Source organism: Amblyomma americanum, chromosome 1 (assembly GCF_052857255.1).
Source record: "Amblyomma americanum isolate KBUSLIRL-KWMA chromosome 1, ASM5285725v1, whole genome shotgun sequence".
Lineage (NCBI taxonomy): Eukaryota > Metazoa > Arthropoda > Arachnida > Ixodida > Ixodidae > Amblyomma > Amblyomma americanum.
The window spans coordinates 276,674,952-276,747,040 of NC_135497.1; the positions used below are offsets into that span (position 1 = coordinate 276,674,952).

Below are 72,089 nucleotides of genomic sequence, written 5' to 3' on the forward strand. Positions count from 1 at the left end.
CCGCTAACCAGTCAACCCTTATAGCCATCCCTCGACAAATCCATACACCTCTCGTTGTGAAACCCCTTCCTCGAAACGTCCATCCCCAATATCATCCCTTGCGCTAATGCCCTCCATAAGTATTATGGGCAAGCCCACGATGCCGTTTGGGTAGACGCCGCATGTACAGCGCATGAAGCGGTAGCAGTTGCCTACAATCCAACCCTACCTCACCCCCTAACTTACCGTCTTCCCTCGGGCTCTACGCCTGAGGAGGCAGAGGAGACCGTTTTTGCCCTAGCCTCTGCACATTCGGACGCCCAATACATCTTCAGCGACTCCAAAACGGCTCTGTCCAACTTTTCCAGGGGCAGGATTAAGGCCCTCTCTGGCAATTGTTGAACACCCCTACCCAAAATTTACCGCGCAGGGTAGAGCTTCAGTGGGTGCCGGCTCACTCTGGGTACCCTGGAAACGAGGCTGCCGATAAATTGGCCCGAGGTTTGATTTGCCGGGCTCAGGACAGTCTCGATCCAGGATTCTCGAGGGAGCGGGCGCACACCTTTGCGGAGCTCACGCAAATACCCCGTTTGGACCGTCGGACTTACCCTTCTCCCCACCCCTCTCTTACGCACTCCCAACAGATCCTCTTCGGACGCCTCCAGACCCGCTCTCTGTCATCCCCTCAGCTTTTATCCCAGTATTGCGGCACATCCCCTGCATGCTCCCTATGCGGTGACCCCCACGCCACACTCTCCCATATCCTTTTCGGCTGCCTGCTGACCCTTCCCCGCAGGGACATCACGCCATCTCGAGCTGGGAGGATTGGGACGTCCTGCTTATATCTGCAGACCCGACATCGCATCTTGCTGCGATGACTCGGGCTGCCGACGTCATGTCCCGGCATGACCTACTTGATGCAGTGCGGGACCGCGCAGTGGCCCAGGGACCCAGCTGGGTCTAAAACTCACTTGCTTAATAAAGTTTTCCTGTCTGTCTGTCCAGGTGGTCGAAATTATTCCGGAGCCCTCCACTATGACACCTCTTCCTTTCTTATTTCACTCTCTCCTTCATCCTCTCCCTTACGGCGCGGTTCAGGCGTCCGCCGATATATGAGACAGATACTGCACCATTTCCTTTCCCGAAAACCTATTATTATTATTATTATTATTATTGTTATTATTATTATTATTATTATTATTATCATCATCATCATCATCATCATCATCATCGGAGGCACCCATTTCTGCACTTCCTCGTGAAAGAAAGCTTTCGAAAGAAAAGATCACTATCACCTGGTAGTTTGTCCAGCCACGTTCCAGTGTTTTGCACTCTCCTTAAAGCATGACTCTATTGTCGGTGGTCGTTATGGCGCTCCGCGTATCATAAAACTAAACGCGCATTGACTTGATTATCTGGAGTCAGCTAATCAAAAACCTTATTTCCATAGCTCATGGCTTGACAACATGCCGGTCTGTGCTCTGACCACCCTTAAGACCCAATAACTTGAATGTCAGGCGAATAACGTACCACCTTTATGAGCGACCATAATTTTTGAGAAGTTGCGCCTGAATGGCTCACGTCAAGTGCAGTCTTTACAGCGCTGCCTGTTTTTCGATGAAACAGAGTATAGGGAAGTTTCTGTACAGGTAAAGCTAATACTTGGACGCAGGTTATGTCGTGCAAAGTTCTCTGCGCTGAAAAATGTGAGCCGCCTTCTGGTTCCGGTCGTTGCTTTTTTCTTTTATTGCACTATTTATTTCACCCTTCGTGGCGGCTCAGTGGTTATGGTGCTCGGCTGCTGACCCGACATGCCGGGTTCGATCCCGGCCATGGAGATCACATTTGGATATAGGCGAATGCTTGAGGGCCGCGTACTGTGGGATGTCAGTGCACATTAAAGAACCCCAGCTGGTCGACACTATCCAGAAACTTCCATTACGGCGTCCGTCACAGCCTGAGTCGCTTTGGGACGTTAAACTCCTTAAACCAAACCACCAATTTTTTCTCCAATTTGCTATGCTCCTATAGAAAAGGATGAAGGAATTTGGGAGGACATCCTTGCGGGCTAGTTGGTACATATTTGGCCGAATACCCAGCTCAAAATCATGAGGGAAAAGAAACGGAGTGGACAGGACAAAGTGCTCACTTGTTAAGAGTTATCCGATATATTGCGACTTATAAGAAAACGCTTTTTTTTTGCAGGCAAATTCTCGACCAGTCACAAGTTGGTTTCAGGAGGGTGCTTGCCGCCACGGGAACTCTTGTTGAACTACAACTTATCCATTGTGTAGTTAAAGGTACGCAAATTCCAGGACGGTGTCTCCGAAGTGGAAAGCTGCTATAACAAAAATATCCAGTGTTTCAACATTTATCGCCAGTTTTTAAAATGCATCGTATTTGCTTGAGGTTGAATAAGCCACTATATCGGCATGGAGGGGAGTGAATTCATTACTTTGGCACCAGCCAAGTACTGTGTTTTACACTAAGCCAGCTTTTTGGATCGGTATCTCTAACGCTGTTTCGGCGTCGTACATAATGCTTCCCTGATTTTTTCTTCCCAATTTTCATTTATTTTCGTTCAATTCATTTCATTATGGCTTGACGTTCATTATATCACATCTGACATTCATGGACAAAAATTTTGAATATTGCAAAATTATATGGTAGTGTTACGGAAATAGTGAAGGTAGTGGTCTGTTCTTGTGGTGTGTAGAAAAATCATTGTATTAAAATTTTTTCATCGCTCGCATGGAGCAGTTAAGACGGTCATAGAAAACCAACGGGAAACGCCTTTGACAAGCGCAAAAACGTTAATACCAAAAACATGGAAGCCTGTGGACAAGAGATCTGCGGATATATTGATTTTTATATTGAAATCTTATAGTATATGAAAAATTGCGTTCATAAGCTCTTTTCTCTTCAAAAATGCTTTTGTCCAGAATTAGGTATGCTGTCCAGAAATGGGTAAACGAGCGCAAAAAACGGGACGAAGGAAGGAAGCGACAAGCAACGCGCTAACAACTCAATTTTAATCCACCGGAAGCGAAATATATACCCAGAAAAAGAAAGATAACAAAACAAACAACAGCATGAAAGACAACTTGATACAAGAGATGAAATCATAATCAAGTCAACACGAGAGAAAGGCGACTTCTTTCTCGACTAGGTGAACAGATGGTTTGCTGACACAATTCTGGCCCCATCTGCCTCGAAAATCACGGTCTCGAAAACTTTCCTCTCTTTCTTGGTTTCGTATTTCTTGATCACGCTCGTGCGGTCCAGAGAAGGACTGCAAGTTCTTGAGGGACAGTTCTTATAGAGTACAGCTAGACTGCCGCCTCTGCCCATTTTATGTGATCAGGCGTGCTGGCTCAATCTGGTTGGTGTTAAGACAACGACCCGTTTTCCCTACGTATGTTTTACCACAAGGTAGTGGCACATACACCGCACTGACTACTGGTATATTATTCCTGGTGGTTCTTGTCACATGAGGGTCGTAAGGGTCCGTCATTGTTGGCACGCCGGCACGTGGCACTCAGCTTGTTCGGGTAGAAAAAACCACTCAGATGCCAGCGCGTCCCGCGCACTTCTTGATGCGATGGTGCTGTCGTATCTAATTTGAATTTCCTGGCTCAGTTCCATCTGTTCATTCTCGGCATTAGTACCTAGGTTTTATTTTTTATGAGAACACGTTTTTGGGATCCTTCTTAGTGAAAACTAGTCCCGTTGGCATGCGGTAAGTTCAGGATGCAAGCTGCATGTGTGATTTAGGCCTCTGGAGCCAGAATACTAAGAGAAGTTTGGCGCACGGCCACTAAGAAGGAAAATCACTTCAAGTTAACCTCAGATAACAAGTTATAGAGCTTGCTCACGTTCCAGCATAGATATAGACTTCACGGATGCATACAATATAAAGGTAGTCCCTACGTATGTCTTCCAATTCCTCGAAATTAAAATAAAATGTACCCTGACAACCAACAGTAGGAGTCCTGTCTGGGAGACTCACCACTTGTGTTTAGGTTTACCGCTCATTACAGTGGGCTAAAGGTTATAAGAGCTTTTTCACTGAGCTAGGAAGATGAAACACTATGCATTCGTTAATCACTCACGCATGCACGGTATTCGTCCGGAAGGTGGAAATCGCGGGCCGTGATCTGCGATAAGTGATAGACGAGCCTGCAACAACCAGTTCAATATGACATTTCATTGAATCATCACACACACAACAAAAAAAAAATGAATTAAAGAAGATAAGTAGCGTACTGCGAGGCAGCCTTCGGTTTATTTGTTTGTATCTGCAAAGAAGAAGACGTACATTCGTGCGAAAGACGAAGACGACCGTGTGCTTCAGTCGCATTGCCATCGCCGCGTGTGTCGGTGTTCGTCCCGGCTAATCTCAGACTGTTTTCGCCGCTTCTCTCGCCGTCCCAGTTCCTTTAAATAAACTCTCGTCTTTCAGTATCATTTTCAAGCCGTTCGATGTGAGGGGTGGTTGCTCACTTAGGGAAGATCGGTGCACACGTTCCGTTTGTTCAAAACATGGTTTGGAGCGCTGGAATGTGGTAGCGCATGAGTGCTGACACGTGGTTACATTTCGTATTCCGCGGGCTTTATTTAAATGCCGGAAAGCGCAGGCGGGTCCGTTAGCAGAAAAAAATTGGATCGGTTATTTTTAAGCCCCACTACAACTTTGGGAAACGCTCTTACCTCTAGGGTAACTATTGGAGTTTTCACAAAAGTCATCTTAGTGAGTTAAGCAATTGAGCGGAAATTGAAAATTACTCCGCGCTACATGAGAGGAAATGTAAGTCGATGGCTTCACACTGCGATGTACCACTTTTTTGAAAGCTTTGGCTCCAGTTAGAAACAAAACTTTGCATCTAAACTTTTAAATCAGCCGAAGTGTGATACGCAAGTGAAACAAACTGAACTTTGTTCGAAGTCACGTGAATTGGTATTGAGCATTTTTTTTATTCTTCCTAAATAAATGTATATTTATATCAAATTAAGCAACGTTTGCAGTGTTTATTAAATATCAGCAGCATAGTTGTTAACGTGCTTAGGCGAACGTGCTTAGGCGAGAAATTCATCCCAGTAATCTATGGTTCATTCGAAAGGAACCGACTTGTCCAGGAAATCATCACCGATGTTGAGGGAAGCGATGATCAGCTGTTCCTCAGCTTTGGCCTCGTCGTCTACTGACATAGCCTGTTTTCCAGCTGACGCCGCCGAAACTGAAGATCCGGCATCTCCCAGCGTGCGATCTTCACACAAGGCTTCTACGACCCTGTCCTTCATACACAGCGCTGTCCGCTCACACTCCCGCCTGACTAGCTCTTTCATGGTCCTCTAGTTTCCAGCCACTGCGTGCGTGATTTCCGACGCGACTTCGCGCCGGTGTTCAGCTAATGCCGTCTCAGCCAGGGTTTTAAGCACCGAGATCTTGTTTTCTAGAGCGTCTGTCACTGCACTGGCGATAATCGTGGACTGAGGTGCTACGGTGTTTTCGGTTTCAGGGCGCTGACACTGCTAGACTGAATCCAGCTTCATGCGCAGGGCAGCATTTTCTTCCTGTATTTTTCCTAACGCTTCTTTTACTTGCATGACGACGTTGTCAAAGGTATCGTCTGGTTCGCGTGCGCGAGACGGTACACAGTCGCGCTCCAGATGTTTCTCAATGCCCTGGTGCAGGACCATCTCGCTGCACCTGGGGCAGGCCACGGCGTGGAACTGGCAGGTGTTGGCGAAGTGTTACAATATGGCGGATGCCACGCACTCGGCGTCGCAGCTGTGCTCAGAGTTCCAGCAGCGTACCTTTCGGCCGAGAACGCCACGTCTCCCTCCTGGAAAGGCTTATTGTCCAGTGGGCAGTGGCTGCGCTTAGCAGCGGCGCCGTCGTTGCAGGGCTGGCATAGGGAGTGCCGGCATGGCAACTCTGCCGCCAAAGCACGGACGAGACCGCACAGACTGCACACTTTGCTCGAAGGGAAACGGTTCAAGAAGAACGTCGGCCGCCGATCGAGGCCGGTGCCGAAACCGAACACTACCGGCATGCATGCGGGCGCTATGGCCTGAGGCATGTAGTCAAGTGTCTTGAGAGGGAACATCCGGCGCACACTCAGCTGAGAGTGCCGCCTGTCTGGGCGACCGTTATCAAATTTTCAGTCGTCCTTGTCCTGTCTGCCCTTATTATCTTAATCGCAGCTTGCTGCGGTGACTCGGGCTGCCGACGTCATGTCCCGGCATGACCTACTTGATGCAGTGCCAGACCACGCAGTGGCCCAGGGACCCAGCTGGGTCTAAACCTCACTTGCTCAATAAAGTTTTTCTGTCTGTCTGTCAATACTTAGTTGCACAGGCAGGGGCCTATTGGTTTACATTCTTTTTCTGGCTGCCCCACCATACTTTTTTGTCTGTCTGTCAAGGTGGGGGCGTAAAAAGTAGACTATACTACAAAGCTCACAGCGCGGCTGCGAGTGGACCGAATGCAATGTCCTAGTAGTTTCTATTAATTGCCGAGGCGTAACCCTGACTGCGCTAAAGTGATACCCTATGTCCTTCGCTCTCGCACCGGCATCTTCGCATCGCGAGAAGGATCCAGAGTTTTCTGGAAGGCGGTTTCTGCGCTCGACCAACAGGGTCGCGCGCCCGACGCGAGAAGGTGAAGGAAATTGTGCAGTTGATACCGCATGTATGTGCGCGCCTGCCTTGAGGGAAAGAACGCGGACCGCACCTATAAATGAGGGCTTTAACCGCTGTCTGTCAGCCCGAGCCGCCGTTTAAGCTTCTGACATGCGCGCCCGCTCGACTCTTGGGAGAACACCACTCGACCAGCCACGGACCAGCGAGGCAACGTGCGCCAGTCTGCGGATCGGCCCCGTCGTGCTCCTCAGGTCGTCGACTGTCGCAGTGCTCGGGGAACAAATTGTGTTTTGTTTGTCTCTGAATGCGTTAGTGCTTTTTATATGCAAAGATTCTGTTGAATTGTATTCTCTCTCGATTGTTACTTTGCATGAGTTGCACTGTAACTGTAAACCTCTTTGTATGTGCTCGTACGAATGATTGCGAATACCTCTGTATAGTCTCTTTGCTGTATAAGCTTTGTTTTGTTTTGTGAACATTTGGCTCCGACCCATTCTCTGGCTTGCGACCGGTGAAAGCTGGGCATCAAACGACCAACCCCCTTGTCACTTGGTAGCGGGTGTCTGGCTGAGCTTGCCATATTGAGTCAAGGGCATCTATTTTGGGACCGGGACCGCTACCTCCACACGCTCTAAGGGTGTCTCGGTGCGCACACAAAGGTGCGAGAAGTACTGACACCCAGCAATACAACTAATCGGACAAATATTGGGAATATACTGGCAAATTTTTATCACCAGAGCGAAACAAGTCATTCCCAAAATTGGCCCGATTGCCTGCGCTGCTTGGGAAGGGACTAGTTCACGAAGTCTAATCGGCTGACCGAGTTTGCACGGAGCTTGACTTTGAGCGTTAACCTTGGCGCATGAAGAAATAAAATATAATTGCTGCGACTGGGCGATGAACCAGCGGTGGGCAAACAGATCAGCTTCGCTCGCCACTGCACGACTGCACTATGCTATAATCATACCTCGTGTCAAAAAGCCACACACACTCGTGTTGTGCATTGCACATAGTCGTCTATATCAACTTCCATCTGCGGCGCAAACAGATCGGATCAGCTTAACCTCGATCAGAGCTTAACGTGAGTCCAATGTCCCAGCAAAGCAAAACCCATCCAGGAAAGCAAAACCATGAGCTAACCAAGCTAAACACATGCTTTAGGTTTAACTACGTTTTAAAACCCTTTAACTTTTTTAGCATGTGTTGCAGTAAAACAGACTGGCTTCGGCCAACACAAGCGCCAGTGACTGCAAAACAAGGAAACCTCATGTACTGGCCATCGTTATTGGCCAATGTTTTTTTATTGCAACTTCAAAATTTCAAGGCACATAAACAACAAACAACAATGTTGGCACCCGCACTCTTCGGACAGCCCGTGAAACAACAAAACCAAGGAAATCCTTTGCCTTGCGAGCCTGCAAGAAAACAAAAGGTGCAATTAGTGGCGGCTTGGTTGACTTACGCTAACCTCGAAATTGTTCCGTCGAATTTGAATCAAAGGCAACTTGAGCCTCTAACAACAAACACCAACGATTAACACCAACCACTGCTCAAACCAGGCTCGCGAAGCAACAATTGAAATACACTGATTATGCATTTCTTCCAAGAAAATAAATTCCTTATTTCATCGTCTCCGATTGTTTGCGATTGTTTCCGATCGCAAAGAACGGTTTTTGATCTCTATGTTGATCACACTAGGTATCTATACAGAATGCCTAAAAACAGTGACAAGTGGCACATACAGCAATCGCACAAAACGGACTCCGAGATCCGTGCTTCCGCTCGAAAAGGCCAATGTCATATAATTCGGCAAAAAGCAAACAAATCACTGCTATGAATTAAACTCTCACCATTATTCTCTATTCAGGCAGTAAACACTGTCAGCCCCTTCGTGGGACATAGTGCGTATCACCATTTAATATCTTGTAGCGTTACTTGTCAATGCACCTCAGTCCAAATTAACTGCCCATTTATGCCTTATTCATATTTATTGTATTTTATTCTTTTACTTCTTTAAAGAAATTTTCTGCGCTTCTCTCCTTGAGATTTTCTCGCCTCAATTTCCTTTCCCACGCAGAGTATGCTCTAAACAGAAAGGAGTAAAAAGGGAGTAGGAAAGGGAAGTAAGCTGTCCTATGCGCTAGAAGGCAGCTTACTCTCTTACTCCCATATGGGCGTATATTTGTGTTTAGAGTGTAGCATGCCAGCTAAAATCTCTGGTTTAAATTAAAGGGCTTCTCCCTCTCTCTGTCGTAAAGGGACACCCGCGGGGCTTGACAACTAGCTGACGGCTATGCAGTTGAACGTCGCGAAGGCTGCGGTTTTTTAAAGTTGGATCCCATTTTTGTGCAGCTACGAAATAGTCTCAAGCAGCACAAATCCTGTTAAGTTTGGTTCACGTTCTCCTCTGCCTGTCCTATGTACAGTATGTATGAGTATAGCAAGTCGGGGAGAAGCAGCGAGAAAAAGAGAAAATATCGCCGGACAGTGGTCAATAACATTTTGTTAGGACAAGACAAAAAAAAGCATATTAGGCGCATTTACATTTTACGCAAAATTTTAGTTGTGCGCTCATAGAAGATGCACAGATGAACTAAGCGCAATTAAACAAGCACGTGAAAGCCACACAACACAGGGCAGGCGCTGTGTGTTCATGTCCATGTTCAGTTGCGCCTCTGTGATGTACGTGTAGCTTACAATGAACCAAACTGAAACACTTTAAATTTCGATCATAGAATTTGGATCAAAATTGTCTCGTTTTTAATTTCGTCTGGTGGGAAACTTCTTGTTTAGGTAACACAAAAAAGAATTTACAACCGACTAATTTTTTTCCTCGTGGAGGAATTCAAAGCAGCAGTCTTGAATGTGAGCGGAGCAGCACTTCACAGTTAAGTCGTCTCTCACTCCGACAAAACGCATTAAAAATTGTTGCTATACGCCAAGAGGGACGGGAGAAGATGTTCACTTCGTGTCACGTATATCTTGTCCTCTACGTGTTGCGCACGTGTCCAACATTCTTGGACAAAAAAAAAATGAAATTTGGGAAACTGTAAGATTCTGGTATTGAAATATTCAAGGTCCATTCTTCCGATATCTGGAAGAACCTTCCTTTTATACTGTTTCCATCACTCGCATCGAGCAGTTCTGACTAAAAAAAAGCAATCAGGAACGCTTTGGACTGTAGCAAAAACGTTAATAGCAAAAAATGCAAGCCTGCAGGCGGGAGGCTGGGGATATATTGATCGTTGTAGACAATCTTACAATATATGAGGAACACTGCGCTCATAATACCCTCCCTATACCCTATGTAACACCCTCCCTGCAAAGGCCTTTAAACGCTTTCCCGTTCAAAAATGCTTTTCTCCAGAACTGTTGGGTATGACATCAGTGGTACGCCTCCAGGCTCACCGTAACCGGAATGCAGGGGCAGCGGAGAACCTCCTCCATTACACGAAGTACATGGACGCTTGCAGTTCCTGCAGCACCTTGACGGCCTCCACGTATTGGGCAGTGGTCAACACTGCGTCCCAGCCGCCCTCAGACGACTGGCTGACCGCACCGGACGACTCCAGCTTGCTGGCGATGTGCTGTTTTGCGCGGAAGGCGGCCAGGTGCGCGTAGTACACAGGGGCCGGGATGCTCACGCTCCTTGCACACCGGGAGTATGTGTGGCACAGGTAGAAGCTGAGCTTCTGCAGGTCGTCCGCGCTGAACTTGGAGTCATCCCACACGATATAGTAGTGGGCCGGCCGGCTGGTGCCCTGCGGGAGCGCAAAGGAGTAAAGTTATTCACATGCCCAGATTCCGAGTGCCATGTCGGGCTGGGTCGCTTCGCATCGTGGTATGTGGTGGTGCGGTGTGGTCCTGCTTGTGGTGCGATGTGATGTGGGGTGGTGTGTGCGGTTTGAATACCCTTATTTTATTAGCCCACATTACGTGGGAAGGAGAGTGTTTAAACACAATATGCAAAAAACTGGCAGTGCCTATGAGCACAGCACGTGCTCGCCTTGATCTTAATGCTGTGTGCACAACATGTTTCTCTCTTTATTTGGCCTTAGATGCCCTCGCGCCGATAAATACCGTGAACAACTATTATTTCCTGCCTGGCTGTCATCAGCGCATTGGTCGGTCATCGTCATCTATGTCGCTGTCCCTACTTCGGTACAGCATAAAAAAACGAGGCATACAAGCCGACACTTCTATTTAAAAAATCAGTTTTTTGGCCGTTTTTTGAGACTGAAAAGTCGCGTCGCGCTTTAACGTACGAGCAACCAGGCCCAGGCGAGCATCAAGCGCTTCTCTTTTCACCCAACCTCATGCATTCATTGTCTCAGCAGACGCCATCCTGAAAGGAAAAACTAACGACCACATCCGTATGACAGCATCAATCCGCACTGGACATAAGGCCCCCCGTGCGCAACTTCCGATACCGCTTCCTCAAGGTCGAACGATGACGTTACAGTCACTCATAGCGCTCCTGGTGGCCTCGATGTGAAGCGGAATGCTTCCGCCACGGTGTCGCTCGCAGGTGATCTCGGAGGCCATGGTTCCCTTTCCTCAAGCTGCGGAAGGCCTCCATCGCAGGCGCTCCTGGTATTTGTAGCGCACTAAAGACGCGACGCGACTGTGGCGACGCCGGCGCCCGGACTATTTCCTCCGCAAATTGATAAACGAAAACACCGCGGACCATTTCTTCCCGCTGACAATAGCAACAAGGGCGGAGAAGAGGTCGCCTACCTGGATGCCGAAGTGGCTGCAGAGGAAGAAGTCGAAGTCCAGTGGGTGCGTGACCACCGAGTCTACGGTCGTGCCTGGTGGGACGTTGCGGAACTTGCCCACGCCGTCGCGGTCGTTGGCGGGCATGAACCTCGTATGGTGTCGCTTCCGGACCACGATGAACGTCAGCGGTGGCTCGTAGGTCTCGGTGGGACACATTTCCGCACACGCCAGCCGGATGGCGCTCACCTGGGAGATTCGAGAGCGGAAACAAAGAAAAACTTGGTCAGGGTTTAAAGGCCATTCGACGAATCACGATATATACTTGGTACAGAATGTAAACAAAACGCTTTGGACCTTCACGAACTCTGCTGTCCTATCTTATATAATTGTCGTTTGGGAAAAACTCTATAGCGAAGAGCAGCGTTTTTTTAGCAACGCTATTATCGGTTGTAATCTCGTTAAACGAGCAGTTTCAGCAACTGTTCAGCTCAACGGAAGTGCAGCTTTTCCAACCAACACCGAAATGAACAGCAGTCAGCTGCAGTTACTCGCACACTCCGCTAAATTGAGTTCACGCGGTCCACATTCTGGATCACATGATCGGTTTATATACATAACTCTAGGCATTGACTTACTATTTGACTCCACTCAACTAAAGTTTCTGTGCAAGCGTGGCGTTTGAGTACGCCGTCAGTGAACAACCACACAGAGCCAAGAAAATTCAGTAGAGGAACGCCCGGCTTCACCGCTCAGCCGTTGTTTTCCTGGCGCCACTTCGCGGCATTTTTTTTGTGGCTAAACTAATTCCAATGATACAACTCAAGAATGAAGCCGCTTTTCCCCTTAAAAGGACCCCCTTCCAGTAAATGGCGTCGGCTGGTTTTCACGAACCTGCAAGGTGGACAATGCAGCGAGCGCAGTGACAATAACAATAGTCTCTCCTGTGAGGGGGGAGACTAACCCCTTCCTTCTGCGACTTCCTACATGGTTACCTTAGGAGGCTCATGAGAAATGGTCTACGCCATTGGCTGCAAGAGAGTCCTTTCAGGGGGAAAAGCCGCTTGGTTCTTGAGTTGTATCCGACTATAATGAAAGTTGTAGAGTGAGTCTTATATGAGCCAGGATAGCACTCGGCCGATGCAGCGTGTCAGTAGACTGGTCTAACTGCGACCCCCTACTGAGCTGTGATCTGAACTGCAGGTGGCGCTGCCTTTTATTACCCGTGCCACACGCGCACTAGAAATAACCGCAGATGTTTGTAGCCTTAAGTTTGCCTATGCCATTATTTTCGGAGCTGGCGCTACACGTCCAGATTTAACGACATTACAATTTATTGGCAGATTTATTGATATTACAGATTCGCAACTATAACAGAGGAGATTACAATCCAATCAATGACGAAATTCAAATGTTTTCTGATAATATTCTGACGCCCTCTTTTCACTATAGGTCAGTATTAGATAACCGCGGGTTCAATTTAGAGACAAGCTCGCCTAACTTGTAGCCAAACGTGTCCCGCTTGTCACGCTATCAAATCATAAATCTAAGCTTTGCTTTACAAGAAAGCATCGACAAATGAGAAATAAGAAAAAACGGCTGTACAAAAATGCAAAGCACGAATATTCGCCCTGCACGCGGGGTAAATATAAAACCTACCTAAAGCTGTGTTGTTATGGCCTCTGTGTCGAAAAAAAATATTTTTTTCAAAAGCCCTTCCGGCGCTACTTAGGAACAATAAAAGCAAGCCCTTCAAAGCAATACGTCCGAACAGTGTCAGTAATGATATATCAATACATGATATTCACAGCGTCTCCTACTTCGATGCTGAATGTCCTAAAGCTTTTAATTCGTTTTTCGCATATATTTTCACCAAGAAGATAATCCTAACATCCCGTAAGTACCAGATTTTGGTTACCCGTACATGGCACCGGTTGACATTACACTTTATGGCTTAGTACACCTGATAAATAGCCTAGTACCCTGTTCTTCTGGGGTTGATGAAATTAACTGAAAATACTAAAGAAATGACATTTCTGTCTCCAGCATGATCTTCTTTCATATCTTTAAGCAGTCAATATCTACAGGTGAGGTTTCCACCGGTTGGAAAATAGGAAAGGTGGTACCGGTTTTCAAAAGTACTAACAAACACTCGCACGGAAACTGACGACTTGCACCTTTTTGGACTTTGTCAAAGCATTTTATCAGGTAGAACATTGCCGACAAATATCTAAGCTTTGTGCTCTAAAATTTAATTCTTTAACTCTGTCATGGGTCCGTAGTCTTCTTTCTAATCGCTAGCAGTTCACCGCTGTTAACAATTATTAATTTCCTGTTTTTGATGTTACACCGGGCGCGGCACTAGAAAGCCTCCTCGGTCTATTACTATTCTTAATTTACATTAATAACCTTCCAGCAACAATCTCATCTTATATGCGCATATTTGCTGACGACTGCATTATTTATTCACCAATAAAATTTACTAATGGCCACCTTGAACTTCAATGTGACCTCGATTGCATAAACGACTGGTGTAAAACGTGTCTAATGACTTTAAACATTTCTAAGTGTAAGATAATTAGTTTTAGCCGAAAGTCAGTCACTTCGAATTTTCCATACCACAATAATAACGATACATTGGCTCGGACTACGCAGTATAAGCATCTAGGCGTCCATATTTCACCAAACTTTTCTTGGGCTGAACACATAACCATCACTTTCGCTAATGCTTCCCGGTCACTAGTTTTCATTCACCGTAACCTGCAATGCACTACCCCTCACGTGTGTGAACAAGCCTACATTACTTTTGTCACACCGCAGCTAGAGTACGCTTCATCCATCTGGTCACCTCATCAGAAATATCTGAGAGAGAAGTTGGAAGCTGTCCACAATGGGGCTTGTCGTCTCATTTCGCAAAATTGTAGTTATCAGTCTAGTCTAACCCAACTAAAGATCAAACTTTCGCTCTATGCATCCGTTGCGAATTCGTCGCAAGACTGCCCTTTTATCTATCTTTCACAAATACGTCCATGCCACTGATTCACCGCCAGCACATCTGCAACGTCCCTCCTACTTATAACATAGATTGCATAGTAACTACAGCTATGCCGCATTTATGGCAACACACATGCTTTCAACTTCTGGTCACTCCCGCGTGCCATCCGTCTCTTGAAGAATCTTCCGGACTGCATCGCCCTGCAGGCTAATCATGACACCTTTTGCGAACATCTACCCAAACACTTCGCTGATAACGGTTAGCACGTCATTTATATACTCCTGATTCGTACAACTTCGTTTTCAGCAGCTTGAGACCTATTGCCTCTTTGGTTCCGTGGATGCGCCACTTTGCTCATTTATGCCTGATATGTTTTCTTTGGCTTTTGTATAACTGGACTTCGTGCATTTCCCCTGTTTTTGTTTCATGACGCAGTTGTTTTTACTTTTATCCCTTTTTGTGAATTGCGATATCTTATCTGAACTCACCTGTTTTTTTGTGTGTTTTGCTGCACTTTTACTATTTTTTATTTGTAACATTTTGCGCAACGTTCTGAATTTGACCCCCCCACCCCCCTTTTATTTTTACACAATGCCTTTGCGGAGACCTGTGAGGTGTCTTTAAATACATAAAAAATAAATAAATAAAGAAAGAAAACAAAATTTAAATAAGTCACGGGGATGATAACGCTTTCAAGGGAGTAAAAAAAATCACCTGAATATAAACAGTGTCAATGAGTCAGAACCTCAGCAATGTCATTGAAATATAATATAAAAATAAATTTGTAGAAAATGCCGCTGTTCTTGCTTGACAAGTCGTAAAAGTCGAACTGGCGTGCCAGCTCACAGGCTAACAGTTCTTCAGAATTGCTGGTAAAAATGGTGCTCTTTATGAATAAACCATTATCCACAGGATAGTGATTTTTCACAAAAAAAGTTGCATATCTTTCTGCATGCGGAACGGGGAGAAGAGTATGCACTGCTGTGGCGAATGAGTTGTGGCGAACTTAGTAGGTCGCAAACTGCAGTTAGTCTGTCTAATGCCATTAAATACGAGCGCGTGACACTGTTCCGATGGCGTTAAAACTTGATCACTAAGTAATTAATGACATTAAACATGACCTTGTGAAACTGTTATAGCACCTCTAACTGTCGTTCAGTTCAACGGACGGTCAACTGCACAGCCGTTAATATCGCCCGTGCTGAAAAGGGGTGAGACACGGACCGGGCACGCACAAAACCCAACCACAAGCCTCAGTCTTGGATGTTTACCACCTTTTGAAGAGAAAAGATCAAGCTGACGTCAACTAACACCGAGAAGACACAATGTCCCGAATGCCCTGAAATTGTAGCGCTGTGGAGATCTATTCGGTGCCGTTATGTATATGCACAGGAAGTCCGCTTGTCATAAGACAAAAGGTTATCCAATGACGCTAGCGGCATTGAATGCGGTATAGCTGTCTTAACAAGATGAGAGTTTAGTGGACAGTATTGTAGTAGGCGCAGTGCTTACCTCATGGTTACGGACTTCCAAGAACTGCCCCTCGCTCACTCCGTCTCTGTAGAAGACGATCCGCAGGGGCTTGTGCCCGGTGGTGCGGTAGAAAACCAGTAGTAATTCCTTGATCATGTCCTTCAGGTCCTTGATAATTTCCACACGCGCCTTAGCCTTGGAGTCTTCAATCTGTACCCGAATGGTGGCGTGAAACTTGGACGGTACAGAGTCTAGGCTTCCGACGCACGCGGCGATGGATGGCCTGATCTTGTCTCCAGGCGATGGGTGCGACACGTCTGCTCCGATGACGATCACGGGCCTATGTAATAGCTTCGGCTTCTCCTGCATCAGGAGACTATTGTTGATGCCGCCCATCTTGGCGTTGATCTTTTGGCACAGGTTTTGGATGAGCGCTGCGTTACACTTTTGGACCACGTTGTTGTCCAAGATGCATTGTGTGCGCAGGGAGAGCTCAGTCTCTGCCACCTGCTTGATCTCAGCGTAGTTCGTGGCTTTTGTGATCACAGCCACAACCATCTCCAACTGCGGGTGCTGCTTGCGCTGCTCCGTGAGAACGGTACGCATGGGTTTGCGGTTTGTGTCGAACATAATGACCGCAAGCGGCTGCGCAATGCGCATGCCCAGTTCTTGGCCGATGCGGATCAGCATCTTGATGAAGTTGTCCAGGCAGTCCTTCTGCGCGAAGTGGCTCACGTTGAGAACAATCCACTGTGTCATCGACATCGCCTTGTAGAAGCGCTGCCCTCGGAGATCCCACGTACCGTCGCGCGGCTTGCACATGCTGTTGTTCTCAAAAACCAAGGACGGCGGGTCGAGAATTCTGCCCACAACCTGAGTGGGTTCGGGGTTGATCTTGACGCCGAACTCTCGCAGGTACTTGTCCGAGGTGCTGACCATGTCGCGCACAGACTGACGAATCTCCAGGAAGCGCTTGGCTGGCGGCGTGTCCGTGCGCTTGATCATCTCGGCGGTCTGACTCTCCTCGAGTTTCTTCCGACAGTGCTGGCCTTCAGCCAGCTCGCACACCTCCAGAGGAATGTAGACCGGATGCGTCGGGCTGCCACTCTGCACGCAAGGGAAGTTCGGGTACGACAAGCGCCTGTAGCGGCTCTGGAAGTAGTCGGCGACGGAGATCTGACTACCTTCTGATTCAAAATAGATGTCCTTCGCAGCTTCACTCGTGATCTTGACCACTTTGTACTTGCGCGGGTACGGAAGGTGCGTCACTTTTACGCGGAGTCCTTTGAGCTCCCTATTCAGCCGCGCGTACTGGTTGTCGCGCAATGACCGTAAGTCCGCGGGTGTCAACACACGCCGGCTGTCGCTGAAGAACCTGCACATGAAGTCTACCAGTGGAAGCGAGTCGTAGAATGCTGTTGCTGACATGTCGACGTTAAGCATGGGCTTCCATTGGGCGGGTCGAACACTCGTGTAGTAGCCAAACCACACCTCTCGGCCTCCTCCGAGGTCATTGTGCTCGTTGGGTCCCGGCGGTCTGAAGAACGAGCGTCCATCCGGCGCAAGGTTGATCGAGGGGCTGTGCCTCAAGACGATGTCGATGGCCTGGAGGACTTCCTGGGGCACAGTTTGTACGCGCTTTTGGAAGACGCCATGCAGGGCGTCCAGGTTCACGGTGGCTGCATACTGGATCTTGATGATAAACTTCTGGCTTCTCTGGTCTTCCTCGAGGTCGACTGTGAATGTCCGCTCGCGGAAGTTGAGCTGGCGGCGCGTGTACAGCTTCTTGCGGCCATCGAAAGCCGGGATGCAGTTGGCCAGGTCTTGCCGGTACTTCTTTACTAGGAGCTCGATGACTATCCTGTTGATCTTTGTACTGAGGCATCGGTACTTTTTCTGCTCAGGAAACTTGGTCTCCTGGGCAGTCTCCGTGGAGATGTCGACGTCGTAGTGGTAGACGCTGCCGGTCGGTATCTCAATGCGGAAGTGGTTGGCAAGAAGCTGTATGGTCCGGCCCAGCTGGCCGTGGGCGGGCCTCCGCGGGAAGTGAGGGGGCAGGGTTCGCTCGAGCTCCTGCGCCGTGATTGGTGGTAATTAGAGCAGGGCATGAAGAAGTAAGTATGCACGCACTGTTTCGTGTGTTGAGCGTCATACAAGTTTGGCCGAATGGTCTTCGATCTACACTATAGTGCAGGACCGGTTCCGGTGAGTCTTAACGGGGAAAGGCTCCTGCACCCCGTGTGTTGCAGCGAGCCTATTAAAGGACGGCGCTTGAACATTAATATCCTCCCCTGAGAATGTTTTAAAGGTTTCGTGCAAGCGAAGTTATCTGCAGTCAATATCTAAATTTCAGCGTCTTCTAGCCTTTCTATCTCCTTTCATCACTATTTTCATGCTCACGGGTCGGCGCTCTTCAGCCAGCCCTACCCACTCGGCCCCACCGCCGGCTGCAGACGCGTTCGGGAATTTTCCCGGTAATAGTGTGGGGGGGGGGGGGGAGGGGGGGGGCTTCCTGAACCGCCGAAACGACACTTATTATTGGCAGCGGCCACAATAGCTGCCATACTTCTGAAACTAACCGACAGACACATCTGAACAAAAATACGCAGGAGCGCGAGGCGGAGAAATGCGCGGGCGTGAAAAAGTCGCTGGAAAGAGCTCGCCAATCTTCGCTCGGGATTGTGGGTTCTGTGCTCAATGTAGGAATATATGGTTAAGGTGTTTATGACGAAAGCTCGTAGTACTTGAGCGAGGTTATGTACACGGTTGGTCAAAAGTTCCGGGACCACAGGGCTTGCTTCTTTCATCGGTATATCGTGGCATTTAAGGTGCGATTAAAGCTATCAAGGTTAGCAGAGTATAGAACGATACCTCTTCCGTCCTCTACGGATATTTTGAGTCTGGGTGTGTCATGTCTGCCTGATTATACAGCTCAAAAGCAGACCCTATGGCCTGGGAACTTTTGACCTACCCTGTACTTTCTCGGAAGGTATTTCAAAGCCTTGTTCTATCTTGAGCACATATGACAGGGACGATCGGGTCGATTGCAAAATCAAGGAAACGGACTGCGTGGTAGTGGTGTACATCAAAAGCGAGAGAGTAAGTACTAGTTCTTTCTGTGCCTTAATTTATTTATTCAGGGAACCCAGCCCATGATAGCGCAAGAGCTGAAGTATTTCTTCCAAGGTTTCTGAACCACTCAAAGGGCAACTGTGGGCGAGTTTGAATGTTTTAGACGCGGTATTGTGTCCCTATTCGCATAACATTTCTTGGGAGTCAATTCTCTGTGCCTTTAAAAGCGTGTTTCAAAAACCTGAGTAGAAGCCCTTTAAACCAGCAAAAGCAAAGAACGCCGAAACTAAAACTGGGTTTCTCCCAAAGAATGACGCCAAGATAGAAGCTTGTCGCCATGCATACTGCCACAAAAACTTTCGGCGCGTTGACTGACTAAACTGGAGACTGTAAGCGACAGACCACTGTTTGTGTGAAATGACCAAAAACAAAGGTCTTCATTTTCTTCTTCTTGCGCAAACTCCAAGCAAATATCGAAGGGCATGCAGCTGGTGACGTCACACGTGCAAGGTCGCCCGCAGAAATCGTCCCGATTGGGGCGACAAAATTGGAAAAATTTAATTATTCGTGCTGAAACAAACCGACGCCCGGCGGCGAAGCTCGGCACAAGGAATTGCCATGGAAATTTCGGCATTCGTGGAGGCCAACAAAAGACACCGCAGCTGCCCATTAACAGCGAAAGATGAACAACATTCGCACGAATTTTTCTGTGAATTGAGAATGTGCAGACGCGTAATTTATAAAAATCAACAGCTGCAGCCCAAGGAAACATTAATTCGCCAGAGTGGATGTTTGGGCTCGACGGTGCACCATTTCGCTTCGAGTAAAAGAGCATTTAACGAGTGACTAAAAAAGACAATACACTCACCGCGGTGGCTCGGTGGTTAGAGTGCTCGGTCACTGATCCGGCGTTCCCAGGTTCGAAACCGACCGCTGCGGCTGCGTTTCGATGGAGCCGAAACGCTAAGGCGCCCGTGTGCTGTTCGATGTCAGTGGACGTTAATGATCCCCAGGTGGTCGAAATCATTCCGGAGCCCTCCACTACGGCACTTCTTTCTTTCTTCTTTCACTCCCCGCCCCTTTGTCCTTTCCTTACGGCGCGGTACGGGTGTACGCCGATATGAGACAGGTACTGCGCCAATTTCTTCCGCCCCCCCCCCCAGAAAATTTAATGTGGATTAGCCCAATAATAATAATAATATTAATCGGTTTTGGGGGAAGGAAATGGCGCCGTATCTGTCTCATATACCGTTGGGCACCTTGACCGCGCCGTAAGGGAAGGGAAAAAGGAGGGAGTGAAAGGAGAAAAGAAGAAAGAAGTGCCGTAGTAGAGGGCTCCGGAAAAATTTCGACAACTTGGGGATCTTTAACGTGCACTGACGTCGCACAGCACACGGGCGCCTTAGCGTTTACCCGCCGCTGTGGTTCAGTGGTTAGAGCGCTCGGCTACTGATCCGGAGTTCCCGGGTTCGAACCCGACCGCGGCTGCTGCGTTTTTATGGCGGAAAAACGCGAAGGCGCCCGTGTGCTGTGCGACGTCAGTGCACGTTAAAGATCCCCAGGTGGCCGAAATTATTCCGGAGCCCACCGCTACGGCACTTCTCTCTTCCTTTCTTTCACTCCCTCCTATATCCCTTCCCTTACTGCGCGGTTGAGGTGTTCAACGATATATGAGACTGATACTGCGCATTTCCTTTCCCCCAAAATTATTATTATTACTTAGCGTTTTTCCTCCATAAAAACGCCACCGCCGCGGACGGGTTCGAACTCGGAAACTCCGGATCAGTAGCCGAGCGACCTAACCACTGAGCCACCGCAGTGGGTCAGAATTCCGGCATAAAACCAAACATTTAATACAGCCAAGCTTTAAGCCTAGAATCGTTTGATATCAAAAATGATAATTTTCATCCGCGTGATGAGTTTTGGGATCTAGTAATCATGGAAATATTTATTATGAATTCACACGTACTGTGCTACATAAAAAAAAAATCCGGTACGGAGCATTGTATTGCAGAGTATTGTATTGAGTTATATGGAGTATAAGCAACTAAGGCTATCATCTTTAACGTGCACTGACTTCGCACAGCACACGGGCGCGTTAGCGTTTAGCCTCCATAAAACGCAGTCGCCGCGGTCGGGTTCGAACCCGGGAACTCCGGATCAGTAGCCGAGCGCCCTTACCACTTAGCCGCCGCGGCGGGTTGGATTAGCGGAGCTAATCCAGGATATACAAAGCGAAAAGCGAGATTGAGATCTCCACTGACCCACGGAGCCGTTAGCGCCTTTCCTTTCGTGAAAATGAACGGTCTTTGGTAAGTTGTCAACGCCAATGAACTCTATGAACGCCGCCGGCTCACTTGTTTTATTTGGTTTTTGAGGAAAGGAAATGGCACAGTAACCGTCTCACTGTGGTGGACTACCGAACCGCGCTGTGAAGGAAGGGGTAAAGGAGGGAGGGAAAGAGGAAACTACATTTAAATTTGGATTTTGAGGAAATGTGCTGCGGTACAGGATTTTGAGGAAATGTGCTGCGGTGCGCAGCGGCGGAACACCTGTGGCGCATGGACAGTAGTAAGTAGGGATCGAGAGAGAGAGAGAAATGCGCCGTGTGACGTCACTGCTCCTCATGCATGCGCAGCACGGCTCTCCAGGAATCACGCGAATCACGCGCAGCCGCCGCGGTCAGGTTCCAACCACTCATCTAAATACGGTCGTTACGTCACAAACTTTCCTTTTAAATTTCGCCCACTCGCCTTGTCTATCTCATTGTTGACCAAGGAACCTATTGCGGTTTCCAAACGTTGTTCTCTATCTTGACTTTCTCAGCGGCTAAATCTGATGTTTCACTTCCAGAGCGCCCTATACGTCAATCACTACCACGATGCTTGCTACCCACAGAACTTTTGGTTAGTAAAAACTAAGCCCTGCATAGTCGGCTGCAATTCAAAAAAGAAGCGACGGATGCCCTACCAAGGAAGCCTTGCAGCCAACGGCGTCGGCCGATTCTCCGGACGCCGCTCTCAATCTGATTAAACGGTGGTTCATCTCCTTTCATATGCCACTCCCTGAGATGTCACGCAGGTCCAAGAGGATTGACTAACCATGAAGTCATGAGAACCAGTCGACGCCTTTGGCTGCAGGGCCTCTTTCAAGAGGCATATGCTGATTCGTTCTTGAGTTGTATTATACCGGGGTTTGGTTCTCGTACCGTCTGTGCAAGTCGATGTTTTGGAAAGGTGATGTTTCCTCTTGCCTTGAAACTAACAGTTAAAGCCCTTTGTAACGAAGCGGTTTATAACGAAACAACTGATATAACGAAGAAATTATGATTGCACGTTTAAGCTCAGCCAACAGGAGCTATAACGAAGCTACGCTTACAAAGAAGTTATCGCCGGAAACTTTCAACTTCGTGGTAAAGAGGTTCAACCGCTTTAAAAAGATGCAACTTTATATGGACCGCTGGCATATCAAGCAGCACAGCATGGTTTATAACGAGATAATGGATATAACGAAGGAATTACGAATCCCCTTGGAAGCTCGGTCAACACTGCATATAACGAAGTAACAGCCGCGAACGAACTTTCTACTTTGTTATAACGAGGTTAAACGAGCTACATGCCATGGCCCAAGGTGAAGCCCTTTTCGGCAAACAGTACGCACCTTGATCCTGACATCGTCGCCTGGAGTGGCCTGGTCTCCAGCTTCGGGGGTCTGCTCTGTTACCGCAACGGGCGGCGTACATGGTGGCGAGGGTGGTAGGGCAGCTGCTGCCGGCTGACTGCAACTCACGGCGGCTGCTGCGGATGCAGGCCGCGGGCTGCTGGCCGCTACGTTGGCGTCACCTGCGGCGGCGGCGGTCCCGTAGCTGGGACGGTAGGCGCTGGGCTGAGCGGTGGGCTGCGCGGTGGGCTGAGTTCTGGGCTCCGCTGCAGGGGTCGGGCCGCGGCTGACGGCGCGCGGCTGCGGGCTGGGCGCGGCGCCCTGCTGCAGTGCTTGCGCGAACAAAACCCGCGACGGACCGGCGGGCGACGGAGCAGGAGCGGTGGCACCGGCGGGCGACGGAGCAGGAGCGGTGGCTTGATTGCCACCGCTGGCCGAAGGCACCGCTGCGAGCCGAAAATGCCCGTTTAACGTAGCGTTGATACATCTGCTGCGTTTGCGATCATAGCGATCGTTACGACACGCATATATACACCGCCGAAAGCTGAAGACTGGACTGCCGTCGCCGGAGCTCTGTTGGTAGAGCACCGGACGCTAAATTCAGAGGTAGTGGGTTTCGGATACCAACGGCGGCGTGTGGTTGTTTTCCTTCTCCTTTATAATCAATTATCTTTAAAAAGTTTCGTCTTTTTTCATGGGGGTTTAACGTCGCAAAGAGAGAGACAGAGAAAGACGGAAAGGCAGGGAGGTTAACTAGGCAACACCCGGTATGCTACCCTACACGTGGGAAGTGGAACGGAGGGAGAGGTAGAAAAGGGAGAGAACAAAGGGATATGATAACTTTTCCACGTGTCCGTCGGCCGCTACTTGCAGGGTACGCAGGGCACACACTGATTGTTCACAATCTTGCACTCAGTCCTGAGTCCTTCAAGAACTTTATAGGTGCCTTCAAAGCTGTCCTCTGCGATGAAGGCGTACTCCAAGGACCCAGACTCTTTAACAAGTTTTTGCCGTATTAAGCCCCCACGGATGAACACCACATATTATTAAAAAAAACATCCCTCATGCTTCTTGGTTCGGTCACTGTTGGCATCCGTCATGTATGTCATAACGAGCACCACTTGTCCCTTCCCTTGTCTGCTCAACGGTAAAAGACAGATGGTATAGAGTACCTAGTCGAGGGTTTGACGGTATGCCGTCTAGTCAGGTCAGCAGAATGAATCTTCGGTTTACTGACCATGTGAATGTGGTCAGCTGACTTCAGCTAACATATCTGACATGGTCAGTGACCGAAAATTCAGTATACTGTGGTCGAGAGCATACGTCACAATAGCCGTCCCAACTAAGACAGCTGTGCAAGCCGACAATGGCATGCTCCGTGACTACACACGACTAAACACGCAGCGCCCCCAAACAGCGTCGTATACCCTTTGCACGGAATAACTGAGTGCGAGGCCCTAGCTGTCGCACAGGGTCTTAATTTTCACACAAATGTGATCAGCGCTCCCCCCACAGCAACGAAGAAGCAACAAATGTCCCGCCGCGCATTCAATATATTTGCGACACACGCGCACGCTTTCCTTCTAGTTGTATACTTGAGAACAAAAAAAAACAATTTTAAATTTAACTTCGCTAACCCTGGAATTCAGCGAAAACAAGGACGCTTGCTAAGCACCTGAGGCTCGTCCACGGCACCGCTTGCATGGACAGCCGTTCTATAGTATATACACACACGACCACGTGGCTTAGACTTAGTATCGCATGGTCTTACACCCCCATCAAATGTATTTAGGGTCAAAGTTGAACCCAAATGTCACCTAATGTCAAAGGTCGAAGATCAAAGGTCAACGAAAGGTCATGGGTCAAGGGCAGAGGTCAAGAGTTCCACGCCATAACTGTACCACGTACGGTCATACATGGCTAACGTGGTTGGGCTGAAGTTCATTGGAGGCCATTCTCCGGCCTATGCGACGACTGTTTTACCAAACGTGGTGAAGCTTTTCGCTTCGTGTTCAACTGCAGTGACTTCTTTAGTTTCACTACTTTTAAATGGAAGCCCGTTCCTGCATTCCGCGTCGTAGTCGGTGTAACATATGCTGCTTGACAGGTGACGTGTTACAGAGTGTGACAGGTGACGTGTTGGCAGGTAGTAGCAGAGCAAAGCGTCACCTGACACAGCGAGAGGAATGGACAGCCGGTAGGCGGCTGCTACGGGACGATGCCGGAGGGTCGCTAGCAACGTAACAGGAACCTGCCAAGCGGTAGCAAGCGGCTTGCGAAGAGCTTCGCTCAAATTCCGAACTACCGTCTGTCGTAATGGGTCGTCTGTCTGTCTGTGACTGCCAGGAAGAAAGAAAGGAAAGTGCACAGGCCTGCTCACTGGCCCAAGCCGAGCCACAATCGCTACCACGTGCAGATAGTAGGAGAGTTGAAAGATGGGACAGAAAGACAGGATAGTAAAGACGCGCTAAAGACAAGACCAATCCCGGAGGTAGTGCAGTACCGGGCCAACCGGTGGCGGGAAAGAAGCATCCTTCAAACTCCCCGCCACATTTCCAAATATAAGTCCAACTTGGACCCGTAAGAGATACTCCACGGGTCCGGACAACTATAATGGGGCGTCAATTTTTTTTCATTTATATTTCGGGCGTAAAGAATGCACCTTTCCTACCGCGGACAACGCTTGCTGTCACGAAGAATGTCAACACATGCTGGTTGTGGGAAACGTTTCCCCAAATCCCTGCCTTTCCTCAAAATCGACGGAGTCCAGAACATCGTCAACGCCAATGCCAATGATCACAATGAACGCGGCGGTGGCGGCTGAATGACGTCATAGCTGTCACGTGGTTTGTCCTCGGTTCAAGGTAAAACTCTCCTACACGGCGAAGCAGCTACGCAAGGTAGTAGTAAAGCATTCCCTTCACAGGAAGGGGACGATTAGATGCCTGCCCGGCCCTATTGAGCTGCGGTGTAGGGGCTGCCGCACATGTGGCGAGGGCTGCTTGTCACCGGAAGTACCTGTTGCTAAACCGTCGTCGTCGCATCAGATGACGCGGCTGTTGCGAGTCCTTTCTGCCAATCTTTTCTCTCAAATCTCGTTTAACTCTCCAAATGTCTGCCAGTAGCAGCGATTATCTTCACGTGTCAGTGATTACCTGCACGTGGTAGCTACTGTGGATCAGCTTGAGTCGGTGGGCGGGTCCGTGAACTTTTCATTCTTCCCTAAGTCTCAACAATGACAACAAAACCCTGCCACACATCGCACCACACAGCTAGACGCCAAGCTGTTAAGCCGGCTTGATTTCACCCGGCAGCCCCATAGAGTGCGCACTCATACCTAGAAACAATAGACACGCAGTCGCGATAAACAGCGACCACAATCCGGGGAAAGACAGACCTTTGCTGAAAATTGAAAATTGGTTTTTGAGGAAAAAAAAAGACGCAGTAACCGTCTCGCATATCGCGGTGCACACCTGAAGCACGCCGTAAGGGAAGGGATAGAAGGACTGGGTGCAGAAAGGAAAAAAGAGGTGCCGTAGTGGAGGGCTCCGGAATAATCGTACATAATAATATTGTACAGCACACGGGAACCTTTGCGTTTCGCCTCCATTGAAACGCTGCCGCCGAGGTCGGGTTCGAAACCGCGTACTCCGGATCAGTAGCCGAGCGCCCTAATCACTGAGACACCGCGGTGTGTAATCCGGATAGCCCAAGAAAAAAATGCAGTGGAAACAGATTAATGACGCTCAAACGCGATACTCGAAAGACGCGGGCTCGCTCCCGGCCGCGGCGGTCGAATTTCGATGGAGGCGAAATTCAAAAGGCCCGTGTTCTGTGCGATGTCAGGGCATGGTAAAGAACCCCAACGTAGTCGAAATTTCCGGAGCCCTTCACTACGGCGGCTCTCACAGCCTAAGTCGCTTTGGGACGTTAAACCCAAATAAACCATAAAGAAATCATAAATGCGGTTAGGGGAGTACGGTGCGGAGCTACGGAGGTGTTGCTATGCACCAAGAACGCACTAAAACGAGACGGCAGCGCTCGGAAACGTGCCGTGGATCAAGGCACTGATCAAGCGGAAGAGCGTTCCACAGCACCTGCTCCGTGTCAGGTCAGCAGCATGGCCGGAACACACAGGCGCACGGGCGACGCGTGCAGAAGCGCGTGCTCGAGGAGCGGCGAGACGCACAGTGCGCATGCGCAAGGCGAACGTTCGGCAAGGCATTCTCGGCAGGAACTCGCCGCCGGTCACAAATGCGCGGCTTGGCTGGACCCCCTTTTATTTGTTCTATCAAAAAAAAAAACGACGTGATGCGAAGCGACGCTATCCTTTGTATTGGGTTATGCGCTTCGGTCAGGTATTTCACGTAATCTGTTAGCACTGACGTTGGTAGCATCCCTGGATGTTAGTAATTTTGTTCACTGCGAACACATTCGGTCGTATAGCAATGCTACCGCTAGGTCATATATTCCCTAGACTGCAGCATCAATGCAAAACGTTGGTGGTCTTAACAAGAGATACTAATATTAATGATATCGAAAGAGTGCATTGTCCACAACGCAGGTTTCAGCTTGAGCAAGCTGAAGGCTTTGCCATTTCAGTAAGCGTGCGGGCTTTGTTCGAACAAAGCAAGGCTCTTCACAGCCCGAGGGCAGCGCGCCCAATACCGGCGTTGCATATGGCGACAATGTACGAAGCACAAGGACGGAGACGCGCAAAGGGTCGCGCGAGCCCGAAGCTTGAGCGACGTACGCAATCCAAAGGCCAGTTCACATACGAGCGAAAACGCTAGCAATTTCTGCCGCCGCGGCGCACATAGCCGTTTCGAGCCGTCGCGGCGGGGGAAGCGGCCAGAGTGAAGAGGTTCCAAAAATATCTAAATTTTTCGCTGCAACGCGCTGCTCAATCGCTATATTCGCTCAGTCGCTTGCACGTGAACCAACCTTAACGCGATATAAAGGCTCTCGAGGTCTCTTCGGCTCAACCAAACCAGGCATTTTTTTTTTACTCTCAAGTCACGGTCACTCACGCTCAAATAAAAATGACGGTGCATAATAGCGAAAACAAACGGGTAACGAAGCTCGTGAATTTCGTTCAGCCTTCTCGCAAAAATTTAATGCTTTAGAACACAATCATCTTAGCCCACGAGGTTAAGCCTAAAGCGACCACCATGTGACGCCAGATGAACAAAGGGATCGAGCGCCCAAACGACAGCGGCGGAGGCCACAGAACCGAAAGGAAATTCGCTACGCACCTGGAGGTCCACCAGCTGAGTCGTTTTTCTTCTTGTCTTTGCGCTTTCCTGTCCCCATTTAGATAGCAGGCCACAAACACAAATGTCAATCACCGGAACGGACGGCTTGACTGCCTTCCGAGCCACTGGAGAAAGGCAAAAAGGCTGCGTTGTTACTCTTTTCTAGTGACATTTTCCGCTCCGTGATTCGCTCATATGCTTCGCCACGAGCTGCACGTGTTCCGTCGTCATTGGCTGTGCTTGGAGACGTCATGCGCGTGCCGGCGCTTCTGCCTCCAAGAACGCATAAAGAAAAAAAATCAATGGATCGAAAGGAAATCGTCATACGATACCGTGTTACCACTGCTCTTTATGGGAACGCTGAGTCCCGGCGCGTCTCGAACACGCGCGCTGTGGAACTCGAAGACTGCAAGTGGAGGGTAACTCCTCTTCGAAACCCAACTAGTCCTAGAGGCTATTTGCTGAGAGGGTCTAGTGGTGGTGGTGGTAGTGGTTTTATTAAAAATAATAGTAAAAAGGAAGGAAAAGATTTTTGCTAGCCCCGGCATCTGCCATCGATACTGAAGCACCTGAGCTGGGGCAGCGGAAATAAAGGACAGCAGGCAGAATGGAGAAATTAAATGAAAGAGGTGAGGGGACAGGAATAGAGGATAGGGGGAGAAGTAATATGTACAAACTATTTACACAATAAAAAATGTGTCCAGGTTGTGCGCGTGATTAGTTCATTTTAGAGGATTTAAATCACACACGCGCACAGCACTGTGTTGGTTACAACTGGAGTGGGGCGTCCAGTTATTAATCGTTCAAGGTAGAACTCGCGGAGTGTTCGGGTCTAGTTCGCAAAATACAGAGGCGCATACAGGGGTCACGGCCGTACAAAGTGAAAGAATGGGACGAGTGCTGCTAGCATTCATTTCCAATTTTGTCCAAGTCCGTGGTTTCAGCTCAGAGATCCGCATGACTGAGCCACCAGAAAGCGGCGAATAAAGAACTGTATCGATTTGTCAACATTTCTGGCTTTTACCTATGTCTCTATGTATTTGTTAATGCATCCGTTTAATTAATTTTATTCCCACGTGCTGGCGTGGTTAAGTCTCGGAGTAAGGAGTGTGTTTTACTGCCCACATGTGGGGCGACAGTCTGAAAAATTGGATTTGGGGGGAAATAAAATGGCGCAGTATCTGCCTCACATATCCGCGGAACCCTGAACCGGACCGTAAGAGAAGGGATAAAGCAGGGACTAAGAATGAAGGAAGAAACAGGTGCCGTGGTGGAGGGCTCCAGAATAACTCGGACCACCTGGGGATCTCTAACGTGCACTGACATCGCACATCATACGGGCGCCAATCTCAGAGTTTATGTCGAGTCGTTGCGGTGGCCATTGCTCTCGAAGGAGGCCCCGATGCACGGTTCGCCGGTCACAACAGTAGCACTCTCTCGGCAAAGAGGAGCCGCCAAACTTTGACGTCTCCCTTTGTGCGAGGCGAAAAAAAACTCAAGTCGGCGACGTTAGGCCAGGCTTAGCTCAGCCGGAATACCTGATACGCGTCTCGCTGGCAATCTCCAACGCGGGCGTTTGATGGTATTGTTAGATTATCGCAGACATCCATGTCCGAGGTTATACATTCCCTAAGGTATCCATGTTGTTGCGATTACAGGATGATACAGGAAAGTGCACGGGCCTGCCGACGGGCTCCAGCTATGCGTAACCATGCAATGCCGCGTGCAAACTAAGGACAGTTCAGAGGTGTGAGGGGAACTACTGAAAGAAAAATGGTGCGCTCGATCAACTGCGACCGTAGGAGCGACGGTGGTTCTGGTGGGGCGCTATTTGTAGAGTCAGTTGTGTGGCGTTCGCAAGATAGCGACAGCACGCGTCACAGCGCTCATGTAAGGATGGTGCCGAGCGTGTCTTCGTGATTAGGCGCTAGGTGCCTTAGCCAGAGGACGTGGGAACAAAGCCTGACAGCGACGGCCCCGTTTCGATGTATACGCGAAATTATTTAAAGAACCCTGTGTGTTCGAAGTTACTGCAGTACCCCCCTATACGATGGCCACGTTTGACTTCAACTTGCGTTTAATGCTGGCTATCAAATTAAGGCAAAGCGCCGAGTAGAATGGCAAAGCAGTCGCCATGTTTCGCTTGATGAGCGCGAACGGCAAGTTTAGTTTAAATATTTAGCTTAAACGCTTGTCGGCACCTCGTGTTCGGGAAAGAGGCCACGCTGGGTCGAACACTGCTGCCTACCACAGCAACGCCAGCATCAAGGAAGCGCCACGTGACAACGTTTAGCCGCCGCTTGGCCCAGTGGTTACGGCGTTTGGCTGCTGACCCGACAGACACGGGTTCGATCCCGGCCGCGGCGGTCGAATTTCAATGGAGGCGAAATTCTAGATGCCCGTGTACTGTGCGATGTCAGAGCACGCTAAATAACCCCAGGTGGTCGAAATTTCCGGAGCCCTTCACTACGGCGTCTCTCATTGTCTGAGTTGTTTTGGGACGTTGAACCCCTCAAACTAAACCAAACAATGTTTTCTTCCTTTTTTGATGTTAGGAACGCTAGATGATAATGGAACTCCTTTTACTGCAGAGTTGTGCTGCCGCCACACTCTTCATGAGCGCTTCTGATCGAATGTCGTGTAGTTCGCAAAGCGCTGAGACCTGATGCGGCAGCGCTGGGCTACGAAAAATTGGTTTTGCAAAAAGGAAACGGCGATGTAATTGTCTCGCTTCTCGGTGGAACAATCCGCTTTCAAACCAGCGCCCGTTCGAAAATAGGAGCGCTGGTACCGCCGTAGTGTTCTGCTACAATAAGGTGATGGTTACAACTTTATTGCCACAAAATGGAAGCCTGGATTAGTTGGGGCTGGAGTGTGGCCTCCAGTCGGGGGCGGCCTCTTGAGCTCGCGTGATGATGGCCAGCTGCGTTGTTTTCTTGAACTTGCCAAGAGCTTGTCCCATTCCTTCGCCGAGAGAGGTGGCAAGAATGTCATCGAAGAGGGTGGGCTATCGGATTAGGGCAGTGAGCGCGCCCTCCGACCCGAATTTTACGAGGGACAGCCTGACCTCATTTCATGACATCAGCCATCACTTTACACTGGAGAGGCGCGCTTATGCCCCTCCCCACAAGTTGTTCACAAAAGCGCAGGAAGTTACCTGGCGCCGACTGCAAACACGCTCCCTTCTGAATCTGGCAGTGCTTCCCCTCAAGGACCCCCGACCAGTACGACCCAAACTGCCATAAATGTGGCGAAAGGGCCAAATACGACCACATTCTCTGAAACTGCGCAAATGATACGCTTCAGGCGGAGTTGATACAGCTCCCTTCTCCCGAGCGGTGGGACGCCGCGCTGGTGAGGTCGGATCCCAAGATTCAAGTATGGGCATTGCAGCGAGCCAATGAAGTCGCCGCTAGCCATGGTCTAGCGGCCATCTAGTATGTCTCCTGCAATCTGTTCTCGGCGCAATAAATGTTTTACAATCCAATCCATGAAAATTGAAAATTGGCTGTTGGAGACCCGCTGCGGTGGCTCAGTGGTTAGGGCGCTCGACTACTGATCCGGAATTCCCGGGTTCGAACCCGACCACGGCGGCTGCGTTTTTATGGAGGAAAAACACTAACGCGCCCGTGTGCTGTGCGATGTCAGTGGACGTTAAAGATCCCCAAGTGGTCGAAATTATGCCGGAGCCCTCCACTACGGCACCTATTTCTCTTTCTTCTTTCACTCCCTCCCTCATCCCTTCCCTTACGGCGCGGTTCAGGTGTCCAACAATATATGAGACAGATACTGCGCCATTTCCTTTCTCCAAAAAACAATTATTATTATAATTATTCGAACCCGACCGCGGCGGCTGCGTTTTTATGGAGGAAAAACGCTAACGGGCCCGTGTGCTGTACGATGTCAGTGCACGTTAAAGATCCCCGAGTGGTCGAAATTATTCCAGAGCCCTCCACTACGGCACCTATTCCTTTCTTCTTTCAGTCCCTCCTTTATTCGTTCCCTTACGGCGCGGTCCACGTGTCCAACGATATATGAGACAGATACTGCGCCATTTTTCTTCCCCCCCCCCCCCAAAAAAAAACAATTATTATGGCTGTTGCGGAAAGGAAATGGTGCAGTATGTCTCAAATCTCGGCGGAAACCTGAACCGCGCCGTAAGGGAAGGGATAAAGGAGGGACTGCGAAAAGAAAGAAAGAAATCCAGTAGTGGAGGGTTCCGGAATTATTTTGACAACCAGGTGACCTTTATTTATTACAATTGGTTTTTTTGGGAAAGGAAATGGCGCAGTATCTGTCCCGTATATCGTTGGACACCGGAACCGCGCTCTAAGGGACGGGATAAAGGAGGGAGTGAAATAAGAAAGGAAGAAATAGGTGCCGTAGTGGAGTTCTCCGGAATAATTTCAATCACCCGGGGATTTTTAACGTGCACTGACATCGCACAGCACACGGGCGCCTTAGCGTTTTTCCTCCATAGAAACGCAGCCGCCGCGGTCGGGTTCGAACCCGGTAACTCTGGATCAGTAGCCGAGCGCCATAACCACTGAGCCACCGCGGCGGGTGGACCTTTAGCTAGCACTGAAATTTCACAGCACACGGGCGTTACCTCGTGTTCGAGAAAGAGGCGCCTCTGGGTCCAACACTGCTGCCGACCACAGCAACGCCAGCTTCAAGGAAGCGCCATGTGACAACGTTTTCTTTATTTTTTTATGTTAGGAGCAATAGGTTATGGCTTAATACCGTTGCCGCAGCGTTTGTTGCATTAATTTTGACGTTAGGAACGCTACATAAGGGTGGAACTCCAATGGCGCAGCATTGGGCTGCCACAACACCCTTCCAGACGGCTCCTGTTCGAATGTCGTGTAGTTCGCAAAGTGCTGAGACCCTATGCCGCTAGGAAAAATTGTTTTTGAAGAAAGGAAATGGTCCCGCTATCCTCCCTTCCTCTCCCCTCACCTCTTTCTTTTCATTTCTCAATTCTGTCTGCTATTTTTTATTTCCGCCGCCCCAGCTCAGGTGCTTCAGTATCGATGGCACATGCAGAGGCTAGCAAAAATCTTTTCCTTCCTTTTTACTATTATTTTAATAAAAAAAAACCACTACCACCAGAAAGAAAACGGCGTAGTAATCGTTTTTATGGAGGAGAAACGCTAAAGCGCTCGTGTGCTGTGCGATGTCAGTGCACGTTAAAGATCCCCAGGTGGTAGAAATTATTCCGGAGCCCTCCACTACGGCACCTCTTTCTTCCTTTCTTCTTTCACTCCCTCCTTTATCCCTTCCCTTACGGCCCGGTTCAGGTGTTCAACGATATATGAGACAGATAATGCGCCATCTCCTCCCCCCCCCCAAAAAAAAGCAATTATTATTAAGTAATTGTCTCACTTCTCGGTGGAACAACACGCTTTCAATCCAGCGTCCATTCGAAAATAGAAGCTTTGGTACCGCCGTAGCGTTCTACTACAATAAGGTGGTGGTCACAACTTTATTGCCACAAAATGGAAGGAACTAGCTGGGGCTCGTGCGAGCTCAGGGTAGCAGCAAGCCGGGGGCGACCTCTTGAGCTCGCTTGATGAGGGCCAGCTGCGTTGTTTTTCTTTAAGTGGCCAACAGCTTGACCCATTCCTCCGCCGAGGAGGCAGGCAAGAGTGTCGTCACAGCGGGTTTGCTAGCGCATTGCCGTAATATACGGTCTTGTGTGGCATGCGTCCCGTCACCACAGTGCGGGCATGCAGGGTCATATTCACCGTTGGTGATTAAACATAATCGGTAGGGGCTAAGAATGGCCTTTGTTAGTAGGCGTCTGAGTGCCGCGGCTTGCGCCCTGTCCAGGTCGGGGTGAGGAGCGGGATACGTGCAACTTAGTCCGCGATAAAAGTTTGTAATCTTCGCGTACGGGCGAGGCGCCTCGGCGGGGGCATCCGCTCCCGAGAGGTCTCCCGTCCCCCGGTTGGTGAAACCTACAGTAAGCCACTTTCAACTGCGCGTTTCTTCGAATGTCTCGCAGTTGCTGCGGCACTGTTCAGATTCACTTCTACCTATCATCCCTAGCTTCGAATGCCACGCTGTTCCCTTTTGGTTTTTCTGTGGATTGTAGGCGTATTGAGTGTTTTCAGCTGTAGATTTGTGGAGGGCTATCCTATGCGCAAACGGTGTTGCTGTCGGCGCAGTGTGGCATAACCGGAAAGTTGCAGACAAGGGAACATCCACGTGTCCTGAGCGATAAAGTGACACGTGGCCCTGGCAAACGGCGCCTCCGAGATTGTTCCTTCTGAGGCCGCGTAAACGCTATACTATTCTGAACAGACACTGTGTCTGTAGAGTTAGCACAGGCTGGCAAAGGGAAAGCTTAGATAACACACTCCTCCGTGGCTTGTACGCGCTGCAAGGGAAGGGACGAAAGAGGAAGTGAAAAAGAAAGAAGTGCAAAAGAGGCAGCGTAATAGAGGGCTACGCAGTAATTTCGACCGCTTTTCGTTCTTTACGAGCACGCATGTTGCACAGCACACGGCCGCTATTGCGATATAAAGGGCCCCTGAAGTGTCTGAAATAGAGCTACTCGGTTGAGCACCGTAACAATCCAAGGGCCGCCTATACAATATATACCAACGCAGCACTGTAGTGTTCCAAATACCCTACGCTACAGCTGCGTCCGGCATGGTTAGAGCAGGGATGAAAAAACGGATCTTTTGCTGAGACAGCCGTCGTCACTTCTGGGGAGGTAGTTGGTGCAACACACCATTTTCCTCTCAGTAGTTTCCCTCGCACCTCTTTGAACTGCCCTTTGTTTGCACGCGGCAGTGGCTAGGCATAGCTGGAGCCCGTCGGCAGGCCCGTGCACTTTCCTGTATCATCCTGTAATCGCAGCAACATGGACACCTTAGGGAATGTACAACCTCGGACATGGATGTCTGCGATAATCTTAGAATACCACCAAACGCCAGCGTCGGAGATCGCCAGCGAGACGCGTATCAGTTATTCCGACTGAGATAAGCCTGGGCTAGTGTACGCTGAGATAAGCCTGGGCTAGCGAAAATCGCACGCTGGCGCGAAGACTTAAGCTCGTTCGGTATTGGACATTTCAGGTACTGGAACAGAAACAAGCGGCTGTGGATAGAAACTGCGGGAGTATCGTAGGTGATCTACTTTGTGGGACGTCAGAGTGCCATATATTTTCTTTTAGGAACACAGAGAACTTCGAACTACCAAAAAGTTTTGCAAAATGAGATAACATAAAACATGCAGCTCTTGAGCCTGTGGACTGGAATTAAATGAAACACATCTGCAGAAATGTGGGCTGTTGGGAGAAGACGATGACGAAAACACAAGAGACAATTAAGACGAGCGTCAACTTAACTGAGTACGCATTTCCGGAAGAAAAAAAAACGCTTAACACTAATAACGAAACACGAAGAACCATAGCGGTGGACTAGTCGTTTGAGCATCCGCCTCGCTTTCGGGAGGTGCGGGGTTCGATCCCCAGTGCCGCTGGGTGCCCACCGGTGATGCAATGGGTACAAGCTTTTTCCTCCCTGGTGCTCGGCTTGTTTACTGTGAAATGCTTGGGATATGGTTCGTTGACCCCACCTTGACTATAAGAAAAATAAACCTTGTGACATGGCGCACTTTGGCCACAGATGCCCCTGCGCCATCAAAATGCACCACCATCATCATCATCAGCATCGAAACACGAACGCACACAAGTAATAAGAACGAGCGCTGGCTCAAGGCTAAGATGCGCCTGCAGAAGTAGGAAGGAAGCAGAGATTAAAGGGACACTCGGAACAATTTGAAATTGGCCAGTATCACAGATCACAGAATTCTGACGACAAAAAATCACTCGCATGAAAACGAACTATTACAAGGCAGGAAAGACAAAAAAATTGCACAGACATTTAAGACTGCTTACGTGTGGGAATGTGAAAGGATTACTGTACCTGGGCGAAAGTATTGTTTAAGCGTAATGTCTGTACATGCATTAAAGTTCTTTTGTACGCGTTTATGTGTATGACACCACCCCGAACGCTGTACAACGAACAGTTTGCGTCACAATATTGGTATGAAAGTCTATGAAGGCACACAACTGAAGGTCCATATGTCATCGGTTCGATTCCCTCTCGCAAGATAGCCTCAAACTTGGCCAGCATATATGCAAGCTTATGCGACGAGAAATCATATGACACCACCCGGAACGCTGAACGACAAACGGTTGCGTCACATCTTTATTATAAAAGTCTGAAAGGGCATAAATATAAATATTTATATGCCGTCGGTTCGAATCCCTGTCGCAGGCTAGCCTCAAACTCGACTAGCACATGTAAGTTTTATACAATGAGAAATCGTATTACACCACCCGGAGCGCTGTATGAAAAACCGTTGCGTCACAGTTTTGGTGTGAATGTCATCACAAGGATGGCGCCTCATGGAGGTCGGTAAGTGGCGAGTACATACAGGCGAACGAAATCGCTAGGATTGTCTGAAGTGGTGTTGCTCGGCTTGCTGTGTGCGTCATACGGCGGCTTGATGACGCGACGCTATTTTTTCTTGCCATTGATGGAATTGTCTGTGCCATACTGCATTTCAGTGGCTATTCCAGTTCTATTGCAATTCTATTTCAAATCTGCAGCAATTCTATTCTGATTCCATTCTAACTCTATTTCTATTCCTCCCTGTTGGTGCAGCTGTAATTAGCAGTGCTGATTAGCAGTGCTAGAGGCCCGTGAACTGTGCGATGTCTTTCCACGTTAAAGATCCCCAGGTGGTCGAATTTATTCAGAGCCCTTCACTAAGGGGTCCCTCATAGCCTGAGTCGCTTTGTGACGTTAAATGCCATTAAACCATAAAAAATAAGTTACTAGCTAACATTTCGTACTTTCCCGCCTTTGATGACATCACACAGTTTCGACCAATCGCGTCTTTCGTAACGCCGACACTGGGGCGACGCCGGTTTTTCGTGTCGTCCATAGGCATTTATTGTTTCCGCATTATTAATTGGATGACGTTGTCGGAGTGTGCCTTTAAAACGCTGGCGTCGACCTGTTCATAAAAGAAAAATCTATATCCGACAATGACAAATATGGCCTGCTCATATAAGTGGGGCCGTTTTTTCTGCTTTTCACGCAGCTGTTTACGTCGGCCACTCATTTGTTGAAAACGTCGCGAGCCTCTCTTTTTGCAGCCCCGACAGACGACAATGACCACGCCGTCGTCTTGAGGCCGCACTGTATACGCAATGACAGAACATATTAGGATGGGAGCCGCCGCCGTGGCTCAGTGGTTATGGCGCTCGGCTGCTGGCCCGAAAGGCGCGCGTTCGATCCTGGCCGCGGCGGTCGAATTTCGATGGAGGCGAAATTCTAGAAGCCCGTGTACTGTGCGATGTCAGTGCACGTGAAAAAACCCTAGGTGGCCGAAATTTCCAGAGCCTTTCACTACGGCTCTCTCATGGCCCGAGTCGCTTTGGGACGTTAAACCCCCATAAACCATATTAGGATGCGACGCAGCGGCAAACCGCGAGGCCGCAGAGAAAATGAAGTTGGCAGCCATGCTGCTGGCCCGCTGGCCCGTCAGTCTGGCCCTCAGGTGACGTAAGTAGTGCGATGCAAAGCGCTGCGCTGAGCGATCGACGTCACAGGCGCTCGTTGACTTACGGCGTGAAGCAGCCCGCCAGGGTGACTTTCTTTTTTTTCGCCTCGTAAAGCGCGATGAAGGTTTGTTGGGGAATATTTTATTTTTCTTAGCTTGATTGCGCGGACGAATTCTGCAAATACAGCATGTCCCCTGTAATAAAAATGATAGAGATCACTAACGTGCTCAGTTAATTAACGAATTAAATAAAGCATTCTGCCGCTTACCTGGTGCCCGCCGTCACTCCCAGTATAGCCTTAGGGATAAAATAAATCTAACTCAAGTCGGCCGTTTTTTTTCAGTTTAGGACCTTCTGAAGAAAAAAAATACAACTGAAGTATCCTTGATGTGTGAGCGGCGCTGAGGGACAGGTAATATTGAAGCTTTCGTAATGTAAAGACGAGAGCAACTAATCCTCCGGTCTTCGACAAAAAGATCTACGAGTTCCCCGGAGAAAAAAACAATCAACAAAAGTTGCTAATTGCGCAACCAGGACAACACTGAGACACGCTCAGTGCTTAAGTCTGCAGCGCAAAATGGCATTCAGTAAGGTGCCAGAACATTTAAGGCCCAAGATCTACAACATACCACAAAACCAAATACATCACTGCAGCAAAATAGCGAAGGAAATTAGAGGCGATAAGCACCCTCACAAATGCGTACTTACGCCGAAGCTGGGCTGTCCGTGCTGTTGAATTTGCTGTTGCGTTCTCCTCACGTCCGTTACACCTACAAGCCATTCAGCCTCTACAAACCTCTTCTTCATCTTTGATCAGCGTGGCCACCTTCAACGCGGGCGCTTGTAGTAAATATTTCCGGACTATATTTACGAATAATATTGCTTCATTATCACATGATCGGCCCTTCTAGAGACGATGTGCCAACGGCAGAAGATTGTGAATCAAGAGTATTTCCGAAACACCACTGAAACCTGCAGAAAATGAATACCCAACAATTGCCCACAGAAACCGCTGTACTATATCGGGGTTATCTTCTGTTTCTACAAAGCATTTTTAAGATGAGCGGATTATCAGCACCTGAGATATTCTGGGAGCAGGAAAGTTTGTCGATCTCGGCAGCTTGAAGTATCTCTGACGAGACTGCGAGGCGACATCCCTCCTCTAAATTTCCATCTACGTAGGTCTGGTTTGGTGCTATCTCCCCTCTGGGCATTTTGCCGTGAGCTTGGATCTATTGATAATAATAATAATAATAATAATAATAATAATAATAATAATAATAATAATAATAATAATAATAATAATAATAATAATAATAATAATAATAATAATAATAATAATAATAATAATAATAATAATAATAATAATAATAATAATAATAATAATAATAATAATAATAATAATATTAATAATAATAATAATAATAATAATAATAATAATAATAATAATAATAATAATAATAATAATAATAATAATAAGTCGCCTCTATTGTCGCCATTTCACCTCCTTGAGAAGAAGGTTTCTGGACGAGCCCTTGCAGCATTTTGGCCTTAATTTGAGCAGCCCGCTCTTGCCACCATTGGGCGCCACCGCACTTGGGTACATCCACAGATGTTTGTACCGTTGTTCAAAATTTCTTGCTGGAATCTCATCGACTGTCTTGCTAAGTGTTGCAATATTTCCTTTTCTATCCATTATTAATTTTTTAATTAATTATTCTTATTTAATCCCTATATTTTTTTCACATAAAAACTCATCCCTTTTCTGTTCATGCCTTTCTTGAGTTAGAATCCATCGGTGTTTCACTCCCGCGTGCTTTTCTTTTGCTTTTACCGAGTACAGGTGAATAGCAACCTCTGCCTCTGATTCTTGGCCGATCCCCTAGTGTGGGTATGTGCCATATTTTGATAGGACAACAACAACAACAACAACAACAACAACAACAACAACAACAACAACAACAACAACAACAACAACAACAACAACAACAACAACAACAACAACAACAACAACAACAACAACAACAACAACAACAACAACAACAACAACAACAACAACAACAACAACAACAACAACAACAACAACAACAACAACAACAACAACAACAACATTCTTTCCAAGGTCACCTGGATAATATGAGCAGCTTGCATTCATAGTGAAACGCGGTGATATATGTAGTGTTATGATTTCTATCTCTCATTCAGCCCTTCTGTATATGCTACGCAGCCGGCTATACAATGAACACTTATGATGATTGCACGGATTTTATTGTTAGAGTTGTTGCTGGAAAGTGCAAATGGAAGTGTTTACCGCAGAGTGCGGGCAGAAAATTGGGTCAGTGAAAATCGCGCTGGCAGGCATTTGCCCCTAAAAAGACTGGAAACTTGAAAGGCGCTCAAAGTTTTGTGATTTAGCTTTCTGACTTCCTCCATCCCTAAAGAGGTACAAGCGCCAGCGCCGCTTAGAGCTACCTCTCCGCGCGTCTAAGAATGAAAGGTTCGCTGGTCGCATGACATGGGGGATCAAAGTTCTCTTCGCTGTTAAAAAGTTTCTGTCTGCTAGAAGAAACATGAAGAACCATTGCAAGCAGGGTAAGCCTGGTAGAAAGCACAGTATCAGACGGATGAAAATGACCTTTTCTAAGACCCACAGTCACTGGTCGGTGTGAGAGCTTGTCCATATTCCGGCAATAATTTTACTCGAGGTACACAGATAAACATTGCTTTCTCTTTTTTTCTTTTATTTAAAGCGAAAATATTTACTATACGCTAGGTAAAGCAGTCGTCGCGTAGGCCGGAGAATCACCTTGAACGACCTTCAGTCCAACCACGTTAGCCGTGTATGACCATATGTGGTACACCTATGGTGCCGAACCCTTGACCTCTTACCTTTAGTTGACCTCTGATCTTTGGGTTGACCTTTGATCTTAGGAACATCCGAAGGGTTCATGTGAACCCACGTGATGACATCCGATGGGGGTGTCGTAAGAGCATGTGAGACCACGTCATAACCACGTGGTCGTGTGGGTACACATAGAACGGTTGTCGCGAGCGAGTAGCGGAGCTGCCATGGACGAACCTCCGACGCTTAGCAAGCGTGCTTGCTTTTCGCTGAATTCCAGGGTCAGCCAAGTTAAGACACTGCAAATTCTTTTCCGCGAAGCCTCGCAAGATAGCGCTGAAAAAAAAGACATTGTTGCTGTGAGAACAAACACTGTATGAGGTATAGGAAAGAACAATGCTATAGGTCGACAGCGAGGATGATTCGTGGCGAAGCTTTCTACGCCCCATCTGTCCATTGTTTTATCATCTCCTGTCCTCTGATACGCATGTACATCGACGACAGATGTTTTGTAATTCATTTAGCCAACTGTCCGAAGCTTCTAATTAAGATTCTTGGCTCCCCACTGTCCCCGGCGTATTGTGCAAGCCTTAAAAGCCCTATAGCGCGTGACGAAAGTAGAAGGCGCCGACCAAAAGAAAGGATGGGATGACGTTTCGGCTACCCCACGGGAGCTCCCCTGGGGGAGCCGGAACGTCATTCCATCCTTTCGTTTGGTCGGCGCCTTCTACTTTCGTCATGTACCATCCCGACCCGACAGGTTTCCGTCAGACTCTAGACTTCGAGCCCTATAGCGCCCGGCGCACAGTTGTCAGGATGAAAACTGAACATGAAAAGTGTGCAGTCTCTACTCCTTGAGTTCTATCAAACGAATCAGTGAGCAAAGGGTACTGGACACACACAAACAAGGACGACCCTTCAAGTCCTTCTTTGCGTGTGTTGACAATGACTGACCGATTCGGTAATAAACGCGATCCCTTAAAGAATCAATCAAATTGGTTATATGGTCGCGTCATGTGGTTTTGGTGCGACGATACGGCACTCTCAACCAATCCGGACTTTCTTGTAACAACGCCGACGCCGGCTTTCCTGCCGAACGGGGCCTTTAATGCCACTGCGTTAATAAATCGCAGTAGATGGAATCGCAGCAAACTGTTCCACGTCGATCACAAGGCGACCACTTTGTTGTGGTTATTTTGATATGAGCTTTAGTGCAACACGCGTAGGAACTACCTGTCTCAGGCAGTGCCGAAGAGCGCTCTTTGCAGTGAAGTGATTGAGACTGCCATGAAATAGGCGAATCATTTGAGAATCGGCTACATTCACTGCGTAAAACAATAGCTCCTCATGCAAGAATAGTCGCATTATGCTGCAGTAGCTTGCATGATTTACAGAGCAATGAGAAGCACCACTCAGTAACACTGCTCCTGTTGGAAGATTATGAGTATATGTACAACCACGTAGATCGCGTGCTCTCTGAAGTCATATCAGCCCCGGATAACTGCGGGTAAGAGCAAGGGGATTTCACCCATTTACTGCGCGTATAACATGAACCGTCGCGTCGGCTTTGTGGCATTGGCGGTCCGCTGCTCATCCCAAGGTAGCGGGAACGAATGCCGCGGTCGCAGTGGTGGAATTTTGATGGAACCTCAGGTGGTCTAATTTAGTCTTGAGACTTCCACCACGGCGTCCCTCCTAGCCCGTGTGGCGATGCGGAAAGTTGAACCCCACATAAGCACCTATTTGAACACTAAATTTCCTGATTCCAGCGGAAAAAGAAAGACACCGCCTGCACTGAAGTGCACGGATTGAAACTCACGGATAGCCTGTGGCTTATTGGCGGAAATGTAGAACACACGCCGAAGAAGCTAAACAAACGGGAAAAAACTTCGCTACTGTTTTCACAAACATTCTTCGACGTTCACATTGGATGCAAGCGACAGCAAAAGTCGAAAGCATTGTTTGGTTCGTGGTTCATGGGGGTTTAACGTCCCAAAGCAACTCAGGCTATGAGAGACGCCGTAGTGAAGGGCTCCGGAAATTTCGACCGCCTGGGGTTCTTTAACGTGCACTGACATCGCACAGCACACGGGCCTCTAGAATTCAGCCTCCGTCGAAATTGGACCGCCGCGGCCGAAATCGAACCCGCGTCGTTCGTGCCAGCAGCCGAGCGCCATAACCACTGAGCCACCGCGGCGGCTGAAAAGGCTGAAAGCATTGTAAAGCACTCTGTAAAATGTTAGCACTACTAGGGAACTTTTTTTTTAGAAGGGGAAATCTGTACTCTCATGCTTACGTCGCACAGCAAATCAAGACACTTGCTATCCAATAATATCGAACCCATTTATTAACGTGAAACCGTAGAGTACGAAACAGCACGTCAATGTATTAGTTCACAGACACACAAAAAGAAGAGAGACCTACGGTATCAATTCGAGCCGCAGGCGGAGTTTGTTGCTACCAATCAAGACATGCCCGCCCAATTTCTGAACAGGTATCTTATCTGACCGTCCTAAAAACACAACTTTCTTACGATATTCAGCAAGAGGTCTAGTTAGTTCCTGCGAAATTGCACTCTCTATAGCCAGTTCCCTTGTGCTGTCGCAAGGGTTGATGAAAAGCAGCTTAATCTTTTTCTCCATGGGCCACTTAAGGAACCTGTCGAACAAGCCTTCGATCATATATACACGAAGCCAAACCTTCGAGTCACTAAGGCATAACCTTGGTACAATAAGGTACCCATAGTGGTAGCTAGGTCGGCCATCGTTACCTGTAAAATACTGGGCAGAAAGTGGGGCTTTCGTGCAAAATTCAGTCCAGTCTTCTACGGTCCATTCGTACGGTACGGATTTGTTCTGGAAGTCGTTAGTGCTACTGAGAGACGCTACAACCAAAAGTTCCATAGCTTTCAGTTCGTCGTCTACAATCTCCGTTAGCTTCTCGGCTGTCTCCGAAGATGTAGCTCTGGCATCAGCGAGCCTGCGGTCGCCACGGAAGGCTTCTACGATGCTCGCCTTCAGACCCAGGACGTTCCGCTGACACTCCCGGCTGATCACCCCCTTCACGGCCCGCACGCTTCCCGCCATCGCCTGTCTGATCTCCGTAGGTGCTTGACCCCAGCGCTTATCTAATGCTGCCGCGGTTTCCGCCCGGCACACAGCAGCAGTTTTCAGCACTGCGGTACTGAGGGCATCAGACACTATTGTGGACAACGTCGCCATCGCATTTTTCATGTCGAGATGTTCCTCCAGCAAGTCTAGCTTGGTATGCAGAACGGCATTTTCTTCCGAGAGTTTGTTCAACGCTGCTTGCACTGCACGGTATTCAAGTAAAGTGGCCTCGGCCTGGGCCCTAAGCACCGGAATACTATTTTCCAGTGCGACTATCGCTGTATCGGCTGTACTGGTGGACTGCGTTGCAAAGGTGCTTCCGGCCTCAGGTCGAAGGCGGTCCTCGAATGAATACAGCTTCCTACGCACGGCAGCATTGCCTTCCAATATTTTCCCCAGCGCTTCTTTTACTTCCATAAAGGCGTTGCCAAAGTTGTCGTCCAGCGGTTGTTCCTGTGGGCGGGACGGCACACAGTCGCACTCCAGATGTTCCGCAATGTCCCGATGCAAGACCTCCTCGCTGCACCTGGTACAGCTCACGGCGTGGAATTGGCAGGCGTTGGTAAAGTGCTCCAACATGGCGGACGCCACACCCTCGTTGTCGCAGCCGTGCTCAGCGTTCCAGCAGCGTACCTTCCTGCCAAGGATACCGTCCCTGCCGATGGTTGTCCACGCCACGTCATCCTCCTGGAAAGGCTCTTTGTCCAGTGGGCAGTGGCTGCGCTTGGCAGAGGCACCGTCGTAGCAGGACTGGCAGAGGAGGTGGCGACAGGCCAACATGGCCGCCGAGGAGGGAACGAGACAGCAGGGACTGCACACTCTGCTCGACGGGAACGGGCTCACGAAACACGTCGGCCGCCAGTCCAGACCGGTGCCGAAACCGAACACTGTCTGCGCGCTCGCGGGCGCCATGGCTGGAGCACACCGACAGGTGCTCCAACTTCGAGCGTCTCTCTCACAGCAGAATGAGAGTGCCGTCTTCCCGTCAGCGACAGTTATCAAATATTCCGTTGTTCTTATCAGATACAGGAAAGGGTGTAGGAGAAAGAAAGCTCGATTGCAAAACAATCAGCGCGGTATGGAGCGAACGGGTCGATGACAATAGCACCGCGTTTTGGATGCGTTGGCAGTAATTAGAAAGTACTTTCTCTACTTCGAATTTTTCTTCAGAATTAACGCGACGGCTGTAAAAAGGTCGTTTTTAACCGAAGTGAGGCGCAGGCACTTTCAAAGGGAGAAAACGTTTCGGCGATCGCTCATGCAAACGGCTACGAAACGGCTGGCGAGTGACACCTGGCATTCACAGCGAAGATCTTGAGTTCAAATCAAATCAAGTCATATCAAATTTATTTCTACTTTGAAAAGGTACAGACAGCAAAGGCGCAGAAAAAGCTGTAAGATACAGCTTGACAAAGCCGCAGCCCCCTTTCGCATGGCAGCGACTTGACAGCAAGGGTTAGAAAACAAAGGCAGTTGGTCAACGCATTAACAGTTACACAATATTGAAACTACAAAATAAAGTGAGACAGCACTATACAATATTAAATCGACATTCACACTCGATAAACACAGATAGCGAATGTAAAGAATAAACATATTCTACATCTCTACGTACATACCACGCAGAGATTTCTTTGACGAACAAAATTATTATATGCGCATGTATTTAACAGGGAAGGAAGAGTGAATTACAGGCGTTCTGTACCTGAATTTATTCGAGGAGTCGGCACTACCCATGTCTCCGAGTACCTTGTCGTGTAGCTGGCTTCTCGGACATGTAATTCAGCAAGGTTACGTATGTAGTTTACATTGCAACGTATTTCAAGTTTAGAACGGATACTTTTACGATATTTACAAAAGTTGTGAAATTTTACCACACCGCTTTGTAGAAAAAGATCCGCGCTTGGCTAGTCCCAGGGGACATTCTAAATAAGACGAAGGAACTTCTGCAGAAAATAGATACGTTGAAGACAGCTATCCGTGGCTGTACCCCACACTAATTGGCAGTAGGTTAAACAGGAGTAGAAAAGGGAATTAAGGAGGAGTAGCTTTATTTTCTTGGAATGACATATCTCAGCCGACTTATGACCGCGGTTAGTTGAGCCAGCTTCGTTGCTATATGGTCTACGTGGTGATACCAAGTCATGTTGGAAGAAAAAACTAGTCCTAGACATTTAAATTGTTCAACGAAATCTATATACCGCGAGCTTAGTTTAATCACTATGGAGGAAAGAAGCATTTTATTCTTAGGGCAAAAAATAACATCTTGAGTTTTCTTATCATTTAAACACATACATTTGGATACGGACAATTTTTGTAATACAATCATGGTGTGATTGCATTCCTGAACAAGGAGATAAAGATCATTTCCAGGAAAAAAAAATGCTTGTGTCATCAGCGTAGATAATAAATGTTGCTGCGGAATTAATGTTAGAGATAACATTTACATATATATTAAAGAGTAATGGTCCCCATATACTTCCTTGTGGGACACCAGAAGTAATACGTTTTAGTTTATATTTCATATTGCCTATGCATACAGCTTGTTTTCTGTGCGATAGATACGATTTCAGAAGCATCTGGGTCTGCCCTCGAATACCATGACACTCTAAGTTTTTTAGGAGTATACACTGGCTCACTAGATCAAATTCTTTCGAAAAGTCTACGAAGACACCAGTAACGATGGCCTTCTTTCCAAACTGTGTTAGTATATATTCCTTTTGCTCAAGTAGCGCTAATTCGGTAGATTTATTTTTACAAAATCCAAATCGATTTCGTGACAAAAGGTTATGCTTGTAAATGAATTGAGACAACCCTGTATGTAGCACTTTTTCAAGAGCCTTGGAAAAGGCAGGGAGTATAGATACTGGTCTATAATTTCCTAAATCGTTACGGTCACCTTTTTTATACAGAACCATTACTTTGGCTATTTGCATTTTGTCAAGAATTATACTGGTAGTAAAACATAAATTAAATATATTCGCAAGAATAGGGGCAATAACTGCTACAACATGCTTCAAAGGCCTGACTTGAATGCCATCTCTGTCACAGGCATGGCTGTTATAAAGATTCTGTATGACTGATATCAATTCTTCTTGTGTAACCGGGTTCAAAAATATTGCATTATTATTGCAGGAAATAGTAATTGCAAGTTGTAAGGAACTTGTAATAATATAATGTAAATTGTAAGGAATATACTGTAAGGAACTAATTTATTGTAACTAATATTGTAAATTGGCGCGAAGATCTGAACGCACTCTGCCTTCAGCTAATTAACTTTTCCTAAAGCTCTTTATTACTGATGGCGTGGAATAGGCGAGGTGTTTTAAAAACTTCTTTCAGATCAGTTCCTGCACCCCCGACACTAATCCTGCTTTAGGAGTGGTTAGCTATGATTTTCCTACTATGTCATTTATAGCTTTATTGTAGAATTGTGAAAACAAACTATTGCCTGAGATGAAAGTGAAACTCTGTCTCCGGCCCTGATGGCATTGCGTTTGTTGTGTTCAAATCCTGTACACCTACTTTTGTGGAATTTCGGGTTGTCTCATTCGAACTGTCAAAGAAATCAGAACTACAGTGAGATTGTAAAACAGATTACATTGTTCCAGTACAAAACACAATGGTTCTCAATGTCTCCTTTCAAATTACACTCCCGGCATTTCGCTACCAAGTGCATGACTGAATTCTGCATAGCTCAGGAAAAGCGAAGGCTCAACCCAAAGACGACTCAATGGACTTTCAAAACATTAGAACTCTATGGGACATGGAAGCATGCATGAAGGTGAATACATTATTTGATTGCCAGAGCGCATTCTTCGCTCTGTTGTCGGAATACGCAATATCTTCCAGCATTAATCGACACAAAACGAAAAATTATTTCTCACCCGAATTCTCACCACGGCTTCAGGGCATGCCACACCAGCGCGACACAACTGATTTCAGTTTACCTATTACATTTCTTTACATTACATTTTTTTTTCCGGCAGACAAGGCGACAGCTTGTTGGTAGTCTTTCTGAATGGCCTTGGCGCGGTTCTGGGTTCATTTCTTTTTCTTTTAAAACTCTCCTAGCTTGGCTTGCCGAATGGTATACTGGCATAGCTTCAAGTTCATTTGGCAAAATAAACATTAAAATTGTAATAAATGGAATAGAATCAGAAATAATGTCGACCCTGTCAGGTGCCCCGTCGGGGTTTGTATCGGGACCCCTTTAAGTTTTATCAAATATTTAAACATAAGCTTCGATATGACAGGACAGAATGAATTACATGCTGGCGATCGTAATGCATTATAATGATTTTGATAATCACGAAGACGCCACTGCATAGCAGTCAGAGCTAAGCCGCACTTTTGCGCTCTATCAAAATTGGCATGTGACAATAAGTAGCGCGAGTTTTTTTACATGCGGGCTTGTGGGAAGCGCGTGTACGTAGACAAAGATGACAGGTATAACATAACTAAACTTAAATAGTAATGCAGACAACATAACAACAAAAAGCTGGCCCGGCAATTATTGAGTTAGAAGAAATTCCAGCAAACCAAGAGAGAGATAAATGTATACTGATTAGACACGCAGATAGTTCGGCAGGAAAGATGGATATCAGGCCTGCTAATCTGCCCCGGGGAAGGGAAAGAGAAGAAAGAGGGTCGTCATGGGTGAGTATGTGGCGAGAAGAGAGATCAACCATGATCATACCCAGAAATTCCGAACAAAATCATATTTGAGCGGGAAACCGTTTATGAAAGAAATTTTTTTCATATAATGCAAGATTTCACTACAGCGATCAGTATATGTGCAGATAACCCGACGGCAGTCGTCTATTTTTTTTTCTAGTCACGTTCTTGTTATCGCAAAAAGTATTCCCCAATGTTTTTCTATCGCAGGCTTAACTGTTCGATGCAATCGATGGAAACACTGTAAAGGAAATATTTTGCTACATATCATTAGAATGGACCATTGCCTTCGATATTTTCATAAGAGTGTCTAACAACTTTCAAACTTTCAAACTTTTTCCCCGAGAAAGATGGACACGGAATGCACAGAGAGGTACTACGCGTTTTAGAAGTGCGTTTTAGTCTAAGAGTATGCAGCTGCGGCGTAGTACTCTGACTCAGTAACCCTCGCTAACATGTTGGAAGCCACCCGAAATAATGTAGCGCGATTCGTAAGAAACTCTTAATATATCATGTTAACAATAACATCACCGCGCTCTAAAAAACACGATCAAATGGGAAACGCTTGCGGGCCGCCGCAGCGTAGCAAAAATATATTCAATGTTGAATAACATAGGTCACAGTCGTATTGCAATCAACCGCTCCGTTTTCAGGGTCCGTGAAAAAGGCGCTTGAGGTTGGCTATAATACGTTTGAATTATGTACAGTACAGGCCACCGAGTGTTCATGCCGCGTACACGACCTCAAAAGCGGAGCGATCATTTACAATTTATTTTGAAATTTTTAAAAATTACGAAAATATCTTGATGACAAGCCTCAGTACTCGGGTTCCCGGGTGGCATGGGACCAACACATGGGGGAACAGTGCCGCCCCTGGGCATGCGCGTGCTCGCTTGCACCGAGTAACACCCCTAAAAAAGGATGACGATAGGTATACAGCGCTGCAATTGTCATCTTCCATGGAAACTTCTTTGTTTATTCTTCTACACCTTGGCCAATCCCCCCGCGTGGGTATGTGCCATATACCTGGGGCGAAGAAGAAGAAGAACGCTGCCAACAACCTCTCACGCTGAATACCTTCATTCCCACAGGAAGTCTAGACAGGTACACCCAGTACCTCATGTATCGCTCGTCCAGGAGGAGGAATGTAATCTCCGCAGATTACGAACTCACTTTTACACAACAGCCGGGCCACACCAGTAGAACCCTGTGTCTTAATTAGAGCCCGAAATTTCAACGCTGTGAGGCAAAATTCACATCATTTCACATCTTGTAAGCATTCCAAAGCCCTCAGAGGAGCAGTGTCAGGCCTATCTGCTCAGCGAGGACCCTGGCCCAAAATAGGGACTAGTCCAAACACCGCACGTCACAGCAGGCACCGCGGGACTGCTGGACTAGGCGTCCCACTCAAGGCACCCAAAAATCTTTATCGTCAATGAAGATGTGTTCGCTTGGTCTTTAACCACCAGCTCTAGCAACAGCTACCCTCCGGCATCCATTTCGACCAACGCGATCCCCATCACCAGGCCACCACAACTGATGGCTTCCAGACAAAGACGACAAGCAATAGCCTTGGTACGCTAAACTTATGTCTATTGTCACCATCTTAAATCCGTTACGGCATCACTATTAGACCTATTATACGCTGAGCTTACGTGCATTGTCACCATCCTAACTCCATTAAAGCATCACTATAAGAGAACTTTCATTCTGGTCGGCGCCCTTAGACGGTCGTTTAAGCACCGTCCTTTGTCCTGCACAGAATATATGGCCTAAGTGAGGGTGATAGCACGAACCACTCCTCTAACGTGACACACATGAGCGACGTCGCGCCTTGTGTTGCAACCGCCCGCATTTTCGCAATGTATACTACGGCAAAGTAATGTACAGCTTGTTTGGTGCTGAGAAAACAAATGGTGCCTTGCGTCTGCTATAGCCACGATCCCGAGTTAACGTCGTCACACACCTTCTACGCCTACGGCAATGTCTGGCACACATCCTCGGATCTTTTCGCTTCCAAAGAGGGCGAGAGAAAAAGAACAGTTCTTCAGGAGGCTGCTGGGGCGTGATGATGATGAAAACATTTTAATGCGCCAAAAATTGGCTCTCGGTACCCCTATTCGAGTAATCTGTCGGATCTTGCAGGTGCTCTTAACTTTGTGGCTATCAGTATACGTGTCCCGATGCTGCCAGTAAACAGTCGGAAGGTGCCAAATGCGGCCGTCGTCTCGATTCTCTCTCTAATACGTGTTGCACGTTTTTCTAATTAACCACCCCACTGCACACGCCGAGATTTTCGCAAGGATTTATTTCAGACAAGCTTTGGTGAAGACAGCCCACTAGAAATAGCCTAGCTCATTCACTGTGATGGAACGTTGTTCGCAGAAAAGCCTATTTTGCTGCAAAAAACAACCGCATTGAATATGCACCAGTTTCTGTAATTGCTCCAAGCAACAACCTCTTCATGCAAGAATAGAGGCTTTCCCTCATAGCTTGTACGCTAGAGAGCAAGGCAGCCGAACTTGTCAGTGATCACTGTCCTGTGTTTATGTTCTTTTACACAGATCCGAAAAGTTGCAGTCGTCCTGAAACGCCAATTTACATTCAATACATATCACATAGTGCTCTGGAAACATTCAAGCATGACAGTAGTATTCACGATTGGTCCCATTTATACAAGATAAAAGACGCAGATGCTGTGTACACAAAGTTTATTTCCGAATTTATAACAATATACGCCTCACATTTTCCTCTCAGAGAAATGAAGCACTAAAAAAAAAAAGAAAATCGTGGGTTGCACCCGCACATATTAAAATGATAAAGAACAAGAATAAGCTTTACCACGCTTTTCTACGTACTCGGTCGCCAGAAATTTTGATTACATTCAAAAGCGCACGAAACAAACTAAACGCTGAGCTTAGACACGCCAAGCGAACATATTATCAGCAACTATTTTCTGAACTTACGAGGAAACAGCCCAACGTAGTTTGGAAGCTGACAAATGACGTTATAGGCCGCGGCAGAAAGAATGCGTCAGTCGGAAGAATAAACCATAAAGGAAGTGAGCTGTCAGGGAGCGCACTTGCTGACCATTTCAATAGTCATTTCACGAATGTTGGAATGCTTGTGAATCAGATACCCAATTCAGAAACGCCGATAAAGACATGCGCCGACAGTCTTTTTCTTGAGCCTACCGACGAATTAGAGGTTTACAGGACATTCATGAATTTAAACAATAGCAAGGCCCTAGACACAGATAACCTTCAAATAAAACCAGTTAAGTATGTCATAGAATTCATAGCTCCTGTGATTGCTCATATTTTTAACCTGATTCTGGAAACGAGCGCCTATCCTGTTGAAATGAAGAAAAGTAGGGTGAGCGTCATATTCAAGGGCGGGGACAGAAACGACACAAGCAATTATAGGCCAGTCTCTGTCATTCCTGTCTTTTCTAAAGGATTAGAAAAGGTGATATTCACTCGCATGTCTAAATTTTTCCTTTGTAAGAATATTATATGTGACGCCCAATTCGGCTTCCGGAAAGAGCGATCAACAGAAACCGCCCTGCTAACGCTTAAGGAAATTATTGTGCAAAATATTGAAGAAAACCTTTTCACTCTCGGCCTGTTTATTGATTTTAGTAAGGCGTTTGACTGCCTAAACCATAATATTTTAATTTACAAGCTTTCACTCAGTGGAATCCGCGGAACACCTCTTGCTTTAATAAAGTCGTACTTAGAAAACAGGAAGCAGGCAGTGTACATAGATAATCAGAAATCCCGTTTTTTACCAGTGCAAAATGGTGTACCACAAGGCAGTGTATTAGGGCCTTTGCTGTTTAATATATATATAAATGATATCGTGAACATTGATTCAAACGTAAAATTTATCATATATGCAGACGACAGCAGCATAATAATTTCGGGTTCTAATGTAGACGATTTAATAATAAAATGTAATCAAATACTTGACAAATTACACCTCTGGTCCAATTTAAATTGCATTAGGATAAATCCTAAGAAGACGAAAGTAGTAATATTTAGAGCTAAAAATAAGATAGTCAAGACATGCCATGTTGTCCGATGCCAGGGCCAAGAAGTTCAAGTAGTGAATGAACATAGAATTCTCGGGGTTACGTTTTCTTCGAACTTAAGTTGGGATAAACACGTAGAAGATGTTTGTAGAAAACTGGCCGCAGTGACGGGAATCTTATCTCGCTGCCGACATCTTCTTCCAACACAGGCCAAAATCCAAATTTATCACGCACTGTTTGCTTCACATATCGACTACTGTGGTCTAGTATGGGCTACAACGACAAAAGGAAACGTTGCAAAGATAGTTGTACTTCAAAAGAGAATCATGCGACATATTGCAAACCTTGATTACCTGTCTCCCACGCGAAGTGCTTTTATAAGCTACAACATCATTAGTGCTAAATATATGTATCCATATCGCCTGCTCCGGTCTTTTTACTTTTCCACTGTAGCTTTTCAGGATTTTTTAATGAATCTAGGATCTCTAAAAAGAAGACATGTTACACTATCCACGCGTAATGATGATGTCTGGGTGCGCCCGAAATTTCGAAATAATTATAAATTTCAGTCACTACAGCATAATCTGCCATTTATTCTAAATGAGCATAAATGTTTGATGAGTTGCGGCGTAAAAGAACTGAGAATGTTTTTTGTATTCAAAGAATGAATGGCTATGCGTGTTTAACTTTTCATTTGCAAGTGCTGTTTTTCAAGAACATGTATGTATTCTATTTTTATTTATATTTCTGTCTGCTTACTTCTCTTGTTGGTATTGTGCTGTGTTCAAAACTATAAGTACAGTTTTTGTAGACACATTTTGAAATCATATGCTGTTTAGTTAATAATTAAATTGCATTTCTGCTATTGTATAACTCATTGTTCTTTGCATTTCTTAATTGATGTTACCTGTTGCTGTAAACCTACTGCCTTGTAGAAGGGGTCATGGGCCTAGTCAAGCTGTCGATACAGCTTTTAGCTCTTGACCCTTTCCAGGATCCTTTATTTCTGGGAAAATAAAAGAATTGAATTGAATTGAATTGAACTACGCTAGACGGTTCTAACGTTGGGAGCGCATGCAATTACTATACGGCCCTGCAATGTGCCTACACAAATGATTGAGATTGCACGTTTTCTGGCTATAAATAACAGTTACATGGAAACGGACGACATAAATATTTGATTGTATCAGTCAATTCCCACCCATTCCACGCACCCATTCCCACCCATTCCAACGACACATGCCGTGTAAGATACTCGCAATAGTTCGCACTAGGAACACCTTTAACCAGCGCTCTTTACGGAGACTCCCATCAGTGCTGGAATCTTGTCGACTAGAAATATTGGAAGTCGGCACACTGCGAGGAACGGGAAAAGAAATTTTCACGCTTATCCTTCGAAAAAAAAATATGATCCCAGCCAAATATTATAGGCTTGACTTCATCAAAAATAATGGATACCGTTGGCTGTTTCGAAAAACTGCAACACCCACGAAACCAAATAAACTGCAACCAAAACAAACTGTCTAATGTTTAATTATTAAGAACAGATGGGAAAGTAAACAACCAGGAAGAACATCAGAGCAAGTGCTCAATATGTTACACAAACTGCCAGGGGGAACATACTTACGTCGCAATGCAGGTAAATGTAACGTGGCGGTGGACCAGTAAACCGAATGTGCTATAAGTTCACACCAAAATAAAAAAAACAAAGTAATAATAATAATAATAATTGGTTTTTGGGGAAAGGAAACGGCTCAGTATCTGTCTCATATATCGTTGGACACCTGAACCGCGCCGCAAGGGAAGGGATAAAGGAGGGAGTGAAAGAAGAAAGGAAGAGGAAGGTGCCGTAGTGGACGGCTCCGGAATAATTTTGACCACCTGGGGATCTTTAACGTGCACTGACATCGCACAGCACACGGACGCCTCAGCGTTTTGCCTTGTTGAAGGTGGGGATCGGGGTCGCTTCTCGACACAGCCTCGGTCAAGATGATGCCCGCTCCGTCCAGGTCAGGAGTGCCGCTGAGCGAAGGATTCGTTAGTGGAGGAAGAAGACTTGGTTTATTTTACATATTTACAAGCTTTTGAGTTCTGAAGTGAGCTCCTTCAACTGCATCTGCAGTCCAGTTTTATACACTGCGTCTTCCCTAGATTCCCCAGGTAGGGGACGCCCTCGCCGTGGTTGTGGACAAAACTTGCGCTATCACACACAGACACCTCCGCACACATGGACACGCCCCTGGCATAAGTTGGGCCCGAGGGAGAGGGGTGTGCGGCCAGGACCTCGTCAGGCTGGCAGACGACGTCAGGTGGTCGGCCCCGCTCTCCGCCGGTCGGTGAACTTCGAAGAAACCGAGGCGCAGCCCCGTCGGGAGATAATCCCCAGTGGTTCTGCCATTAGGCATGGCCGGCGAAGCACGCAGACAAGCCACGGTGGCAATCCGTTCCCACGCTGGCGCTGTGCCCGTGAGGCCAGGGGTAGTCCGGTCGGTGGAGATGTCGGGGAAAATCGGAAGACGTCCGGAACCACTTCGCGGCGCGTGGCAGCGACTCCTTAAAGGGATTTTCGCAGAACCATGCTCCCCGCTTGTCCCACGCAGCAACGACCGGGCGAGCGCTGTAAATGCACCCCGCAGACACCTGGCGAGAGATTCTGTCTTGGTGGCAATCCTCGAGACATGCTGGTGCCAATCCTAATAACAGCTGGCGGCCATTCCTAATAGCCTCCATAAAAACGCAGCCGCCGCGGTCGGGTTCGAACCCGGGAACTCCGGATCAGTAGCTTATGATTCAAATTCGAGCCGGAGCTGGAGTTTGTTGTTTCCGATCAAGCCACGTTTGTTGAATGCGTCAATCGTAATGTTAGTGTGAGAACTCCCTACAAACGCAACTTCTTTACTAAAACCAGGAATGGGATGTTTTGGGAGTGGAGAAAGTGAGCTGCTTAATTCCAGTTGTCTTGTGCAGTCGCAAGGATTGATTAAAAGTAGCTTCACCTTCTTCTCTATGGGCCACTTCAGGAACTTGTCAAACAAGCCTTCAATTATATACACACGAAACCAAACATAGACACGGCTAAAGCATAGCCTCGGAACTACCAGGTATCCATAGTGGTAACTAGGCCGGCCATTGTAGCCTGTGAAATAATGCAAACGATCAGACGATTTCCTGCAGAACCCATTCCAGTCATCTATGGTCCATACGTACGGGACGGACTTGCTGAGGACGTCGCTTCTGATGCTGAGAGACGCTACGGCCAGCAGTTCCAGAGCTTTCGCCTCGTCCTCTACTGAAGCCGCCTCTTTTATAGCTGCTGTCATCTCCGAAAGTGAAGATTCGGCATCTGCCGGCGTGCGTTCTCCACAAACGGCTTTGACGACCCTGTCCTCCAAACGCGACACGTTCCGCTCACACCCTTCGCTGTTCTTCTCTTTCACGGTCCGCGGGATGTCAGCCAGTGCGTCCCTGACCTCTGCGATGACTTCGCGTTGGTCTTCAGCTAACGCTGCCTCCGCTCCGGTCGTCAGCTCCGAAAACTTCCGTTCCAGGGAGGCTGGCACTGCGTCGGCAATACTGGTGCACTGCGCAGCAAAGGCGCCACTGGTATCAGGGCGAAGACGGTCCTCGAACGAATCCATCTTCGTGTGCAGGGCAGAATTTTCGTCCAATATTTTTGCCAGCGTTCCTTTGACTTCCATAAAGGCGTTCGAAAAGTTGTCCTCTGATGCTTGGTCGCGTGCGCGCTGTGGTTCACAGTCACACGCCAGATGTTCCGCAATGTCTCGGTGTCGGACACTCTCGCTGCAGGCGTTGGCGAAGTGCTCCAACATGGCGGATGCGACGTCCTCCGCGTCGCAGCCGTGCTCAGAGTTCCAGCAGCGTACCTTGTGGCCGAGGATACTGTCCCTGTTGAAGGTTGACCACACCACGTCTTCTTCCTGGAAGGGCTCCTTGTGAAAGGGGCAGTGGTTGCGTTTGGCACTGGCGCCCTCGTAGCAGGACTGGCAGAGCAGGTGTAGACAGGGTAACATGGCTGCCGATGAAGGAAGGAGACCGCAGACACTGCACACTCTAGTTGGTGGGAACGGGTTCACAAAACACGTCGGCCTCCAATCGAAGCCGCTGTCGAAACCGAACACTGTCTGCAGGCTCGCGGGCGCCATCGCTGGAGGCACGTCCTAACATGCAGCGTATCGCCCACACAAGCGACTTCGGGTCGGTAGGCTGGAAACGCTGATTGGCCCCAAAAAAGTGACGTCACGCCTGTAACGTCATGGTCACGTGACTTTTAATGACGTCATGTCCGGTTGGGAACAGACACATTTTCCCTAGAGTTTTCTCGGAATTCCCCACGTTTGTGACAGCGTGCGCGGGATAAAGAAGCGCATCTTTACCTCCACCCCACCCAGTTCGACCACTTTGCCGAGCGGGGTGCAGTTGAAGAACCATTGCCTAAATGCTCCCGCCATTCACGTTTACCCCCGCCTCCTCCCCTCCCACGACACTTTCCCGAACTTGGATGTTTTGTCGCATTTTTTATTTTTATTTTGTGTGTTTGTGTTTGCATGCACAGTGCACGTGTCTCTACTTAAGCTAACTGCGCCGCTGATTCCGCATTGACTATTCCTGCCGAAGAGGCTCCAGGGAAGTGTCCTGCCATGTCTGTGCTTTATTCTGTTTTTTTTTTACTCGTTTAGGCCAGGGGCACGCGAGTACACTCATCTCCGCGAATCCGCCACCGTCTGTTTCTGTACTCGCCGCCACTCTGCCTTGAGGGCCGACCATTCTCACCTCCCGCTCCTCGTTTTCCTTTTTTTCTTTCTCTTTTTTTTCTGCACGCTCCCAGCGGCTTCTCGGTGGACAGGGTGCGACAGCTCGTTTTTTTTCTATTTATTCCTCTTTCTTCCTTTTCTAGAATTATTCTTTTGTGTCCATCTTCTTTCCAGCACCCGATTGCTTGTTGCGATTTTCATGTGGCGGACATGTGTGCCAATTACAACTCCTCAAGAACGGGAGGAAGATCGCTGTAACTTCAGTCTTGAGAAAGGACAGGCTCTGTCCGAAACGTCGACTCAAAATAAATCTGTCTAAATGAAGCGTCTCTCAACTTTGCATATATATATATATATATATATATATATATATATATATATATATATATATATATATATATATATATATATATATATATATAAATATATATATATATATATATATATATATATATATATTTAGTTACCCTTGATGTAGTGTCTCTGTACACAAACATACCGCATGATGATGGCATCCGAGCTCTGGTCGCATCCTATGGAAAACACAAAAACGCTGATGCTCCTAGCCAAAGTACCATCGCTGCACTTACTGATCTGGTGCTCAAGCTCCACTTTTTTGAATTCAACAACTCCTTTTACCTGCAAACGTGTGGTACCGCTATGGGAACGAAAATGGCGCCAAACTATGCCAACATATATATGCATAGCATTGAATCGGAGTTTATCCGCTTATACCCAACAAAAACGGCTTTTTACAAACGCTTCCTAGACAACATATTCATGGTATGGACGAAAACAGAGGACCAATTCATCCAGTTTATTTCAGCATTTAACAACGTACATCCAAACATCCGTTTCACACACCCTTACTCCACCAGTCAAATTAATTTCTTGGATGTCTCAATTCGAATGGAGAAGGGTACCTTAATCACCAGTGTCTATAGAAAGCCCACGGATAGGCAACAGTACCTTCATTAGAAGAGCTGCCACCCACGCCACTGCAAAACCAATTCCATATTCCCAAGCCATCAGATTCAAACGGATCTGCTCACGACCAGAAGACTTCGAAGAAAATTCTAGCCGTATGCGGGAGGTTCTGAGGGACCAATGCTATCCGGCCTCCATTATTGATGATGCCGTTACGAAAGCGGAAGCAACAGATCGTAATGAAATGTTTGGGGATCCCCCATCAGCAACTGCAAATGAACACCGCTCTAATCTCGTCTTAACCTTCGGAAACAGCCTTCCTAATGCCAACAAAACTCTAAAAAAAACATTTCAACATAATCGAACAAAACGATCGACTGTCAAAAATTTTCCAACAGTTCTACAGGTTACCTGCAGACTACCAAAAAACATGCAGAATTATGTAGTTCTCTCTACTGTCAATAAGTAAAAGCCTGTGGTCTGCCTATCTTGCAGGAAGAATCGCTGTCAAGTTTGCCAGCACATGCGGACAACACAAGCTCAAAGCACACACTCTAACTTCAAACACTCCATCCGTGAAAACTTGAACTGTGACAGTAAGTAACGTAGTATGCATGCTCGAGTGTGGCGATTGTCAGATGCAATACATTGGCCAAACAGAGAATTCCTTCGAATTAGATTCAACAACCACCGCGCGCACACCAGATCTCTTTCTCTCCTCCCCCTGTCGAAACATCTTTCCCAGGAAGGTCACGAGTTTCACAAACTAAAAGTTACGCTGCTACAGAGCGGCTTCCAAAATACCGTGAGCGTGAGCAACGAGAGTCATACTTTATATATCAATTTAATACTGTGCAGGCCAGTATAAATGAAAAACCCTGGTACTCTCTCCACACTTCAGAGATCATAGTCCTAGCCCTACTGAAATTCACAGCACCACGACTGCATCGCCTGAGGTCATACCAATTTGCGTGCTTGCTTCCACATGCCGCCCTTCTCCTCCCCCTGCCATTCTTTCTTGCTCATGACCAGAGAAAACAGTTCTGAGAGCAAAGCATATTGCCTATTCCCCCCTCAACTTTTTATATTTTTTATATATTTTATTTATTTCTTTTTCCTGCTTTGCAGATAATAGAGCGTCATGATCCATATAGGGCAGTAACCCATTGCAATAACGCACACTGGGCGATTTCGCGCCTTCGTTCCCCATTTTCTTTCTGTTACTCTCCCCTCTCTCTCAGTTTTTAGGAAGGAGCCCTCTTTTTGTCTCCGCGGACGGAAGGCGGGCGGAGGCACCTTCGACGCATCTTCGCGTTTCGGAACTTAATTGAGGTCTCCTTCGTTTTAAAATTGCGCTCGTGGCGGGAGGCGTTCCGGAACGACGCTGACCTCCGACGCCGCGCGAATGCCGAAGCATCTATAGCTTTGCGCCAGGATGCAGGAAAACTCAGGCGCCAGACGCCTCGTAAGTAGGATAGAAAAACAGTGCCTTCCACTGGTTCCATGATATTGGTGGCTGATCTGGGGTTTTCAGGAATGTACGAGGGGGCGTAAGATCCCGTGAAACTCATAGTAAAGGTTTACCTCGTCGGCACGTTGTTGTATTGTAGATGCAAGATCGAACGACACACCGGAGCGAGCGATGTCATGCTGACACCAAGTTTCCTCCGGACCCCCCCCCCCCCCCTCTACTTTCCTGCGTCACGTATACGCGGTGTCAAGCAACATGCATGTGACTGAAACTGAAACTCTGAAGAAGAGAAACTGAAAGTAAGAGAATTGAATTGAAAATAAGAGAAGAGAAACTGAAACTGCCGCACAGTTCATTACCTGATGGACACAACAGTATCACGTATTACTTAACGTCTTCATAAAACCACTGTTTGTTCGTCTATAACATTAGCAGCATTAGCATATGTTTGCTATTAATGACACCCAGGTAATGAACATGATTTATCAACTTAAGTAGTGTTGGTTCTGGTGTAACGCACGAATAATTTATAGGCATGCCTTTGTGTATACGCCAGAAATTAAATTGTTGAAGCAAGCCATGAAACCTGAACTGCCTCCTGATGGACACAACAGTATCACGTATTACTTAACGTCTTCATAAAACAGCTGTTTGTTCGTCTATAACATTAGCAGCATTAGCATATGTTTGCTATTAATGACACCCAGGTAATGAACATGATTTACCAACTTAAGTAGTGTTGGTTCTGGTGTAACGCACGAATAATTTATAGACATGCCTTTGAATATACGCCAGAATATAAATTGTGAAGCAAGCCTTGAAACTGCCTACCTGATGGACACAACAGTATCGCGTATTACTTAACGTCTTCATAAAACCACTGTTTGTTTGTCTATAACATTAGCAGCATTAGCATATGTTTGCTATTAATGACACCCAGGCAATGAACATGATTTACCAACTTAAGTAGTGTTGGTTCTGGTGTAACGCACGAATAATTTATAGACATGGCTTTGAATATACGCCAGAAATTAAATTGTGAAGCAAGCCTTGAAACTGCCTACCTGATGGACACAACAGTATCACGTATTGCTTAACGTCTTCATAAAACCGCTGTTTGTTCGTCTATAACATTAGCAGCATTAGGATATGTTTGCTATTAATGACACCTAGGTAATGAACATGATTTACCAACTTAAGTAGTGTTGGTTCTGGTGTAACGCACGAATAATTTATAGACATGCCTTTGTGTATACGCCAGAAATTAAATTGTGAAGGAAGCCTTGAAACTGCCTGTGCATTTCTCATAAAAAAAAGAAAAAAATTATCTTGCTTTCATAGCATGCGTGTCCTCTATATCAGATGTGATTGTAACCTTGAGCTATAACTTGAAATGACCCATACTAGCTGCCATGAAAAATCACTTTTTTAATTGTCCAACAAACCTCATAACTCATTTATGTCACGAAAGGAATGAAATGCTTCACTTATGTCTCATTGCTTTGGTACATTCATGGTTCATTATGCAATGTAAAATCTGATTTAGGAATATTTTGTTACTTGTTGCATGGTTTGTTCCTGAAATTCAGCACATCCGCCAATGTTGCGTTCCCGCGTGGTTTTCTTTTTTGTTAATTGAGTACAGATGAATAGCCACCGTAATCTTCGCCGATCGCCCAGTGTGGTATGTGTCATCTTTTGATAGGCTAACAACAACAGCAACATTGGCCAGGCTATCAGCTTCCGCAAGTCAGGTTCACGCAAGCTCAGCATCAGGTTGATCTGATCTTCTTGCAACGAGTTGCTGATACGCAGGCTGACCCCGTCTTCTATTAGGACCATAGTTACCCGTCCCATGCGAAACATATGCCCGCAAATATCCTAAATGGTCTTCTTTCTGAACACCTACACAATTTTCCTCATCATACTGTTGTCTCCACTGATGCCTCCGGCACCTGTTAGAAGGCGGCGATTGGGATATATTCGCAGGATCTGGCATGGAGCTATTCCGTTCGTATTCCTGATTATACTTCTAAATTCTTCGTAGAGTTTTTGGCTATTGGTTTGGTTCTTCTCAAAATTCCCAGACATGTAGCACGGGTTCTTATTCTTGCAGACTGCCTTTCAGTTTTAGTCTCTCTCCAAAACTCCGAAAAATCTTTATTGAATCGGCCGCTTAGGTTTTTTGTTCCATGCACAGAGCGTGAGATCCGCTTTGTCCGGGTACCTGCAGGCATTCGGGTGTCTATTTTAACGAGGTGGTTAATTTATTGGCAAGGTCAGCTCTCAGCGCTCCTGTAATCTTAATCTATCCCGTCCCTCCCCTCATTCTGTTGGAAACTTCACGTTTCCAGTGGTTCCAACATATTTCAGCCAGCTTGAGTGATCCGTTGCTCAATACCGTGGATTTTCACCACTTAAAGTACCCATGAGATGTCCGGTGGTGTAAATCAAGGCGTTTTGAGGAGTCAATGACGCCTCTGCGATGCAGAATTCCTCACTTAAATTTGTACTTACGCAGATACGGGTTCCCTGCATCAAACCTTTGTGTCTCATGTGGGCAAGTTGAAACATTAGACCATTTTCTTCTCTCTTGCCGGCCGTTTTTCAAGGAAATCAGTATTTGGAGGTCCCTCTTCCAGTCTCTTCCAGTTCTTCTCTCGTTCGGTGCGAGCGCCAAGGAATTCCCGTTAAGCAGTGTTTGTGGCTACCTTCATGATTACATAAGTGCAACTGATCGGTTACCTTGTTAGCTGCATACAAAGTTCTGTCTCATGTCCGAAATGGTTGGTTCTATTCCTGGTAATTCATATTTCTGAAATTTAATTGAATTTTCCTATCTTTATCTTGATTCAGTCTTCTACGCCGCCGACTCACGTCTTTTTTCCCGTTAAATACTTCATTGGCAAATCTCCACTGTACCTTGGCCAATCCCCCCGCGTGGGTATGTGCCATATTTACCGAGGTGAAGAAGAGTGTGGACTACAAACACTATCTGTACTTGTGCTCTATGTGTTTTTTTTGTCTGTTTGCAATGTAAGCCATTACTAGGTGAAAAGGCGTGCACGTAATGGGCATACCCTGTGCACATGAATGCGGAAAGCTGGCCATGGTTGTCCAAGCATTGCCAACAAAGCAACGGGACCTTCAAGAAACAGGATATGAAGTGACCCCTCACATGCAATGATTTTCACACAATTTGAAAATGTGACAATTTACAGCAGTCCTGTGGTTATATTGTTGCAAAACAAGCCAGCTCATTTAGGCGGAGACATTTTTAGAGGCTGCCAAAAAGGAACATGTCATAAAGTTACACATAGCATCCTGTTTCATTGATGATGTTTATAGTGTGGTAAACGATATGAACAAGCAGCTCTTTGTTGGTTAGCTGTTCTGAAAATCCAGGCACTGTCATGCAGTTCATACACAATCACAGTCCAGTGATTGCAGAGCGGTCTGCAACCAGTAACTTGCAACTACACTATGCAGCAAGCTTCTTTGCACGGTATTTGTTACATTTATCGAACGATGAGATGGAATTGGTATGACTATTTCAACACAGTGCATTGTCTAAAGACTCCTTTCTGCCATACTGTACTTTTTACCCAAAAAGCTTCCTACAGAGTCATTTAACTTGCTACGAATAAAGATGTTTGTAGCAGGCGTGTGAGCCCGAACAAAAAAAAAATGTTTTAATTTTCCTTAATTCTTTAGTATTCCTGATTATCACGACATGGGCATTTATATGTTGGTACAACTTTTTTCAGGCATCACAACTGATGCACCGATGTGTTTGGTACTAATTCATCTTCAGACCTTTCATGTCTGTTGGGTAAAAAAAATACACACAGCATGCTCTTGAAATTCCTCTAGCTGTCTGTAATTGGCTTCACTGTATAGCTTCATACTTGTTTCATTTAAACTCTGCACACTGCTCTTTTCACCGCACATGGCGACATGGCACGCGGAGCCCCGTGGGAATGGGCGAGGAGGATTCAGAGGTCGGCTGCTACTTCCCTGGAATCCAAACACAGCTATAGGCACCTGCAAGTCACGGTTAATTTCGGAAAGGCAGCTTTCCCCGCTTCCCTTCGTCGTCTTGTCCGTCGTGCGTCGCGTGTAGCGGCGAACCCGACAAAGGGGAGGCCATCAACCCCCCTCCCCCTCCCCTCCTGAAGCAGAGGAAAGATCCCGCAAATAGTTTCCTAGAGAGGTCCTTTTTTCCCGTGCGGTCAACGAGGGGTCAAACGACAGGCCCAAGCAGTGTGAGGCAACGTTCTCTGTTCATTCTAGAGACGCAAGCTTACACTGCAAAATGAAACCTTGTCTTTCTCTTCCAAATGCAATTTCATTTCATTTTCACAAAATGTAAGTTACATACTAGAGATGCAAGGGCTAAAAGCTGCTAAAAAGCAGCTTGACTGGGCCCAAGCGCCTCTGAAATGGCAGTACGCGACAAACGCACTTCAAGCAAAAAAAATGTTTACATATACGTATAAAAAAGCATTAAAAATGTTTACGTGCTCTTAACGCAGCGCTATCCACGTTCTTTTATTGATGACGCCATAAGCAGAGCTTCAAATCTGAACCGTAGTCAAATACTCCAGGGGCATCGAAGAGATAACCGAAATGATTACACTACAAACCTTATCCCCACATTTAACAGTAACGCACCGAACATAAACAGAATTCTTAATAAGCACTTTAATATTCTCCAGCAAAGTCAACGACTATCGAAAATATTTACATGCGCACCCCGCGTGATTTACAGGCGTGCCAAAACATTCAGAACCATCTAGTCCACTCCAAGGAACACAAAACCCCAAAATATGGATGCCAGCCCTGTGGTAAAGGTCGCTGCAAAGTTTGCAAGCACATGAAGACTACGTGTTCCGCAACTAGTACGAGGTCAGTTTTCCAGCATTCAATCAACGGTAAGTTCGACTGCGACTCATCAAACATTATTTACCTTCTTGAATGCACTGTGTGTAACCAGCAATACATAGTTCAGACAAACACTGCATTCCGCATTCGATTTAACAATCACCGCGCACACACCAAGTCTCTCCCCAATCTTCCCCTATCCAAGCATGTAAACTCAGAAGGACACCCATTTGACCAACTAAAAGTAACAATTATTTAAGTAGGCTTCAAAAACAGGCGAGAACGTTAACAACGTGAATTCTATTTTATCCACAAGTTTAATACTATTCAAGAATATCTTAACGAAAAGCCTGGTATCCTTTCTTTTATTCACGACCTCCAAACAAAATAATACTACACCTCTCGTTAATTGGCTAACTCTGATATACTCTTTATAACTCCTAGTGTATATCCCAGGCAATCATACCCCTCCTTACTTACACTATCCTGCCTCGTGCAGTATTGATAAGCTTTGACGTTCTTTCCTAACTTTTTTTCGACAATTTCAAATCTTCGTACACAGCTAGCCCAGCCCTCCGCCCCTACAAACAAGTATTCCCGACGAAGTAGGTTCATCGAGCCACCCAGGGAGGGGGGTGCACCGTTCATTGAAACCCAGACCCCCTGAGTAAGTTCTTACACATGTGCTCGTTAACGTAGCCCACTCCTTCCTTAACGTTCTAGCCCTCGGCTCACCGGAAATTAGTGAGACCCCCCAAAAGGCGCCTGGTTTGGCCTGTTCGTCGCTGCCAGTGTCATTTGCGCAGCGGCGCCTCTTTGGCCACGCATCTGCAGCGGCGCCCATCTTTGTGTTTGTGCATTTTGTTTGTGTCTTGCACGTTTTGCTTTCGTACGCCTGTGGTTGCCGCGTTGCCCATGTCCCCCGCACCGTCTTCCTCTCCCTTTCTCTCGTTTCGCCATCTCCTTTTTTTACCCCGTCCTTCCTTACTATAATAGTCCCCCCCTTTTTTTCTTTTCTTTCTGTTTTTTGCTTCCTCCCCCTATTTTGTCCCTGTCTGCTCCCCGCACACCTATCTTTATTTTTTTACTTTTTTGTTCAATTTTTTTTAACTGTGGTTGCTATTTGCTTGTTACACTCCTTTTGCCCTCCTCTGCAGCTCACAAACTTAAAACGTCCATTTGACGCGAGACCACTGCAGTCCTGAAGAAGACCGCACCGCGGTCGAAACGTTGATAAATAAATGTGTCGCTGTAGAAGTGCCCGCTTCTCTCTCTCTCTCTCTCCCTCTCTCTCTCTCTCTCTCTCTCTCTCTCTATATATATATATATATATATATATATATATATATATATATATATATATATATATATATATATATATATATATATATATATATATATATATATATATAAGAACAAACAAAAACAACGACGCAAGTGACTATACATTAAATGCAATGAAAACAATAAGCATGTATGTTCACTAACAATAGTTTACAGACGCATGAAAACAAAGAGAAGACCCGAGAAAAATAAAGAGAAAAAAACACTGAATAGGCATACATGGCACCGGCAGACAACAGAGGCACATAAAATGCAACCTGGCTATATATTAACAAAATACATTTTTAACTCGCTTGGTTTAACACTAGCCAAAACTTTGTACTTATTAAGAGAGGTCGGTAAATTGTGTTCAAGCGTTTGTAGTGTATAATTAATTCGAAAATATGGAATATACCAGAGATCGGTGTTTCAGGTGTAGAGTCGATTCGAAGCGGTCCTTGAATGTGCAGTACGTATTAAGAAATCTCTATAAGCAGGAGAAGAATGGTAAAAGAACCTCAAAATGCGAAAAACATATATATGTTCAAAACGAATTATGTTATAATTTCTAAAAGCAGTTTGCGTTGGAGAGACAGATAAGGAAGGTTTGCAATGTAGCGGATCATTTTCTTCGGCAGAACCTGTATTTTTATCAAATTTGTTTTTGTGGTGGTTGCCCAAACAGAGTTACGGAACCGAAAAGAGCATGATAAATTTGAATTTTCACGTGAGTGGGTAGGAGCCATCGACATCGTGTTAGAACACCTGCTACTGAAGAGAGCTTTTTGCAAATATTTTCCACACGCCGATCCCACCTGAGATGCGACGAGAAAGTAACTTCAAGGATTTTGTGGCTGTCTACAATTTGAATTTCTTAACCTGCGTATTTAGGAGCGCATTGTAGTTCGACTGGCTTGTGCCTTGCACGGAAAATTATTATCTTAGTCTTTTTAGGGTTTATTTGGAGGCAATTAGAAGAGGACCAGTTCTCTTGTTTCGTAAGGATTACGTTGCACTCTTCAATTAACTTGTTTATGTCGTAACCAAAGATTAGTATACTGCTATCATCGGCGTATATAATAAATTTCGCTTTGTCATAAATACGCACAATATCATATATATATATAGATGTTAAAAAGCATCGGGCCCAGAATGCTACCTTGAGGCACACCATTTCGTACCGCCAGAAAAGAAGACTGATGGTTGTGGATATAGACAGATTGTTTTCGATTTTGCAGGTATGATTTCATGAGGTCTAAAGGTGTTCCACGAACTCCGTTTTGAGAAATTTTATGAGTTAAAATTTGATGGTTTAGGGAATCGAAAGCCTTACTAAAATCAATGAAGAGTCCGACAGTGAGAATACCTGCTTCAGTGTTTTGCAGGATACATTCCTTAAGTGATAACAAAGCCGTTTCCGTCGACTTTCCCCTTCGGAAGCCAAATTGAGCATCAGACAGGTTTTGTTTTGCATTAAAAAAAGTTCACTGGACGGAAAAAGATTACTTTTTCCAAGCCCTTTGAAAAGACTGGAATCACAGATATTGGTCTATGATTGGACACTACATTTTTATCTCCCCCTTTAAACACAACTGTCACTCTTGCTTTCTTCATTTCTTCCGGGTAAACTTCCGTTTCAATTAACAAATTGAAGATGTATGCAAGCACAGTTATAATAAAAGATAGTGCATATTTGACTGGTTTTATCTGAATATTGCCAACATCTAAGGATTTGCTATTAATTAAATTCATAAAGGTTGTACATACTCCGGTCTCACTGGTGGGCTCAACGAAAAGGCTTTAGAAAGGGCTACAAGATGAAGGAACTTCAGGTAGATGCATCATAGATAAATGGGTAGTTAAAAATTGCTGTTGAAATGGTCAGCAAGAGCCTGACCGGATAATTCAGAGCCCTTATAGATTATTCGTTGAGTTGGCGCGTTTTTCGTATTGCGACGTAACAAGTTATTTACAACTTTCCAGACAGCGTCTGAATATTTCATTCTAACATCAGAGAACAGTTTTTGATGATGCACAATCTTAGCACGCCTAAGCTCAGCATTTAGTTAATTTCTTGTTTGTTTTAAAAAATAAGATTAGAGATTATTCAAAAAGGCATGGTACAGCTTGTTTTTGCGCTTTATCATTCTTTTGAGCTCTGGCGTGATCCATGGTTTTCTTATTCGTTTAGACTGCTTAATGTTCTTGAAGGGAAAGTGCTTAGAGTATATTTCTACAAAAACTTTGATAAACTCTTAAATATGCTTTGTTTGAGTCTTTTATATCGAATAACTAGGAGTCCTGTCCAAAACCATTTCAGCTTGTTATCAGGGTACCCCCAGCCTTTTCTTTATTTGCGTGTAACTCCAGCCCTGCTTCACCTTTGCCATTGTAGCCGCTATTGTTTCTCAAGTACCATGCACCATCTTAATATTAGCAGTTCCTAATTCAAGCCTTCTGCAGGGTTTGAAAGACCTATTGGAAATGTGGAGAACACGTGCACAGGGTGCAAAGCGCGTGATCTGCCAGGAAACACTGAGGCGGCCCCGAGAAGGGCCTTTATTAAGGTTGACAGCCGTTTTGTGCCTCTTCACTTGGCAGCGACGACACAGCGTGTGCGGTCCCCACGGTTTTTCCCCAGCTGTCGAAGCAATCCTCGGACACGACCATGACCTTCGACATCTGATGTTTTTATTAAAAAAACACAGGGACAAAAGCCGTGCTGTATGCAGTGCGATCGCCATGTAATTCCAATGACGGCGAACAATCATCCACCTAGCCCGGCTCTTTGGACGGATTCAGGAAACGGCTGAAAAGAACAGAAGTAACGAGCAAACAAAGGTGGGCTGCATACAATTTAGAACGCAAAGAAACGAAGACGCGCTGCGCTGGGCTAATGCTGTATTGAGGTCTAATATGTAAATTTTCACAGCTGGCGTCGATTTCTACAAAGCGCGAGCAGTCGGTACGGAAATAAACAAAGGCGCACTGGAGCTGGGTAAGTCTGAAGCTACAAGCACGAGTTTTTTGTCTCTACCGCCGATTTCCACACCGCGCGATCGTCATAACTTTTCTTGAACTTGCTGTTGAAGCTGACAGCGATCATAAAATTAAGGGCGCCGACTGTAGTGGCAGAGGCGTGCCATTGAAAAGAACAAAGCCATACACTTTGTCAACCCGGCAACGAGGCCTGGCGCGAGTTTTAGAGCCGACTTGGACAAAGCGCGAGACGGCGCGCGCTTCTAACGCTTGCCAACGCAAAGAAACAAAGGCGCGCTGCGCTGGGATTATGCTGTAGCGAGGTCTAATATGTGAATTTTCACGGGTGCCGTCGATTTCGACAAAGCGCGAGAAGTCTCTAAGGAATTAAACAATGCTGCACTGCACTGGAAGACGGCGGTTCAGCTGGCGGCGCCGGCGGTCCTCAAACCGCGCCTTATGTGGGTCGTCGTAATGGCGTGGCAAAACTTTGAACACCAGCACGACACTAGCCACGTGCTCCTGCAGCAGTAAAACGAGGTCCTGTAATGCGCAAGGCATGTAGGTAAGCGGTACAGCACTACATGAAGCGAAATTTGAGATAAAATGCGTACCTTTATGCGGGTCGTCGTAATGTCGTGGAAGCGAGAACTGTACAGAAATTTCAGCTGGCTGTCGCCGAGTAGCGCACTACGCAAAAAAGCGATACCTGGACAGCTTCCGAAACGCGCGCGCCGCCGCCTAGGCTCACGAAGTGAATGCCCGTGGACCACGCACGCCAATTAACGAGAGGTGCAGTATTATTTTGTTTGGAGGTCGTGAATAAAAAAAAGGATACCAGGCTTTCCGTTAAGACATTCGTGAATAGTATTAAACTTGTGGATAAAATAGAATTCACGTTGTTCACGTTCTCGCCTGTTTTTGAAGCCCCCTTGAATAATTGTTACTTTTAGTTGGTCAAATGGGTGTCCTTCTGAGTTTACATGCTTGGATAGGGGAAGATTGGGGAGAGACTTGGCGTGTGATCGGTGGTTGTTAAATCGAATGCGGAATGCAGTGTTTGTCTCTCCTATGTATTGCTGGTTACACACAGTGCATTCAAGAAGGTAAATAATGTTTGATGAGTCGCAGTCGAACTTGCCGTTGATTGAATGCTGGAAAACTGACCTCGTACTAGCTGCGGAACACGTAGTCTTCATGTGCTTGCAAACTTTGCAGCGACCTTTACCACAGGGCTGGCATCCATATTTTGGGGTTTAGTGTTCCTTGGAGTGGACTAGATGGTTCTGAATGTTTTGGCACGCCTGTAAATCACGCGGGGTGCGCATGTAAATATTTTCGATAGTCGTTGACTTTGCTGGAGAATATTAAAGTGCTTATTGAGAATTCTGTTTATGTTCGGTGCGTTACTGTTAAATGTGAGAATAAGGTTTGTAGTGTAATCGTTTCGGTTATCTCTTCGGTGCCCCTGGAGTATTTGACTTTGGTTCAGATTTGAAGCTCTGCTTAGGCGTCATCAATAAAAGAACCTGGATAGCGCTGCGTTAAGAGCACGTAAACATTTTTAATGCTTTTTTATACGTATATGTAAACATTTTTTTTGCTTGAAGTGCGTTTGTCGCGTACTGCCATTTCAGAGGCGCTTGGGCCCAGTCAAGCTGCTTTTTAGCAGCTTTTAGCCCTTGCATCTCTAGTATGTAACTTGCATTTTGTAAAAATGAAATGAAATTGCATTTGGAAGAGAAAGACAAGGTTTCATTTTGCAGTGTAAGCTTGCGTCTCTAGAATGAACAGAGAACGTTGCCTCACACTGCTTGGGCCTGTCGTTTGACCCCTCGTTGACCGCACGGGGAAAAAAGGACCTCCCTAGGAAACTATTTGCGGGATCTTTCCTCTGCTTCAGGAGGGGAGGGGGAGGGGGGTTGATGGCCTCCCCTTTGTCGGGTTCGCCGCTACACGCGACGCACGACGGACAAGACGACGAAGGGAAGCGGGGAAAGCTGCCTTTCCGAAATTAACCGTGACTTGCAGGTGCCTATAGCTGTGTTTGGATTCCAGGGAAGTAGCAGCCGACCTCTGAATCCTCCTCGCCCATTCCCACAGGGCTCCGCGTGCCATGTCGCCATGTGCGGTGAAAAGAGCAGTGTGCAGAGTTTAAATGAAGCAAGTATGAAGCTATACAATGAAGCCAATTACAGACAGAGAAATTTCAAGAGCATGCTGTGTGATGCTAGTTATCTCAGTGAAAACTAATGCAGCCAACTATTATTTCGTATTTTTTTTACCCAACAGACATGAAAGGTCTGAAGATGAATTAGTACCAAACACATCGGTGCATCAGTTGTGACGCCTGAAAAAAGTTGTACCAACATATAGATGCCCTTGTCGTGATAATCAGGAATACTGAAGAATTAAGGAAAATTAAAACATTTTTTTTGTTCGGGCTCACACACCTGCTACAAACATCTTTATACGTAGCAATTTAAATGACTCTGTAGGAAGCTTTTTGGGTAAAAAGTACAGTATGACAGAAAGGAGCCTTTAGGAAATGCACTGTGTAGAAATAGCCATACCAATTCCATCTCATCGTTCGATAAATGTAACAAATACCGTGCAAAGAAGCTTGCTGCATAGTATAGTTGCAAGTTACTATTTGCAGACCGCTCTGCAGTCACTGGACTGTGATTGTGTATGTACTGCATGACAGTGCGTGGATAGCAAAGCAGTTAACCAACAAAGAGATGCTTGTTCATATCGTTTACCTCACATATAAACATCATCAATGAAACAGGATGCTATGTGTAACTTTTTGACATGTTCCTTTTTGGCAGCCTCTAAAAATGTTTCCGCCTAAATGAGCTGGCTTGTTTTGCAACAATATAACCACGGGACTGCTGTAAATTGCCACATTTTCAAATTGTATGAAAATCATTGCATGTGAGTGGTCACAACTCTATCCTGTTTCTTGAAGGTCCCGTTGCTTTGTTGGCAATGTTTGCACAACCATGGGCAGCTTTCCGCATTCATGTGCACAGGGTATGCCCATTACGTGCACGCCTTTTCACCTAGTAATGGCTTACATTGCAAACAGACAAAAAAAAACACATAGAGCACAAGTACAGATAGTGTTTGTAGTCCACACTCTTCTTCACCTCGGTAAATATGGCACATACCCACGCGGGGGGATTGGCCAAGGTACAGTGGAGATTTGCCAATGAAGTATTTAACGGGAAAAAAGACGTGAGGCGGCGGCGTAGAAGACTGAATAAAGATAAAGATAGGAAAATTCAATTAAATTTCAGAAATATGAATTACCAGGAATAGAACCAACCATTTCGGACATGAGACAGAATTTTGTATGCAGCTAACAAGGTAACCGATCAGTTGCACTTATGTAATCATGAAGGTAGCCACAAACACTGCTTAACGGGAATTCCTTGGCGCTCGCACCGAACGAGAGAAGAACTGGAAGAGACTGGAAGAGGGACCTCTAAATACTGATTTCCTTGAACAACGGCCGGCAAGAGAGGAGAAAATGGTCTAATGTTTCAACTTGCCCACATGAGACACAAAGGTTTGACGCAGGGAACCCGTATCTGCGTAAGTACAAATTTAAGTGAGGGATTCTGCATCGTAGAAGCGTCATTGACACCTCAAAACGCCTTGATTTACACCACCGGACATCCCATA

General features: G+C 46.6%; 2 protein-coding genes across 2 annotated transcripts; both read right to left on the reverse strand.

Annotated features, from left to right (window-relative positions):
- Positions 1–7,950: 7,950 nt before the first annotated feature.
- Positions 7,951–11,581, reverse strand: LOC144097273 (protein argonaute-2-like). Its single transcript, XM_077630020.1, has 3 exons — positions 11,362–11,581; positions 10,033–10,385; positions 7,951–8,039 (listed from the first exon to the last, which is right to left on the reverse strand). The coding sequence occupies exons 1-2, from the start codon at positions 11,557–11,559 to the stop codon at positions 10,071–10,073; spliced, it is 513 nt and encodes a 170-aa protein (XP_077486146.1). The 5' UTR covers positions 11,560–11,581; the 3' UTR covers positions 7,951–8,039; positions 10,033–10,070.
- Positions 11,582–15,521: 3,940 nt separating this feature from the next.
- LOC144118116 (protein argonaute-2-like) lies at positions 15,522–44,245 on the reverse strand. Its single transcript, XM_077651262.1, has 4 exons — positions 42,994–44,245; positions 22,541–22,986; positions 15,848–17,881; positions 15,522–15,536 (listed from the first exon to the last, which is right to left on the reverse strand). The coding sequence occupies exons 1-4, from the start codon at positions 44,243–44,245 to the stop codon at positions 15,522–15,524; spliced, it is 3,747 nt and encodes a 1,248-aa protein (XP_077507388.1).
- Positions 44,246–72,089: the final 27,844 nt, after the last annotated feature.

Excerpts from the sequence above, each read along its gene's own strand:
- LOC144097273 (XM_077630020.1), bottom strand. The coding sequence starts at position 11,559 with ATGTGTCCCACCGAGACCTACGAGCCACCGCTGACGTTCATCGTGGTC. Across the intron at positions 10,386-11,361 it reads GCAGCCACTTCGGCATCCAG|GGCACCAGCCGGCCGGCCCA; the intron begins GTAGGCGACCTC and ends GCGCTCCCGCAG.
- LOC144118116 (XM_077651262.1), bottom strand. The coding sequence starts at position 44,245 with ATGGCGCCCGCGAGCGCGCAGACAGTGTTCGGTTTCGGCACCGGTCTG. Across the intron at positions 22,987-42,993 it reads TTCTGCCCAGTATTTTACAG|CGGTGCCTTCGGCCAGCGGT; the intron begins GTAACGATGGCC and ends TTCGGCTCGCAG. Across the intron at positions 17,882-22,540 it reads GCGACGATGTCAGGATCAAG|GAGCTCGAGCGAACCCTGCC; the intron begins GTGCGTACTGTT and ends ATCACGGCGCAG.